The sequence below is a fragment of the Marmota monax genome, unplaced genomic scaffold, assembly GCF_021218885.2.
Source record: "Marmota monax isolate L192 unplaced genomic scaffold, Marmota_monax_Labrador192_F-V1.1 WCK01_AAM20220418_F8-fsc00067, whole genome shotgun sequence".
NCBI classification, from domain to species: domain Eukaryota; kingdom Metazoa; phylum Chordata; class Mammalia; order Rodentia; family Sciuridae; genus Marmota; species Marmota monax.
In genome coordinates, this window is record NW_026695065.1 from 2,529,480 (window position 1) to 2,601,568 (window position 72,089).

The 72,089-nt window shown below is 34.4% G+C and overlaps 1 pseudogene; it reads left to right on the forward strand.

Moving 5' to 3' along the window:
- Positions 1-18,949: 18,949 nt before the first annotated feature.
- On the forward strand, positions 18,950-55,691 carry LOC124081595 (superoxide dismutase [Cu-Zn]-like; annotated as a pseudogene).
- The last annotated feature ends 16,398 nt before the right edge of the window (positions 55,692-72,089 follow it).

The following is a 72,089-nucleotide window of genomic DNA, read 5'->3' on the forward strand; positions in this document are numbered from 1 at the left end:
ACCACAGATATGGAAGTGGATGAAATTCCAGAGAAAGACTATTAAAAATGATTATAAAAATGTTCCCAAATAAATGAGTTTTAATTCTATACTGAACTGAAACAATATCTAAAGAATGAATTAAGAGAACAAATACAAAAGATAAAAGACAATTTGAATTAACAAATAGAGATAAATAGAAACTAAGCAGAACTCCTGCAAATGAAAGACACAATAAATCAAATTAAAATTCTCTTGAAAGTATCACCAATAGATGAGTTCACATAGAAAATAGAACTTCAGATCTTCAAGACAGATCTTCAGACCTTGAAGACAGAGTATATGGACAACAATATTTAGTATACAATAAATGTGAAAAATAAAAGAAAACAGAAAAACAAAACCAGAATATATAAGAACTCTGAGACATCATCAAGAGAACAAATCTTAGAGTCATTGGAATAGAAAGAACATGGAGATAAAGACTAAAGGCATTCATAACATTTCCAATGAGATAGTTAAAGAAAAAAAATTAATAAGAAATGAGATAAACATCCACCTTTAGGAGGCATGTAAGACCCTACATAGACAAGATCAGAAAAGAAGTTCTATAAGACATATCATAATAAAAATGCTAACATATAAAATAAGGAAATGATCTTAAAAGCTGCAAGACCAAAATATCAGGTCACATTCAGAGTCATGCCAATTAGGTTTATTCCTGAATTCTCAGCTCAGAACCTAAAATCAAGGAGAGTGTGTAAAGTGATATTCTAAGCTCTAAAAGAAAACAATTGCCAGTCAAGATGGCTATATATAGCAAACCTGTCTTTCAAAATTGGTGAGGAAATAATTTTTTTTCATAACAAGGATAAGTAAAAAGAATTCATTATCACCAAGCCAGTACTATAAGGAATAATCAAAGATAGACTGCACAGATACCCCAAAATAAACCCCAAAGCTCACAAATAGATGAAGATCACTAGAAGAACAAGCAACTAAATTAAAATAATACAGAATTAATTAAATGATTTTTTTTTAAATCAGAAAATTATAAACATATTAATACTGAATATAAATTGTCTCAACTCCCCAATTGAAAGATTATCAGTTTGAATCAAAAAAAACAAATCCAAATGTCAGTACACTGCATCCTATTTTTTAACATTAAACCTCAAATAGACACTGATATAATAATACTGTGTGATTTCAACACACATGGATCACCAATAGACAGGTCATTCAAATATAAAACTAATAAAGATATTTCTGATCTTAATAAAAGAATAAATCAAAAGGGCCTAATAGTGGGCTGGGGCTCTAGCTCAGTGGCAGAGCACTTGCCTAGCATGTGTGAGGCACTGGGTTGATCCCCAATATCACATAAAAATAGACAAATAAAATAAGGGAATTCTGTCCATCTACAACTACAAAAAAAATTTTAAGGGCTAATAGATAGCTACAAAATGATTCACTTCATAAAATGGTGTATGTAGGGGTTGAGGCTGTAACTCAGCGGTAGAGTGCTCGACTAGCATGCGTGAGGCACTGGGTTTGATCCTCAGCACCACATAAAAATAAATAAATAAAATAAAGGTATTGTGTCCATCTACAAAAACAAAAAAAGTTTAAAAAAACCTGTATGTTCCTTCTTCTTAGGAGCTCATGAAAACTTTCCCAAAATAGACCATATTCTAAATCATAATGTATGTCTTAGTATATACACAAAATATGAAATAATTCCTTTCATTCCATCAGACCATAATAAATTAAACTGAACATCAACTGCCAGCAAAATAAAAGAAAATGCATAAGCATATAGAGATTGAACAGCATGCTTTTAAATGAAGAGTGAATCATAGTAGAAATGAGAGCAGAAATCAAGAAATTCTTAGAAATGAATTAGAACATAGATGGAGCATATCAAATTTCTGGGTCAACAGGAAAGTAGTTCTAAGCTGCTTTATAGCATTCACCCCTACATTAAAAAAATATTCAAAAGCAATATGCTAATGCTCCACTTTAAGATCTTAGAAAAGGAGGGGCAAACTAATTTTAAAATCAGTAGAGGACAGGAAATAATTAACATCAGAGACAATTTAATAAAATTGAGAAAAAATACACAATAACAATGCAACAATGAATTGGTTCTTTGAAAGATAAATTTTATATATATATATATATATATATATATATATATATATATATATATATATATATATATCTCAGCATAGATAGATTTATCTGATACTTGACAAAGGTACCAAGAGTATATGTTAGAGAAAATATAACTTTTTAAACAAATGGTTCTGGCAAAGCTGTGCCACAGTCTAGCTGGGCACAAATCACGAGCCACTGAAGCAGGAACAAACTTTATTTTTAAACTGCAGGAAAACACTTCACACAGCTCCCGGGGAATCCTCCAGATCGCCACGAGGCTTGTCCAGGAACCCCCAGCCGGAAATATCTCTCCCAGAAATCCCTCCTCCTGCACTTCCCCAACCAATGGGAAGTCTCAGGGAATCCCCGGAAATCCCCAGGAGAACTCCAAAATAGTGCGAGAACTCAAAAGTTGCGGCAGAGGCGGATAGTAATGCCTCGCCTGTCAATCAATACTGTTGGCAAAATGCCAGGGGCCATACAGACTCTGCCGTGGCTCTCAGCAAAGCTGGACATTAATATGAAGGAGAATCAAACTAGATCTCTCTTTCACCCAGCACAAACTTCAAATCGAAATGAATTAAAGTATGAGGAATTAGACCAGAAAATTTTTAATTGCTAAAAAAATATGGGGTTAAGACTCAATCATATTGGTGCAGGCATCAGCTCCCTTAACAAAACCCTTAAAGCTCAAAAAATAAAACTAAGCATCAATAAGTGGAATGTCATCAAGTTAAAAAGCTTCTGCACAGCAAATGAAATAATCCAAAATGTGAAGAGAAATCCTACAGAATGGGAAAGAATCTGTCAAACTGATCCTCTGACAGGGAGTTAATATCCTGAATATATATAAAGCTCAAAATACTTAACATTAAAGAAAAATTAACTCAATGAATAAATGGGTCAAAGAACTAAACAGACATTTTTCAAAAGAAGATATACAAATGTCCCACAAATATCTCTAGCAATTAGGGAAATATATATCAACATTATGCTAAGATTTTATCTCATCCCAGTAAGAATGGCAATTCCAGAGAATACAAATAATAATAAATTTTGGTGCAGATGTACTGGAAATGGTACTCTCATACATAGTTGGTGGGACTCAAAATTAGTACAACCACTCAGGAAGGCAGTAGGGAGATTTCTCAAAAAACTAGGAATGGAACCATCATATATCCCACTTCTTGGTATTTATCCCAAAGAAGTAAAGTATCATACATTGGACATATAGTCATCTCAATGATTTCAGCAGCACAATTCACAACATCTAAATTATGAAGTCAGTCCAGATGTCCATCAATAGATGAATGGATAAGAAAATGTGATATATATACACAATGGGGTTTTACCCAGCTATAAATTATGAAATGTGGCTTTTGCTGGTAAGTGAATAAAAGCCGTACTGAGAGAATTGAAATGAATGGTCAAATGTTTTCTCTCTTATATTGATGCTAGAGTAAAACGAGAAAAAGAAAGTAGGGTGTGGATAGCATATCATAAAGATATAATGAAGATGAATGGAATAGAATTAGATTGAGAGGGAGGGAGAAGGGATAAGAAAGGGAAAGAATTGAGTAATCAATTTTTTAAAATTCACATTATTTACATATATAAATATACCACAGGTAATTTCACCTTTATTTATATTTAGAAAGCACCAATAAAAAATAAAAAAATAAATAAGTGAAAGGAGGACCTGTAGAGGCAGGATAATAATGTGAGGGAGGAATGGAATGGAAAAAGGGGAATGGGGACTGAAACGAGGTAAATTAAATTCCATGCCTGTATGATTTTGTCTAAATTAATCCAATTTATATGGATAATATTTTAGTCAGCTTTTTCACCACTGTGATGAAAGGACCTTACAAGAACAACTGTAGAGGAAGAAAAGTTTATTTGGGTGATCACAATTTGAGAGGTCTCAGTCCATGGACATCCAGCTTCATTCTTCACGGCTCAAGATGAGGCAGGATATCATGGTGGAAGTGCGTGGCAGAGGGAAGCAACTCATATGATGACCAGACAGTAGAGAGAGAGACTCCACTCACAGGATACAAATATATATCCCAAAGTCATGCCCCCAGTGTTCCACTTCCTCTGTTCACACCGCACCTGACTTCAGTTACCATTCAAATAATCTTATCAGGTGATTAATTCACTGATTGTCTTAAGGCTCTTGTAACCCAACCATTTCTCCTCTGAATTTTTTTTTTGCATTATTTCTCATATGAGTTTTGGGGACACCTCACATTGACCCCATAATATTCTGCCCTGACCCCCAAAGCTGACACTCATCTGACAATGCAAAATACATTTAGTCCATTCCCAAGAATCACTATAGTCTCAGGAGCTCTGAGATCGCTCAAGTTCAAGTCTAAAGTCTTCTCTGAGGCTCAAGGCCATCTCACATTGTGAGCTCCTGTAAAATTAAAAGCAATTTCCAAGTATCCAATATATAATGATGCAAAGTAAATATTTCCATTCAGAAAAAGAGGCATAGAAAGAAGGAGTAGGAGCAAGACAAGCTGGGCAAATAAATCCTGTCATTCTGTATCTGGCATCTGAAACACATGGCATCATGATTTTCTCTAGATAATACTCATGTAAATTCACAAGCCTTCACGTGGCCTTGTTGGTTACAGTTCAAGTGGCTTTTCTGTTGCCTTCTTTCTGCTCAATTCCTGCAGCTTTCCTAGTCTAATGTCCCATGTTACTGGCATTTCTTAATCTCCAGCGTCTCCACTGCAGCTTCGGCTTCCTCCTCACATCTCCTGTTTTGCCCTCTCATGGGCTGCCTGCAGGGTTTCTGACCCTGCTGCACCCTGCCTGGCCTCCCAGGTCTTCCTTTGAAATCTTGTTCAAAGTATCCATAACCCCCTAACTCCAGAATCCTCCATTCCTACAAAACCAGCACCACGTGGTTGATGCCAACATCTGTTGCTATCTTGAGCAGTAAGTAGTAAAACCTCCAGGTACCCTGGCTGCAGCAGCCTCTGAGTGTTTGTTTGGCTGAGCACTGAGGACCTCTTGTTCAAGAAGGATACCCCACTGGTCTATTGTCAGGATAATTTTTACTTTTACTTATTTGAATCTGAGATGGAAGTTATCTTGCCAATTTCTTTTTCATTATCTCTTTGTAAAGTCTTTAGCATTTCTTTAGTGGTGGGGTAATGTCTTTTTCTGGGGGTGGGGTACTGAGAATTGAGCTCAGGGGCACTAGCCACTGAGCCACATCTGGAGCCCTGTTTTGTATTTTATTTAGAGACAAGGTCTCACTAAGTTGCTTTGCACCTCCCTATTGCTAAGTCTGGCTTTGAACTGGAGATCTTCCTGTCTCAGCCCAATATCTTTAACAACTGCAACTTTCTTGGCCGCAGTTTTACTCTTGCCTTTTAAGTCCTTTTTTTTTTTCAAATCTTTCTGCTCCTGGTTATCACAATAAATTCAGCAAAAAGCTGCCAGCAATATTCATGCCAACACCTGAATGCTATGTTGCCTAGATATTTCTTCCTCCAGATTAAGTAGTCTGCCACTTTTAAAATCAGATTCACAGAGTCTCAGGACATGGGCAAAATGCAGACAACTTCTAAACCAGAACGAATGGCCTCTACTCCAAATTCCAATAGAGTCGTACTTTTCTGAACCCACTTGAACCCTGTCTTCACTGTCCAGAGTCCTATTGGCATTCTGGTCTTCTGAGCTAGCACCAGAATCATTCATTAAGCTCTGCTTACAACAATCTAAAGCATTTCTAGCTTGTACTGTTAAGCATCTCAAAAATTTTCCCACAAATTCCAAAAAGCTTCAAATACTTATGAACCACATAGCCAGGGTGGTCACAACAATGACCCCACTTCTTGTGTAATGTAAATGAGTATATTATACATTTCTGTTTTAGTCAGGTTTTTTTTTTCTTTTTTTTTTTTTCTGCTTTGACTAAAAGCACCCAACCAAAACAACAGTAGAGGAGGAAAAGATTATTTAGGTGCTGAGGGTTTCAGAGGTCTCAAAACATACACAGCAGACTGCATTCCCCAGGGCTCCAGGTGAGGCTGAACATTATGACAGGAGAGTGTGGCAGTGGGAAAAAGCTCATATGATGATCCAGAAGCAGAGAGAGAGAAACTCCACTCACCAGATACAAAATATATACCCCAAAGCAATGCCCTACCTCCTCCAGCCACACACCAACTGCCTTTAGTTACCATTTAATTAATCCTATCAGGCAATCAATTCACTGATTAGGTTAAGGCTTTCATAACTCTGAACCTTCTTGCAGTGTCTCACATGTGAGCTTTTGGGGGACACCTCACATCCAAATTCAACCCAATAACTACTATGCTCTAATAAGAATGTAAATCACTGTCTTTTTAAAACATATGCAAAATTATTTTAAGATAATTACGTAACTCCAAGAATCTTGGCAACCCACCAAAATTTTGTGGTTTTAATCTGTATTTAGTCTTAAGAAAGACCACTGTGGCATAAATAAATGGGTATGCTTAGATTTAGTAGTCCTAATAATATAAAATCAAACTGGGAATCATACACTTTTTTAATGTGAATATCATAAGTTTTTTGTGTAATGTAAATGAGTATATTATACATATATGCTGCATATGTATAATACATATTCACAGGCATATGTACATGAATACATGTCAAGAAACAGAACATTACAGACTTCCAGATGTTTCCTGTTTTTCCCTTTCATTTGCTGCTCCATTTAAGATTTCACTTTAAATTAAAGAATATTATTAAATATATATCACAATTTTAATATATTATAGAAAACATATACACACTTAAAACAGTAATTATGAACTATACACTTCTGTAACTACTACATAGCTGAAAGAACAGGACACTTGTGTAACTTTGAAACATTTAGTATTTCTGCTGACTTTTGTAAAAATCTTTATCTTTTTTTTTTGATACTTAGACTATCTTTATTTACACCTCTTAACACAATAGTTTTCCCTATACCTAAAGTTTTTCATATGCAAACATGTACTAGCTACTTCTTTTATCAATTCAGTTCCCAATACTACCCCTTTTCCCTTCCTCCTCCCTCCTCACCCTGGGGAATAATACATTAATAACATAATGTATTTTCTGACTAGATCAAAGCACCTTTACTGGCTATACTGAGAATAGAATATATATATATCAAGGAACTCAAATATCAGTCAAAGAATATAGTCTTAATGTATAAGTCATAATATAAATGAGTATATAGGAAAAAGTAGACATAGTGTGATGTCATCATGAAATGTCTGTTTTATACTCTGAGAATAAGAATGCTCAATATAAGAGTCATACTGCCATATCTGAACTAGTTAATAAATATTTTAAATCTCCTTCTGGTCTGATTAATGTTTTTGTCTCTTCCTCATTAATTTAAAAAATGTTCTAAGGTACAAAGTTAATCTTCTCATTGGGTAATAGTGTCTATCTTCACTGACAATTAAGATATTCTTTCCTATTCAGTGTGAATTCAGGGCAAATGCTAAGCCCTTGTTCCTTAAAACTTTGAAAGTAATAAAATAATTCATATTAAGTCTACTCTTCCCCAAATCATTTCAGATTATAAAATGAAGTTTAATTGGAAGAAACACATATGGAAGAAACACTTTTATTTGCTTTAGGTTTCCAGAGTTTTAAGGTTAGAAGTAGACACTTTGTGTCAGGTGACTTCTGACCTAAGTTCCAATACAAATGCTTCTTCTGCTTGGTTACTGTCTTTGTTGTTTTGGTGCTGTGGATTGAAAACACATCCTTGTACATGTTAAGTCAGCACAATGCCACTAAGTTACACACTCTCAGCCCCCAAACCCACTTTTTTAGAAAGTAATTTATGCTGATTTCAATGCTTGTCTGTCACCTAGAAAGTGTAACTAGATTCAAGATCTATGAAACCAAACATTTTAGCAATGTTTCACTTGATCTGAAATTTATACAAACTCATTATTCTTGTTCAGGTTACTTCAGCTATATATCTTTGTGGTACCTATAAAATAAATCTATAATAAATAAATAATGTGATTTAAATACCTACCTAAAAAAAGAAAAACACTACCTCTCATCATATTGTACACCTTGTATAAGAATAAATATGGCAGAACTAAAGGATTTCACTTCTTTTGAAGAAAATGTCTTTTTATGTTGAAAAGATACCTGCAGAAACATACAAAAAAATCTTTGTATGGCAATTGTTTTCACTCTAAAATATTTGCTTTACATATAAGCATTTTAAAATAAAACATTATGGGGACTAAATTCATTAATAAGTCAATCACTCAGACATTTCAAGTATTTCTCAAAAAGTTTAATTAATGTGTAATCAAAGCTCATCACTTACACACACACACACACATGCATACTCAGATATATGGTATCAAGTAAAATTTAAAGGGTAGTATCAATATTTACATTTTAAGTTGATGTAGAGTCTTTGTTTTGCTCCCTGTAAGAGACATTTCCTATCCAGTATTCTTCTTTGAAACATTTTTGCTAGATATGACCTTTATGTATTGTAGAAGTAATTAACTTTCAAATTTTCAATTTATTATAACAAAAAAATCTATCAAGTCACCCAGACCATCTGACACCAACATATCTTTAACTTTTATGCTTTTAAAATATAGGAATAAAATGTATGAAGGAATTATTTCCTTGAAGATAAATCTAGGTTAAAATTGATTTAAACTTCTTAAATATTAAACTCATGTATAATTTACTGAAGATACACACTCATATTTTTTCAGAAAACATTTTATGAAAATTATAGTGTGTGTGAAAATATAAAGAAGAATTTTGTTAAAATGTTAGTTATCTTTATATACAAAACTTATGGCACTGAACACTTGGTCAGAAACTCATTTGTACTTCACGCATTGTAGATATGGGTCTTCTAATCAGCTATTTTTTGTTACTTTTACCTGTATAAAAATCTTATAAAATGCACCTTCCCTCACCATAGAAATTTGTTCTTGCCCTATAACATTTGATTTAAAAAAAAAAGATCTTATTTTTTTTCTTTAATATGGGAAGAGCAGTAGACTGTTAAAAATAGTGCAAGTTAACTGTTCCTTTTCCAACTTTCAAATGCATCATGTAACAAAAGCTTTCTCCATATTTTCCTAGTTTTTCCTACTTTTCAGAGAAGGAAATAAGATCTGAATTTAAAAATAATATGGAACTTACTACACAATGTATAAAGAATGCCTTTCACTTTCCCCAATTACCTGAGACATTATAGCCATTTGACAGGTTAACCATATGATACCTATAAGGCAGTAAAAATACACTCTCCTTACTAAATATCTCTGCTTCATTGAACCTAACTTTTTTTTTATCCATTCTCTTGCCTAAGATATTGGTGGTTCACATTAGGGAGTCACAATGTTTTGTCATACTAACTTGCCAGACATTGCCACAGGTTTCTAAAGGTTGAAGTAAATTGAAATAGAGATTAAAAAGAATGGATGTGCTGAGTGTCTAAGGCCATTGTAGATTACATAGGCAGACAGGGAAAAGAAGAAGATTTGAATGGAGGAGAAGAAGAGAAGGTAAAGGAAGAATATCAAGATAAATTAATGTTATCTTATTTAACAATTTAAAATAAGAGAAGCTTCTTTTTTAAGCATAAGCCCTAAAACTCATATTCATCCTCACTCACTTATTTATATTTCTTTTTTTATGTTCAATTAGGAAAAGTTTAGACTAAAACCTATACTTGATTATCAAATCATGACTATGTTTAGTTGACAGAGATGGCTTCAATCAAAATGAATAAATAGATAGATGAATAATAAATCCAGGTGATTTTGTTCAGCCTGTAATGTGTTAAAAAAGGAAAATCTCTACAATTTCCTTTGCATGGCAGATGTAAAGTTAAGTTCCTTACCACTACGAATGTTTCATTTTCTTTCAGGTTCACTTATTTAATTGTCTAAAATCTGAAAGTATTTGTCTTTCTTACCATGATTTAACACTTCTGATGCATGTTATTGATTAGCCTTAGAATACAATACTCTGGAATATAGAAAGAAAGGTATTATATCTTTCCTCTGTGAACATGTTTTCTTCAAAAAGCCTCACTGTTCAGGGTGTCTTGCAACTTAGATGTACTGTAGACCATATTCTGAAAACATGTTTGTATTTCTTATCATGCTGGACCCTTGATCTTTACATTGTCCCAGTTTCCTCTCTCTAATTAGGCATCTTAGAAACACTACAAATTGCATTATCGGAAGTGTCCCATCCCCCCCACCCCACCCTAGGTATTACAAAGGGTTAAATAACCACACTTTGCTTCTTAAAGTGACAAAATAGTGCCTAACTCCAAATGCTTTTGCATTAGCTGACCTCTCCAATAATGTTTTGATTACTGCCCAGAAATTCCTCTTATACCTATGGCCTCTGGGAATGCTTAACTAACTATTGTAGCAATTCAAATGAATGAGTGTTCCACTATTATTTTTATATTTTCAGAAAATCAATATATTTCATGCAAGTAGAAAAATGTTCCTTTTAGAATCTATAGTTTAAATATTTTGTAAACACTGCAGGAGTCGGAAAACTCCATCTTCATCTTCTTGGGGTCCTTAGTGTAGCTAAGTTTGTAGAGAAACTTTGGTTTACTTTAACAAAGTTGGTTGTACAGAATTCTCGTTTGTTTTTTCAACCTCAGTCATAGGAATATTTTTTTTTCTTCTTGTCTAGGGAAGACATCTTTTACATGGGAATTTAATCCCCAGTTTATTAGAAGCAGAAGGGAATTCTGAATGATCTTGCACCTACAGATTTTCTTCTATGTGCCTTATTCAAAATTGTCAATATGCCAAGGCTGTGTATTTTGGGATGACATAGTCTAAATTCTTCCAAAACAAATTTGTGTAAATAGTAAAGTGGTAATAATTCAATTTAGGACTATTAAATTTATCAAATGATGGTTACTTACAATGGTGATTATAGCACAATGTATAATAGGCTTCTTGCCATAAACTGCCTATGTGACAGCTCTCTGCTATATTGTCTTCTATATATTTAATCTTTTACCTATTCTGGTCAGATTTGTACTTCTGTAATGATGGATTATTATCTCCTTAAGTACTATATTGCATAGATAATTCTGTGTGTTCTGTGGAATATTAGTTTCATTTGTTTCTTTCAAATTAAAGTAGATGATATGGAGAATTATTGGCTCTGTGGTCCAAGACACGATGTGAAATTTTACATGCTTGTAGCCTAAAGTTCTATGATGACATATTTTTTCCACAGCAGAATTTCACAACTTGTTGAACCCAAAGTTTTAATTTTAAGTAATACATATTAATATCCACATCACTTCAGTAAATACATTATTCAGTGACATTCTTTCCTAAATAAATATGGGACAATTATGCTTTGATTTATGAATTATTTAAAACTGGACAGGATTTAAGTATCCATCTACTACAACTTATTCATTTTACAGGTAAGGAAAATGATTGTAAAATCAATTTTTTGGTTGAATATTTAATTTGTTTAAACTTTACACAGGTACTGTGCTGGGTGCCTTACAAAAATTATGTCAAATGATTCTTATAAGAATTCATTGTGAGAGGTATTATTATCATTATACCCATCTTACAATAGAAACATGAGACTTAAGGAGTTTAAGACAAATGTTCAGCACTAATAAATTACTGGGAAACGAAGACTGGTTTAAAGCAAAGATGTCTAACATTATAACAAATATTTGTTTTCAGCAGATGTATGGAGTTAAAGTTTACTTACCATAATTTTACCAATTTAAACCATACAATTAAGTAACTTTTAGTATATTCACAATGTTATCTAACACTTCTATCAAATTAAGAACATTATAAAAAGCAACTGTATATCCATTAACAGTTACTCCCAAGTGTCTCCACCTCACCTTTTTCTCTTTACTAATGTAACATTTGTCTCCAAATATTTTATTCTAGATATTTTATGAAAGTCATCCTTTATGACTGTCTTCTTTCATTTAGCACATTAGCTTTAATTAGCTGTAATTTATTTATTCATTAATCAGTTAATTGAAATTAAAAAAGCTGGTAAAGATATTTATGTACAAGTTTATATGTGGACATCTATTTTAAGTATTCTAGATGTGGAATTGTTTGAGTAACTGCCATATTGTTTTTCAAAGTGACTGCCCATTTTTCAGTCCCATAAACTGTATATTAGTGTTCTTTATATCCTCCCCTATACTTGTTATTATCTGAATTTTTAATTCTAAGTATCTTAGTGTATTTGAACTGTTATGTCATCGTGGTTTTGATTTGAAATTTCCTGGTGGCTAATGATGTTGTGTGTATATTCATGTGTTTATTGTCCATTTATAAATATTCTTTGCAGCAATATTTATTCAAGGCTTTGGTATTTAAAACAATGGGTTGTTCTATGTTGTTTAGCTGTAAGTTTTATATATTCTAGACAAAAGTCTATTATAAAATACATGGTTTGCAAATCTTTTATTTAATTTTGAAAGTTGACATTTTGTACTTCCTTACCGGTACTGTCTGAAGCACAAACTTTTTTAAAAATTTTGATGCTGCACAGTATTTCTGTTTGTTTTGTGTTTCCATAATAGAATGCCTAAATCTGGGTACATTAAAAATAAAAAAGTTTATTTTTTCCACAATTCTTTTGGCTAGAAATATGGCTCTGATGTCTGGCAAGGGCCTTCTGACTATATCACAACATAGTAAATAAGCAGATGCATGTACAAGCATATGTTTGTGAAAGACTAGAAGCAAGAGAGAGAACCAGTTTATAACAGCCTACTCTCACACTAATACAATCTTGTCCCGTTCCTTTGGGATGGATATGTATCTCTTCTAAGGTAGCCCCATGACTTGATAACCTTCCTTTGGACCCACTTCTTAAAGATCCACTGCCCCTCAGTATTATTTCTCTTAGGAATCATGCTTCAAGCACTTCAACTTCTGGGGGACAAATCATAGTATATAGTTATGATTTTTTATTTTGTTGTTTGTATTTTCAATGTCATATTTAAAAAAAAAACATGTTCCTGTTCCAAGGTTAAAAATATTTAGATCCTGTGTTTTCTTCTAAGCATTTTATAATTGTAGTAGTGTGCACATTATGGATTTGTTCTGATTTATTTTAGGTAATTTGTACATAGTGTGAAAGAGGGGTCTAACTGCATTCTATGTTTGTGCGTGTGTATGTATGTGTGTATATGTGCTCACATGCCTGAAACCATTTTCTGAAATATTGTTCCATTCTATTTCATTGTCTTGTCAACATTGTATACATTTTTTAAAATATTTATTTTTTAGTTGGACACAATATCTTTATTTATTTTTATGTGGTGCTGAGGATCGAACCCAGGGCATCGCACATGCTAGGCAAGTGCTCTACCACTGAGCCACAACCCCAGCCCCTCTATACATTTTTAAACTATGCATTTCCTAATCTAAATCAGTCAGTTGATTTAATAGAAGCCTTGAGACTAGACACTAAAATATATGCAGTGAAAATTTCTAGTTATTTAATGATCTCTTACTGTCTATGAAAAATATTTATGATAATTATCTAATTTGATCCTCACAGTATCCTAATGAATTTTAGGATAATGCTCCAATATTTAGGATGAAGGATAATGAAATTAGAAAAGGCAAGTGACTTGCCCAAGAACATATTATATAATTAATGGAATCACACTTGACACCATCTATTCCATGGCCAATGTTACGCCATAGTAAAATAACCAGAGCTTCACTCATGCAAATGCAAATGCAGAGTGTTAAGAAAAATACTGTCAACATTTTCATTTCACTCTTTGCCAAAAAATTAATATCCTGTGTAGAATTTTAAAGTCAAAGGGAAATATTTCTTACTAAGTTAACCTACTATAATCCTACAAATGTGGTATCATTTTAAATGTATTTCAAACAGCAATTTTGAAATATAATATGATAAAAAATTATACCAACCTGAAGAAAAAATACTAGTTAATTATTGAGTTCTTATATTGTAACTGACACTGTTCATACACTTTACATTGGATATCTTATTTAATATTCACAAAAACTCTTATAGAGAGAACATATGTGATTTCTAGGTTATTATGTGTTGAAGTCAATATAATACTAAAATGAATTCTTAAAACTAAATAGAGACCATTTAAATTAAGTGGACTTGATGATGACAGAGCATGTTGATATGAAAAGTTTTAAAATGGGTTATTTCAAAATTTAAAAAGCCAATATGATTATGTCATGTTTTATACCCAACGCCAAAACCCTTCTCAATAATCTCATTTAATATTCAAAGCTTTGTGATACAGTTATTATTGTCTGAACAGACTGAAGCTCATAAATATTAAGTGATTCTGAACTAGCTCAAAGTACTTCACTCCAAAGGTCTTTCACTTTGAATATATCTTCATGTTCTATTTTGTTATTCATATTTTTCTACTTTATTCTATTCTCAGTCATTCAGTGTCATATTTCAAGATTTCCTATTCATTTATTCCTTGAACTTTGTTGATGATTCTGTTCACTTGTACGTCAGAATTTTTAAAAATGTATCACTTGTAATACTTTTTATAATATCACTTCAAATCACATACTATGTTTGGAGGACATATGACAAAATATTTTGGGCCCCACAGAGTAAGAAATATAGGCCAGAAACCTAGGCTAGGTATGCTACTGTAACTTTTATCTATTCTCCAAATAAAAAGAAAACAAATTTTATATACAACTCAATGATCTTCAAAAGCATTTTGATTGTTAAAATGTAAAAGGACTAATATTGAATTCCTGACAACTGTGAAAAATCAGCTTACTATATATATATATATATATATATATATATATATATATATATATATATATATATATATTGGTCTTGAAGCATGAAATAAAGGAGCATGTTTAGAATGGGGAGAAAATGAAGTGTATCATATGCACAATAATGATAGAGGTTTCTCCCACAGCACTTGAATGTTACAATTTGCTTTGTAGCCCTTTTAAAGGTTTTCAGTAACTGCTTTAACTTTCCTTGAGAGACAAACTAATGCTCTAATTACATCAGATTTTTTTTAGGTTCATACTGACTGTGCCTTTTAATGTTTCATCTTAATTTGTTAAATTAATTGATTAAGGTTAAACCAGATTTAATTAAAAGGGAGGATTAAAATTAGTATTGCTGAAAACTTGCTGACTTACTCATCCAGTCTATTTAAGCACATACACTCATAAACTTAGACTTGAATATCAGCTAAATGAAATTTTATGAACTTTAGAAAATAATAGCCACTAAGTCTAAGGGTATTTCACATACTAAAAGTAGTCTTTAGATCAATGTACGGTACCCTTGTGTCTAGTAAATGAGTCTGTTTAAATATTGGCTCATAGCCTATATCATGTGTAGCTAGATCATGAAACTAATTTCCTCAGTAAAGACTTCTCAAAATAGATTGAACTAATTTCCCACTAGGTTTAATATCTACAATGATTAAAAAAAGTCCTTAAGAGTATATAGCACCATTCAAATGAAAAGCTTTAAGTTCTTCCTAGGCATCATTTCATTTAATTTCATCAATTTCCTAGGAAAAAAATGTGATTGGTACTGAACTGAGGGTGGGAATCTAAAATTGACTTGTTTTGCTTCTGCTTCCCTACCTCTAAGCTTATGAGAGGACAAGGTCATATGAAATTGAGGAGCAAGCTTTTTTTATTAAGTAATTCATCCTTTCATTGAACAAAGTCATATATAATACCAGACAGGGTGCTTTGCACAGTAGTAGATACCAAACAAACTTACACATAAATAAGATTATATAACTATTACTACATTACAAATTATGCTAAAATAATGCTAAGAAATGAACTCAAAAGTAGAGACATCAAATTGTAGCAGAAGACTTGTACTTAAACTTGGACTCTGTCATTTATTTATTACCTTCATAAACTTTAGCACATTTTTAAAATTTTATGTTTTGTTTTTTAGTTTTAACTTAAGTAAAAGAGGGACAATTGTCTCCCTAAATAATTTACTAATATTTAACATAGAGCCTGTGGTATACTTTGGATTTTGAGGTTTCCCCAAAAATCTTCTTTTTTAATACAGGAACTTTCAAAGGTGAAAAGAGGAGTTTATGAGAGTTCTAAACTGATCAGTGGATTAATCCATTCAATGGAATTTGAATTTCCAAACTGGTTGTGGTACATGGTTGCAGGAAATAAGTCACTGAGGGCATGCCCTTGGGGTTTATATTCTGTCCCTGGAAACTTGCTTGTTCTCTGCTTCTCACCTTCTATGAGCTGAGCAGTTTTTCGGTTGTTGTTGTTGTTGTATTGTTTTGTTTTGTTTTGTTTTCCTGTCACACTTTTCTTTTCTTTTTTTTTTTAAGAGAGAGTGAGAGAAGAGAGAGAGAGAGCGAGAAAGAGAATTTTAATATTTATTTTTTAGTTATCGGCGGATACAACATCTTTGTTTTGTATGTGGTGCTGAGGATCCAACCAGGGCCGCACGCATGCCAGGAGAGCGCGCTACCGCTTGAGCCACATCCCCAGCCCCAGCCTGTCACACTTTTCTATCTTGATATGTTGCCTCAACTTGGGACCCAGGGCAATGGAGTTGGCGTACTGTGAAGTGAATCACTGAAACCAGAGCTGGTGATGTGGCTCACACTGTAGAGCTCTCGCCTGGCATGTGCTGGGCGCTGGGTTCAATCCTCAGCACCACATACAAATAAAATAAAGATGTTGTGTCCACTGAAATCTAAAAAATAAATATTAAAAATTTCTCTCTCTCTCTCTCTCTCTAAAAAAAAAAAAATCACTGAAACCATGAACCTAAAATAAAATTTTCCTCCTGTATGTTGTTCTCAGATATCTGTTTACACTGATAAATAGCTCACTGTTACAGAAATTGATATCTGTAACTGGGGTCACTGCCATCACTAACCTGAACATGTAGATCAAAAGCCTTTGAAACTGGTTTGCAGGAGTTCTTCAAAGTTTGAAGATGCAGGCTATAATGCATTAGAATGTTGTAATTCTAATTAGAATTGTTGTTCAATGGGTGATTCTAGTGGAGGCTAAGAAGACCAATGTTTTAGTCATATTTTTTTGATGCAAAGAAAAAAAGACCTGGCAAGAATAATTTTACAAGAAGAAATGTTTATTTGAGGCTCAGTGTTTCAGAGGTCTGAATCCATATATGGCCAACTCCACTACTCTAGGCCCAGGATGAGGCAGAACATTAGGGCCAAAGGGTATGGTAGAAGAAAGCATCTCAGGACATGACAATCAGGAAGAAGAGAAAGATTCCCCATACCACAAACAAAATATATACTCCAAAGGCCCAATTCCAAAGAATAACATCCCCAAAACACACCTTATCTGCCTAAAGTTACCTCACAGTTAATCCTTACCAATAACCTAATGGTTAAGGCTCTCATAACCCAATCATTTCACCTCTAAACTTTCATGAATTGTCTCACACAGGATCTTTTTGAGAACACCTCCTCTCTAATCCATAACAATGAGAATGCCCACAGGAATGCAGATAGTAGAGTATCCTCTCAGGTTTCAGAGTGGAATGAGGACTCTATTGTGAATTAGACTATAGGCCATTTATGCTATATCCTAACAAAGAAATTTTCAACATTTTGCTCATGTCCTGAGATTTTGTGTGAGACTAAGTTTTAGAGTGATGGACTAATTAAACCAGTGGAGGAAATTTCAAGGCAGCACAGCATTCAGACAGGGACTTATGTATCACTGGTAGATTTTAGCCAGGTTTACCCTTATAATAAAAAGCAGAAAGCAGAGAAGAAAAATTTCAACAACATGTGGTTTGACCAAATAAGTACATGTAAAACTGGGTCCAAGGAAAATGTGGTTGCTCTAGAGATTACTTTCACTAAGAGAATCTATGTACATTGCAGAGACAATGGGAAAGATCCCTTAATGACAACTCAGGAATCAGCAAGACAATATCCATCTCAGGGTCAAAGGTACAAAAGTAAAAACTAATCTACTAGACCATGGGGGAACCCTGCTAGCACAGGGTTGGCTAGAGAGTTATTTCACCAAGATCAGTCACCCAGGCATACATAGTCTGATGCAACAATGATCCAAGGGGTCTTGGCTCAAGCTGGTGGCAACCTTGGAGTCTCCCACATGGTGCTGGATCTTCAGGAATGCAGGATGCTAGTATTAAGGTGTCATGGAGTCTTTCATGAAGATTTCAAAGGGAATCCTGGGAGGCCAAGCAGAGTGTAGCAGGGTTGGAATCCCTGAGGACAGCCAATTATAGGGAAATGTGTGAAGCTGTGAGAAGGATGCCAAAGAAGTGAAGACCATTGGGATTAAGTGCAAGTAATGTGGAAGGTCTGCTGAGGAAAGCCACTGACTGCAAAGAGAACCAGCATAAAAGAAAAGCCATGTGGGTGGCAACCAGCTAGGCTAAATGTGTGAGACTGCCCAGGTAACTTGAAGAATGCATCTTGCTGCTATGTCCCTCAAATACTGGATGTGGGTTTTCAGGACTTGTTTGCTCAGCTGAGTTTCAGCCAAATATTGTCAAATATGTCAAGTATTATCAAGTCCATCTGTTCATAACAACATGTGAAAACATTTCATTTGAAAAGTACCATGGACTACCTGTGAGTTAGGCACTACCTAATTATTTTGAAATCCCAGGTCCTGGTACTTTAAGATATGCAATTAAGTGTAAGGGTTCTGAGTGTGAGAATTATAGGACAGTTGGTTTTCTCTGGTTGTGGAGAGCAATGACAGAGTATGGGAGAGCAGTGTCTGAGATTGGGGCCTCTGATGATTTTTATGACTATGACATGCTTGGTGCCTGGGAAAGTTTGTGTGCAAAAGTGCAGGATGCCTAGCTGCTATGGTAATACTCACCGTGAGTAGGGTCCATGATAGAGTCTTTATGATAGAGTCTTATCACCCTTGACCTTGATCTTAGACACAGCTCCTGGGAATAAAGGAACTCTCTTGTTAGACAGTCACAATGTTTCACAAAGCTCCATTGTTCCTGAACCTGTCCACATAAAAGTAACTTTAAACAATGGACTTTCTTGAGAACTACACAAAGCTCCTAACATTGCACATTGCAACTATAGTATGTAACTGAGGAATAAGCTTCATAATGTTGCTAACTCTGTAACCTGACTAATGACACAATCAACAATAATGTCCTACGGATGCAAGTGACCTAATGTAACCTATTGATATAAATAAAGCCGTCAGCTCAGACGAGCAAGCCATTTTGCCTCTGTACCTTCCTTCTCTCTCCTTTTGATTTCTTTACATTTAAGAATTTTTTCTTACTTTTATATACACTCTGTATCTAAGTATTATCACATGCTAGCTGAAGAAAATAAATAGTGTTTATATTATATATACATACATATATATATATATATATATATATATATATATATATATTGCATAAATCACAAATCCACTATAAAGAGTTAGTGTTCCTGACAGAAATAAGACAAAATAATATAGGAAAAGCAAAAGCCAAACAAACAAATATATATATATATATATATATATATATATATATATATATATATATATATATATATATTACTCACAGTCTGTTGCAGCAACAATCTAAAGGGTCTAGGCTTAAGCTCCTGGCAACTTTGGAGTCTCCTACATGGTGCTGGATTGATCTATCTATCTATCTATCTATCTAGCCCATGTGGTATATATAAATTGACTACTCTTACAAAATTTTTAAAAACACAAAAGCTGATAATAATCTGTGTATGTGTGTGTGGGGGGGGGCGGGTATTTATATGTGTATATGTATAGATTACCAATATTCTAATTAAGAAAACTTGAGACAATATTACAGAGAAGCAAGACTAGAGATTGGAAAACTCAACTGCAAAATAACCAGATTACTACAATAAAACAATAATGAGAAAAAGAGAGGGAGAGAAGAAGAGAAAAAGGGAGAAATAATGTTGGGGAAAGAACCCAAATATGAAAGCATCTAAATGTTTGAAGTCTTAGAGTAGATATTGCCAATCAAAATGGAATGATATTATTTGGATGAAAATTTTAAAAGTCTTTAAATATTATAATAAAGTGAGATAAATAAGAATGCTGATTGGATATTTGTTAACATTTACACACTATTTTTAGTACTGCAAGTGTGATAATAGGATAGTTTGCCTTTTTAAATAATACTTTCATCTTGCAGATAGATACAGAAATAATTACACATGAAATTGTACAGTGTCTTAAAACAATATGGCTAAAAGCAGAAACTAATTGTCAAAGTTCAGTGACTTATATGAAGTTCCACATCTATTGTAAAGCTGAGATTTTAACCCAAGGAATCAAACAATAAATAGATCCTTGTGTAGTTCCAAGTAAGGAAAAGGGAGTGAGAAAATGGCCTACTAGCATTATCATATCACTAGACTAACATCATGTCAAACTGGATTCCATGTTGAAACCTGAAAAGGGCAGTTTATCATTGGAGAATAATCAAATGATATGATCTATAACAAATAAGGCAACTATATATTTGGTGAATATGCCAGATATATCTTTCCTCATTCAAAAATGAGTGTTATAAAAAATAATAATATGTTGTAGTCTATAAAATAAATCTACAAACATTAAGGAATCTTTTCCACTTAAGAAAAATAAGAACCATGAAAGTTATTTGCAAAATATATATATATATATATATATATATTAGACTGCAATGTTCTGTTCTCCATAAAATAAATGAAATTAAAAATACTACAAAAAAACTGTTTCAAATGAGAAGAAAAAGAGACATATACTTAAAGATTGAATAGAAAATAAAATCTCTAGCTGAAATGAAATCTGTAACAAATTGCTGAAGAACACTTCAGAAGCTTAAAATGATTATGAGTATCATGACACATTTCCACAAACTAGAGATACTTTTTCAGAATGTGGAGGAAAATTATGAGCATAAAGGGCATAAATCGCACATTCACTATAGAGAGTTAGTGTTCCTGACAGAAATAAGACAAAATAATATAACAAAAGCAAAAGCCAAGCAAAACCCACAAATTTTTTTTTAACAATTACAAATTTGGTATAAGTCAAATTGATAAAAAGTGGTCAATGAAATTATATATGCAAAAAGTGGATAAGAGAAAATATTTAACATTGGGGACTGGGTTTGTAGCTCAGTGGTAGAGTGTTTACCTGCCATGTGTGAGGCACTGTGTAAAATCCTCAGCACCACATAAAAAGAAATAAAAGATATGGTATTGTGTCCATCCAGAAATCAAAAAAATATTTTTTTAAAAAAAGAATATATTTAACATAGAAGTATGTGAGTACTGCAAACTATAATATGAAAGTAACAGATGTACTTTTGATCATCATAATAATTGATTTTCTAAAACATATCAAAATGTGAATTATAAATCCTAATGGTAGCTCATATAAATTGATATGATTGAAGGCCTACAGTTGTAAGATACAAATATCATGATATAATTTGGTAATAAAGTCAGACATATATATTTGTCTGAGCCCATATATTAGTCTCCAAAACATTCTTAATTTATATTACATAAAACAACAGCACTATATGCTAAAAATTGGTTTTTGAGATTTTCTAAATTTTAGTTTTGACAGATAATAACTATAATTATATTTATGTGATAGAATGTCATGTTTTAACACATAGAGTGTCATTGAGACTTTTAGATAAAGTAAGCAGCTTAGAACAGAAATTCATCGTTTCTCATACATGAAATCTAGAATACAACCTGACATGGGAGTACAAAAGAGACTGTTATGGAAGTGTAAAGGGATAGTCAGTGAGAGGCAAGGAGAAGGTAAGGAAGAATAATGTTGAATTGATATGATCAAAGTAGGTAAACTGCAAGTACAAATATAACACAAAGAAATCTATTATTCTGTATAATTAAAATGCACTGAAAAAATATCTCCACTTAATTTTTGACAAATGGAAACTGAATTGAAATTTTAGTAACAGAAGAGCAATGCTTAAATGAATGTCTTTAACCCCTAAAGTCCCAAGATTTTAAATTCTGTGAATATTTCAACAAAATTGAACATATATGTGTGTGTGTTCTAGATTATTATTTCCAACCTATTTCACACACACACAACACACACACATATATATGTTTTTAATTGTATTGTTTAATTTTATTTTATATTCCATGTTATATTTAGGTTTTCATATGTGTTACACATCTGTAATTAGAGGACAAAATGGGTTAAATATATCAATCACTGAAATAAAAAATAGTTAAGATTCTGAGACTTTCTCTGTAGGTTTCACTTTGGACTATCTACTTCAACAAAAAATATAACGTCATTTCTGTTTGAGCTAAACAAATATCCAGTATGTTTGGTGTTTTAGTCAGCTTTTTCACCGCTTTGTCTAAAGGACGTAACCAGAAAAAATGTAGAGGAGGAAAAATTTATTTTAGGGTTCACAGTTTCAGAGTTTTCAGTCCAATTACAGCCAACTCCATTCCCTGGGGCTCCTGTTGAGGCTGAACATCATGGCAGAGGGAAACAGCTCAAATAATGAACAGAAAGCAGAGAGAGAAAGAGATTTCCATTTGCCAGATACAAATATATACTCCAAAGCCATGCCTTCATGCCCCTCCTCCTCTGATCATGCCCCACCTACCTTCAGTTACCACACAATTAATTCCATCAAGTGAGTAACTCACTGACTGGGTTGAGGTTCTCATAACCCAGTAATTTCTTCTCTGAACCTTCTTGTAATTTCTTACATGTGAACTTTTTGGGGACTCCATATATCCAAAGCATAACATTTGATATAAATTCTGAATTGATACATTTCCTTTTATTCAAAATAACATTTGTATTGTTTGTTTCCTCTGAAAATTAATTTTCTCATTCTTTGTTTTTTTTTTTTTGTTTGTTTGTTTGTTTTCATTCTGAGTAATTACATACATTAGACAAGCATTTATGCCACAATGCAAAGGTCAAAATTTACAGAATTCTGCTAACAGTAGTATTTTCATTCATCTTTATGTCTTATCATAAAATATATTCATCAAAAGCTTCCAGGATTTAGTAAAATATTAAAAGTTTTATTTCATACCACTTTTCTTTATTTGTGGATACTTTACACATATGTTTCAATTTTAGCAATTATAGCCCTTAGATTGTGGGGATGATTATTTATTCATTCTCAATATTCTTTTGATTAATGTTAATGACAATTATTTTCCCAAAACCAACTTTAACTACTTAAAAAAGCATATTTTGAACTATGAACTGTACATGCTATGTTATAAGTTACAGGATTTTATTAATGTGAAGTAAGTACATTCCTCGTTATTACTCACAGAGACTGGATTATATGTAACTAAAACCCCTGGACAAAATAATGAAAGCTACTACAAGCATAATATAAAAACTAAACATATAATGAATGTTCAAATTATATTATGTATATGTACAAGATAATGCACTATTCTGTGTAATTATTATGTACCTCTTAAATATTATATATATATATATATATATATATATATATATATATATATATATACATGTATCTGTGTGCCAATACATATATATAGGCAGACTGAGAAGGAAAATGAAACTTTCTATGATTATGTAAGACTGAGCTTCCTGTGTGTTGTTTTGTGTTTTATTTTTATTTTATTTTAATTTGCCTGTAATACTTTCCAGTTTAGATTACCATATGTACTAAAATCATAAACAAGAAAAAAAGACAAAGCAAAAAAAAACGTGTCTTTAGTCAAAAGAGTAAAATTAGCACCCCATATAAGAAATAATTTGTGTGGTTTGCTGTTGTTATTGTTGTTTGTTTATTTTATTCTCCAGACATTTCCCAAGAATGTAGCAGTGATCAGATGAATATATCTGTGTCAATTTGTCTCTCTGTTTTCTATTCAATTCCATCAATAATTGTGTCCTTTTTTATGCCAATACCATACTGTTTTCATAACTATTGCTCTGCAGTATAATTTGAGATCAGGTATTGTTATGCCACCAACATCACTTACTGCTTAATATTGCTTTGTGTATTCTAGATCATTTATTCTTCCATATGTATTTTAGGACTGTGAGTCCTTTCATCTACTTAGTGAGATTTATTCCCAAGTATTTTTTGAGGATACATGAACAGAAATCTTTTCCTGATTTCTTTCTCAACAGACTCAATGTATTATTGTAAAGCAACTGACTTTTGTAGGTGGAAAGTGTATCCTGATACATTGTTGAACATGTTTATAAGCTCTAGAAATAGCTTGTTGGAGTGTTCTGGGTCTCCCAAATATAGAATCATGTCATAAATAAACAGAAATTTTGACTTATTTTACTAATTGCATTCCTTTAATTTTGAATCACAGTGGTGAGAACGAACATCCTTCTCTTGTTCCTGATTTTATAAGAAATGCTTTCATTTTTTTTACGTTCAGTAGAATGATATATGTTAGTTTGTTTTATACAGGCTTGAGGTACATTCCTTCATCCCAAGTATTCCTACTGTTTTAACATGAATGGGTGCTGTATTATATGGAAAGATGTTTCTGCACTGATTGTGATGACTATATGATTTTAGTCCTTGATTCTACCTATGTGATAATTTATATCATTGATTTACATATGGTGAACAAAACTCATATCCCTAAAATTAAATCGATTTGATCATGGATTACAATCTTCTTACTTGTGTATGAATGTGGATTGCTGATATTAAGAATTTTTGCATCTACATTCATCAGGTATAATGAACTATACTGTTTTGAAACAGTTTTTGTATCACAGTGATATTGGCTTCATAAAATTAATCAAGGGGTAATTTCATCCCTTTATATTTCCTGGAAAATTTTGAGTAATATTTGCATTTAGTTTTTTTTTTTGTTTGTTTGTTTGTTTGTTATTGTTGTTTGGTTTTTTGTTGTTTGTTTGTTTGGGGTTTGTTTCACACTGAAAATTGAACCCAAGGGCATTGAACCACTGAGCCACCTCCCCAGCCCTACTTTGTATTTTATTTATACACAGAGTCTCACAGAGTTTCTTAGTGCCTCACTGTTGCTGAAGCTGGCTTAGAATTCATGGTCTTCCTGTCCCAGCTTCAAGAGCTACTAGGGTTACAGGCATGCACCACAGTGCCCAGTGGCATTAATTCTTTTTAAAGGCCTGGTAGAACACATATGATACTCCTCCTGACCCTGGCATTTTCTTTCTTAGGGGTCTTTTTATTACTGATTTAATCTCTTTGCTTTGTGTACAAATGCATGCAACAGTATTTTCACAGTTTTCTCAAACTATCAGCAATATAAATATTTTGTACATAAGTGTATATAGCAGTTTTATTCATAACTTTCAGAATTTCAAAATAAGTAATAAATCTTTCAAAACTGGACAACTGTGGTACTTCTATGCAATGGCATACTATTTTGTCAAAAATAAATAAATAAATAAATAAATAAAACAAGGAACTCTTGAAACCCTCAATGACATGGAGAAATTACACAATTATGTGTTGTAGTAAATTAAATAAGCACGTTATATTTAAATGTTATATTATGTGATCCCATCTCTATAATATTCTAGAAAAGAGAAATAATTTTGAGATGAAGAAGAGAGGAGTGATTTCAGATATTAGTGCTGGGGAAAAGCCTTGGCTACAGGGCAATAGCATATGTAGAGTTTTTAGAATTAATTCTCATTCTCTGTTCTGTATAATTTTTGACATTTGTGAGTATACACTTGTGTACAAATGCTAAGACTCATAAAATTTACAATATAATTATACACTTTATTCCATGTAAAGTATTTAATTTTTTTAAAAATATAATTCCATAATAAGAAAAAGAACACTAGGGCCTGGGGTTGTGGCTCAACAGTAGAGCACTGGCCTAGAAAGAGCAAGATCCTGAGTTTGATCCTCAGCACTGCATAAAAATAAATAAAATAAAGGTATTGTGTCCAACTACAACTAAAAAATAAATATTTAAAAAAGAAAAAGAACGCTATGTTTGGTACTCAACTTTATTTGTATTAGCTATAAGGAAATTTGGATAAACCATTCAACTATGAATAACAAAAAAAAATCTGAGATAATAAATCTGTCACTTAAATATACTGGGGAAACCAAACAAGGCAAGGATGATTAAAAGTAATAGGATCTGAAAGTAAAAGAACTAAAAAAAAGTAATCACATTTTTGGATTTTTTTTCTTTTTTTTTTTTTAAGTGACAGACGATTCTTATGGGGTTGTTCATAATCTAAAAAGCTAACAAGTACAATCTAGACACTTCATGTTGATTTTGACTGAAACAAAGAAAGATTAAGTTGTTGGGGAAGGAAGAAGTAGAGTTTATATATCTTTGTGACTAAAGATTATCTGTGACTCTTTTTAATGCCAATGTTTGTATGTGTAGTATCCAGATTTCAACAAGCTCATTATTCCTAAATGATAAAAACACTGCACATGTTAGGAACAGAAGTGTTATACCTCAGCATAATAAGGTTGTGAAGTGAACACCATATTGAATAGGGAAAAACTGAAGGCATTTCCTCAAAGATCAGGTACAATACAAAGGTGCCCATTCTCAATGCCCTGATTCAATATAGTACAATATATTTTTACTAGAACAATTAGGCAATAGAAAGAAAATCATATTATCTCTGTTTGCAGATGATACAATTCTATACATAGAGGAATCTAAAAATTCTATCAAAAGTCTATTAACCCTGATACATGAATTCAGTAAAGTAGCAGGATACAAAATCAATACATAAAAATTAGTAGCTTTTCTGTATACCAATAGTGAATTTATTAAGAAAGAAATAATGAAAGCATTCACACTCACAGTAGCTATAAGCTCATAAAATACCTAGGAATAAACTATGTGAAATATCTCTAAAATGAAAATTACAACACACTGATGAAAGAAATTGAAGAAGACACTAAAATGTTGAAAGTACTCCTTATTCATGAATTGGAAGAATTGATGTTTTTGATATTTCAATACTACCCACAGTTTTCCATAGTTTCAATGCAATTCTCATCAAATTATTATTGACATTTTCCACAGATTTAGAAGAGACAATCCTAAAATTCATATGGAAGCATAAAATACCCCAAGTAATCAAACCCATCTTGAAGAAAGAGAAAAAAGAGGGACGAAATTAAAATGTCAGATTTTAAGACACATTATAGTGCCATCATAGTCAAAACAATGTTAGTCAAAAAGAGAGATGTTGTCTTGAGGAACCTATAATTTGGGCACTTTATGGTACTATTTATTAATGAAATAATGAAGACCATATTAGCCTAAGATTCTGAGACTGACCACAACACCAGAAACATCTTGAGATTATTAGACCTATATTATTCCTACATAACATTCTGTACCCATCCCTCACCAAGTTTTCCTTTAAAAGAACTGGAAACCCTATGTAGTGATCACAGCAGGTTTGTGTAAAAATCACTCTGCAGAACTAAGTTTACTTTGTGAAGAAACAGTTACCCACTGAGCCAGTGAAATGGAATGTCTGTTGGATCCCAGAGATGGGAACATATACAGGTTTCTGACCCCTAGAGAAGTTCAAATTCATAAAATTTGTCCCTTCTCTCAATAGCTCTTGGCTAAAACACCTTGGAGTTTTGCAGTGAGATCTTGTGAATTCCTTTTCCAAAACAAGTCTACTATGCTAACTTCAGGTTATTGATCTGTTTAGCCTATAAGCCTATTAGGGTTGTAAAATTTTCCAAAAGCTAGGACTGCTAGTATCCTGTCTGATAGTGTTTTCTGGGGCTCTCTCTTTCACCTTTATTCCTGAAGAGGAGAGACTCTCACTCCCACAGTTGTGGAGCCAATATGAGGGTACCAGGATATTTTGTTTCTCTTACTATGCTGTTGTCCCAGGTCTGTGGATCTTACAAAGTTTCTGTTTCTCTCCTATTGATTACCTGTGTTTTCTCATGATAATTCACCTTAATACGCAGGTATAGACCTTTTGCTTTGATTTTTCTTTGTGGAAGGACAAGTGAGCGTTGTATGCCTCTATACAGCCATCTTGAAGAGCATTGTTCAAATTCTGAACAAGCTTTTTCAATATTAGTCATGCTTCTTAGATACCAAGATCTGAGTAAATTATAATTTTAAATAACTAAGATTTATGAGTTCTGTACATACTTGTCTTGGAAGCATTTTCTGAAAAATATAGGGTTTTGAGTTTAAGTATATAGATAATATGGAAATTTAGGATAGTAAAAATAACATTTAAAAAAAATTAACAAAGTATTGGTATTATCATGAGTCACTGTTGGTGTAGCAAACTCTTGAATAGCCATAACTTTCTTATGCTCTTTTTTGGATCCACTAACAAACTGGAATACCTTGTAATTAATATTTTATTATTTAATCAATCAAGTACAAGAAATGTAATAGAATTGAAAAAATAAAGCAAATATTCCTCTATGTATGGTCATTTATTATATATAAATATTTACATATTTTTCTCAGAAAAGTACACATGGAAAATTTTTTACAGATAATTTTTTTTAATTTATGTATTTATGTTTGAACCAGGAATTGAACACAGAAGTCTTTAACCACTGAGCCACATACCCAGCCCTTTTTTATATTTTATTTATAGACAGTGGGATTACAGGTGTGTGCCACTGCACCATGGAGTTTATTTTTTAAAATTTTTAATATGTCTTTTTAATTATTTGATTGCCTTAATATGATTATAACATAAATATCATAACAATTCACTGTGCATGTTAGATAAAAGAAAATGTGTTACAAAGATAGGAAGGATTAAGGCTATATTTACATGGTGTGGAATAATCAGCCTTATCTAATTGAATTGATTTGATCAACACGTTAAGCTATTCATTCTGTAATATTTTATATAAAAGGCAGAATACTTCTGAGAAATATTTATAGTTTCTACTTGTTTTGTAAATTCAGCCTTAGACAATGTTTTGAGAATATATGCCTAATAAAATTTTCTTTATATTTGGATTTGTTCATCCATTAAATAAATTTTATTTTAATAATATACTTGTAAAATATCTGTGACTGGGGATGTAGCTCAATGTTAGAGTTCTTGCATAACATGTGCAAAGCACTGGGTTTCATACCCAACACTAAAAAAAAAAAAGAGAAAAATTAAGTAAAATAATTATTGAGTAGCTCTTCTATTTCACCATCTTATTAAATTCAAAAATATACTATATATACATATATATAATATGTATACAGTAGAGATATTATATATAATATATATATACAAATATACTGTGTGTGTGTATATATATATATATATATATATATATATATATATATAAATACACAGTACATACCCTCTTTATCTGTTTCACATTTGATGACTTTTAAGGAGGTGAAACTTCCTCAGTATTTCATTTAATATTTACTAATCAATTTTATTAATATAAGTAAAATTATTAAATATGTTGCAGTACATTATGAATCTAGAAATACAAGCAAAGTTCTACAATACACAGGACATAGATAAAACTCCTTCCTTTTATCTGACTTAAATTATATACTTAACAAAAGTTCCCATTGAAACCCAATTCTGAATGAATGTAACTTTGATACTGGTTTCTTCATTTACATATAATTTTGTTACTTGGCTATGCAACAATACAAAGTTACTTTTGAAAAGTAGATAATGTGGGATTAATTTAGTAAAACTAAGCATTGTTTAAGTCAATGAGCCCTCTTCTCAGACAAAAAAAAAATATTGAATGTGAAAATATTCTTAAGTGATTAAATGTCAGCAATTACATCCTGCCTAAGCATACAGGAAATACAAGCCAAGAAAAAAAAAAAAGTACTCCCTTAAATGTTATTTTGGCAGCAGGTAATTTTTCCTGAGGAGAAAGAGAACTGGAAGGAGACAGTTGGCATAAACTGCAGGTGGCTGCTGAGGGGGAGGTGTCATTGGGGAAACACAGTAGGTGGCTTAGACTCCTGAAAAGGAGGTGACAGTTGGAGACTACAGCAGGTGTTTGTTATGAGGAAAACAACCTCTTACTAGATTTGTAATTAATTTTCTCCCAGCATTTTCCCTGCAATATTCTGGTATTTGGTATTTTATTTGACAGTACCAGAGATGCCTAAATATAATTATAAAGCCTAACTTTTTTAGACTAAACAAATTTCACCATAGTTAGTTTTCCTACTGATTGACACTAAATCTCAAAAATAGACAGAATGTCAAAGATGGCATTATATTTTTTCAATGAATTTTTAAAAATCAAAATTCCAAATATTTTAAAAAATAAATATTTGAATGTGAAAGAGAGAATAACAAATTTAATTAATCGTTAAGAACAGTGAAGCAAACAACTAGTTACTACTCAAATTGTTTTTATAATAAACAAGTACCAAAGCATTATGACCATTTTCACTGTACATAAATTACCTATGTCATGATATTTACCCATAATCTAATTTATAAAGATGTGACATTTTTGTAGTTAACCTGAAGAGATCTGATTATAATTTTTAAGATAATTCAAGTAGTTTTTGTGAGTAATGTTCAGATATTAAGACTTCAAAAGACTGAAAGTCTTTCAATAAACCAGCATCAAAGTGACTACATGGGCACTATTTCATTTTCAGGTTTTTCCAATTTATTATAGGATATCAGTAGAAACCCAGAGGTTCATAGAATACTATGAGTATGCTCCATAAGTATGGACATTCATTCTTGAACAATTACTTATTCTGTCATGATTAATTCATTTTTCAGTTCAGATCAGCATCTATAAATGGCAAATAGCAAAGAAAATGAGCTAGTGCAAGAACTAAGATCTGCCACTAACCAGCCACCTCCTTTACTGTTCTCTAAAAGCAGATACTATATTATGAAATTCCAGCATGTAGAGACAGAGGATAGGCTGTGATTTATATAAATTCTTATGTTATAGTTACTAAACAAAAGGGGTGTTTTCATCAGCTTTCCATTGCTATGACAATGTACCTCACATACACAAAATAAGGAAAGATTGATTTTGACCCACTGTTTCATAGGTTTCAGTCCATGCTTTCTTGGCCCCACTGCTTTGGACCTTTGGTTTGACAGAACTTTGTGACAGGGAACACATTGTAGAGCAGAATTGCTCACATCACAGTGGCCAAGAAGGAAAAGGAGAGAGTAAGGAAGGGCCTGCAGACAAAATGTACCCTTCAAGAACATTGCCACAGTGATCTACTTCCTCTCATCTCCTAAAGTATCCACTGCCTCTCAAAACAGCCATCAACTGAGGGTCAAGCTTTCAACACATGAGATTTGGGGGACATTCCACATCCAAACAATAACAAGGGGACAGTATTTTGAAAGTTTTGCTTGAGTAATCAGTGGTATTTCTGGATAACAATTTGCATCACAGTGTGTAAATATTCACTCATTTATATATAACATACAAATAGAAACTGGAAGAAGCAGAAATACAACAAAAGGAAAGGAAGTAATAAAGAGTAAGAAAATATAATGTATATTTTTATATTTTCATTCCTCATTCCATTCAAAATTTTTTGATAGAAGGGTGCTTCCATTAGTCAAGATGAATTTAAATAGTCTAAAACAACATATATGACAAAATAATTGTTCTTAACAGTGATGTGGATAAAAATGCTTTGTGTGTTGTGTTTACAGATGAAGTAGTAAAGAAGAAAAGTACTATGCATGACAAATATAAAGCTCTACATGTTCTAAAAGGTCTTACCATACATTTACTTTCCAAAAGCAATGTGCTTATAATAAAAAATTCACACATTTCAATAGTTTTTCTTAGAAAATTGAAGGTGACTTGCAAAGAAGTAAAATATAATATGGGGACTTACATCTGTAGAGAGATTACTTAAAGCAATAGGACAAAATTACTATTCCTCAGGTTCTTAGAATATCAAGAGCACTAAGTGATCTTTTCATTTGGTTTACTCTGCGAGCTTCACTTCAATGTGATGAATGCTTTCTACACTTCAGTAGAGATCATATTGGAAAAAGCCTTTGATGACTACAGTTTGTAAACGTGTCATGCTCAAAAATGGAATATGTGCTATTTAATTTCAATTAAGCATACTCATAAGCATACCAATTATATACTTTTCACCAGAACAAAATGATATCTGCACTAGCATTGCACAAGATATTCCAAAGGAGAACCAGTGTCTCTACACTATAGAAAGCAAAAGGATTAATAAATAATATACTATCCAAATGGAGAAATAATTTTTCCAAAGGTTATGTTTCCAAGTACAAAGCTTTGATTCTTAAAGGCAAATAAATTTATCATAGTGAAGTCAGTAGAGTTATTTCAGGCATGCTGTAATTTACAAAAATATTATCATGTAAAGTAAGAGAAACAGGTATAGGAGATCAATTCCTCAGAGACTGAAGGGATAGAAATGACTCAGCATAGAGGAAATGTTTTTCTACAAAGCAAGCAAATTAAAAATCCAATGATTCCCAAACTTTACAGCAAATATGGCAGTACTATTATATATTCATATTTGAAAATGTGAGTGTAGAGGGAAAAGGGAGAAGAGAGTTAATAGGAGAGAAAAGTGATACATCCCTTTAAAAAGTCAATTAATTTTCACCAAAAGACATAGCTTTATTTTAAATACATATTCCACAAAAATCCCTTAGAGATAAACTAACTGTATAAAATTGGTTAAATGACTAAACCTCTTTGTACTTCAGTTTATATACTTTACAAATAGGGATATCAGTGTCTATATGATAAAGTTTCTGATAGTTATAAAAATGAGATAATACATACAAATTTTAGTACTTGTAATAACCAAGATCTTGGTACATATTAATTATTATTTCCTACAACATGAAGTTATTGTCAAAGAATTTTTGGGAAAGGAAAATACGAGGCTTCAAAATAAAATATTAACTAATGGAGCATTTTGTTTTATGCATGATAGTTGCCATGCTAATATATAAAAAGAGCTTAAGTAATTTGATTTGTATATAAGCTCAAACTTGTTCTAAAATTTTATCATATTTCATCTTTATAAAGTAAGTTAAAATAAAAATGTCTGCCTTTTATTAAATGACAAAGGAATTAAATTAAATTAAAGTTAGGCTTTCAGATAGGAGAGCTTCCAATAGGAAACCAACTAATGTGTTCTCATATATTATTCACTCATGTTTTATTTTTTTCTGTACATAACATGGTGCATATTCTGTAGCTCACAAAGAAGGAACAAAAATAATTTAATTAATTAAGTGGTAGTAATTTTCCCATTTCAAATCTATGTGTTTAGTTGTTTGTAATTTCACTTTTCTCATTTTACCAAATGGGATTACTTATGGATTCTTTTGTTCTTTTAAAATTAATTATAAACTTGGCAATATTAAGATATCACCCCCTTTTCTTTTTCAAACAACTATATTCACATTTGACCGAGCAGATGGAACAGAAAAACTCTGATGGTAAAATGAGAATGTTTAAAGTGAGGCTGTTGGATCATTTTACTGTAAGCCATATTTAGTGCCTGCAAACTAAGCACCAGATTTAATAGCCGCAGTAATGCAGTAAGGTTCAAAAGTCAGCCAGAGTTTCCAAAACAGAGGAAGATTCAATATCTCCTGGCTTCTAGTTAGTTTTTACATTACTACATCATTTCTTAATCCTCCCACATTAGGGAAGAATGTATAGGCAATGTATTCATTCACACATACACATTTTGGTGTAATGTGTATTTTGAATTGTCAGTGTTTTTTTAGGTCTTTGTTTATTTGTCTCAAGATAGGAAGTGTGTTTACCCTGGTTAATGGGAATTTCCTTCCATCCCATTGTTTCCCAAAATTAAGAAAAAGCATTTTTATTTTTTAGACAGGATTTAATTGCTAATGAAGAAAATGCACACATGAAGAAACTACAATTTATGATGTAAAATATTTATGTCCATTCTTTTATCATGTGTTTAACAAGTATTTGATTGAAATAAGGAAACTAAAAATACAAGATAAGGAAAACTGATCACTCTAAACTATCCTCACATTCCTTATCCACTAACTCGTTAATTTCACTTTTTCAGATTAGAGAGAATTGAGAGCTATAGAGAATGGTTATCAAATTATGATACTATTAGTAAAATGCAGTTTTAATATTGAATATGTTTGATACCTCTGAAGTCACCTCAATTTAATACCATTGGTAAATCATATATATATATATATATATATATATATGTATGTATATGAATGTGTATATATATATATATATATATATATATATATATATATATATATATATATATATATATATATCTTTTGTTCCCATTTGCTTTATCATCAGTGTGAATACTAGAGCATAAAACTCAATATTTTGATTAAATTAATCATATCATTCAATCCATGCTTCTTGGCTATTTTTTAAATTTTTAAATTTTATTTATTCTTATTAGTTATATATGACAGAAGAATGCAATTCAATTCATATTACAAAAATAGAGCATGATTTTTCATGTCTCTGGTTGAATACAAAGTAGTCACACCATTTGTGTTTTCATCAATGTACTTAGGGTAATGTTGTCCATCTTATTCCACCGTTTTTACTATCCCCATGCCCCAACTTTCCCTCCCTCCCCTTTGTCCTACCTAAAGTTCCTCCCATGCTCCCCGCCCTGCCAGGAGCTGCCACACAAAAGTGAGCATGGACCCTTAGCCTTGAGCAATGGAGGTGTGGAGACTGGTTTCTGTTGTTCATGGAAACAGGTAGATCTCACCTCCACTCATAAGGGGAGGATGCTCTGGGAGTGGGCATCACCCAATGAGATTGGGCTACACTCCCCTGAAACCCAGCCCCTTGACTCATTTGGGTTGAACTTTCTCGAATGTCTTTCTCCCCAAGAAATAGAGGATTTTAAGATGGCTTGCTCTCTCTTTCCAATGGACCCTTAAGGTTGAGAGCCTTCCCTGATTCCTGCAAGCAAAAGGTATTTATGTGTGTTTCATGCTTCTTTCACTGTTTTCTTAAGTTATTGATGCAGCCAGCTCTTGTGAACCCAGCTCAGGTTGCCATCCTGACTAGCTGGTGATACTGCCCCATCCCCATTATGAATCAGCATTCATATATCAGAGAAGACATTCAGCATTTGTTTTTGGGGGGGTTGGCTTACTTCATTTGGCATTATATTCTCCAATTCCATCCATTTACCTGCAAATGCCATGATTTTATTCTCTTTTAATGCTGAGTAATATTCCATTGTGTATATATGCCACAGTTTCTTTATACATTCATCTACTGAAGCACATCTAGGTTGGTTCCACAGTCTGGCTATCATGAATTACGCTATGAACATTGATGTGGCTGTGTCCCTGTAGTATGCTGATTTTAAGTCCTTTGGGTATAAATCGAGGAGTGGGATAGCTGGGTCAAATGGTGGTTCCACTCTCATTTTTCCAAGGAATCTCCATACTGCTTTCCAGCAAACAATCTAAGTATAATAAAATAAGCCTTAACCTTGGTGGATAGCAAATTTGGTTATTTAAATATCCGAAATGTATCAGATATTCTTCCCTTTTTTGTTTTTTTTGTGTGTGTCGATAAAGAGTATGTATGCACAGGTAGAAAAACAAGTGCAATTCAATATGATTAAGGGACTGAAAACTCATTTTTCCAAATATATTATTCATTCTAGGCTGTCTGAACTAGGGTCTGACACCACAGTATAGGTTTAAAGGGTATTGCTTCCAGAATGCACTATATTTGTTAAAATACAGAAAGCAATATTATGGTGTGATTTTGATTGTTAAATTATAAGTTGGTGGCAAGTAGCTCAAAACAGAGATAAGTGAAAAAATACTGATTATATACATTTAAATTGGGGTAGGGATGCAGAAAGAGAAATGTCTTGACCTTGGGCATTTGCCAGCAGGTGAAAAAAAAAAAAGAAAAAACCTTAAATATCAGTAATGAAAGACCTAGGACAAACAGGAATAGCATTCATCGGAAAAAGATTTTCCAGGTGTGTTTTCATTCAGCTATACTTAAATATATGTAAATAGCAAAGTATGAATTTGGCAGGTACCTCACCACTTTAAGAATTATATCTATGCAGATGACTTGAAAAGTGTTACAGTATTTTGCTTCACTTCTACTTGCAAAAGCTTCCTTGAATTATCAGGTCCTAAAGGAAGTTCATTTTCTTTCATTTACTACACACACACACACACACACACACACACACGTATCATATGTTAATCCCATATTTTTATCAGTACCACACCAAAGTTAACCTGAATTAAAATCATAGAAACATATTTTAGTATTTCTTCTCTTTTATTCTCGACTTTCAAATGGTCTTAGCCAAAAGGCAAAGAAACAATATCCTATCTACAATGCCTTAATATTTCATCATTTGTATAGTCTCTTGAATCTAATGTTCTGTCTTCATTTTTTTTTATTGGTTGTTCAAAACATTACAAAGCTCTTGACATATCATATTTCATACATTTGATTCAGGTGGGTTTTGAACTCCCAATTTTACCCCAAATACAGATTGCAGAATCACGTCGGTTACACATCTACATTTTTACATAAAGCCCTATTAGTAACTGTTGTATTCTGCTACCTTTCCTATCCTCTAATATTTCCCCTCCCCTCCCCTACCATCTTCTCTCTCTACCCCATCTACTGTAATTCATTTTTCTCTTTGTTTATTTTCCCATTCCCCTCACAACCTCTTATATGTAATTTTGTATAACAATGAGGATCTCCCTCCATTACCATGCAATTTCCCTTTTCTCTCCCTTTCCCTCCCACCTCATGTATCTGTTTAATGTTAATCTTTTCTTCCTGCTCTTCCTCCCTGCTCTGTTCTTAGTTGCTCTCATTATATCAAAGAAGACATTTGGTATTTGTTTTTTAGGGATTGGCTAGCTTCACTAAGCATAATCTGCTCTAGTGCCATCCATTTCCCTGGAAATTCCATGATTTTGTCATTTTTTAGTGCTGTATAATACTCCATTGTGTATAAATGCCACATTTTTTTTATCCATTCATCTATTGAAGGACATCTGGGTTGGTTCCACAGTCTAGCGATTGTGAATTGTGTTGCTATGAACATCGATGTAGCAGTATCCCTGTAGTACGCTCTTTTAAGGTCTTCAGGGAATAGTCCGAGAAGGAAAATAGCTGGGTCAAATGGTGGTTCCATTCCCAGCTTTCCCAGGAATCTCCATACTGCTTTCCAAATTGGCCGCACCAGTTTGCAGTCCCACCAGCAATGTACAAGAGTACCCTTTTCCCCACATCCTCTCCAGCACTTGTTGTTGTTTGACTTCATAATGGCTGCCAATCTTACTGGAGTGAGATGGTATCTTAGGGTGGTTTTGATTTGCATTTCTCTGACTGCTAGTGATGGTGAGCATTTTTTCATGTACTTGTTGATTGATTGTATGTCCTCCTCTGAGAAGTGTCTGTTCAGGTCTTTGGCCCATTTGTTGATTGGGTTGTTTTCTTATTGTTTAATTTTTTGAGTTCTTTGTATACTCTGGATATTAGGGCTCTATCTGAAGTGTGAGGAGTAAAAATTTGTTCCCATGATGTAGGCTCCCTATTTACCTCTCTTATTGTTTCTCTTGCAGAGAAAAAAACTTTTCAGTTTAAGTAAGTCCCATTTGTTGATTCTTGTTATTAACTTTTGTGCTATGGGTGTCCTATTAAGGAATTTGGAGCCCGACCCCACAATATGTAGATCGGAGCCAACTTTTTCTTCTGTCAGACGTAGAGTCTCTGATTTGATATCTAGCTCCTTGATCCACTTTGAGTTAACTTTTGTGCATGGCGAGAGGAGGGGATTCAGTTTCATTTTGTTGCATATGGATTTCCAGTTTTCCCAACACCATTTGTTGAAGATGCTATCCTTCCTCCATTGCATGCTTTTAGCTCCTTTATCAAATATAAGATAGTTGTAGCTTTGTGGATTAGTCTCTGTGTCTTCTATTCTGTACCATTGGTCCACCCGCCTGTTTTGGTACCAGTACCATGCTGTTTTTGTTACTATTGCTCTGTAATATAGTTTTAAATCCGGTATTGCTATACCACCTGATTCACGCTTCCTGCTTAGAATTGCTTTTGCTATTCTGGGTCTTTTATTTTTCCATATGAATTTCATGATTGCTTTATCTATATCTACAAGAAATGCCATTGGGATTTTGATTGGCATTGCATTAAACCTATAGAGAACTTTTGGTAATATCGCCATTTTGATGATGTTAGTTCTGCCTATCCATGAACAGGGTATATTTTTCCATCTTCTAAGATCTTCTTCTACTTCTCTTTTTAGGGTTTTGTAGTTTTCATTGTATAAGTCCTTCACCTCTTTTGTTAGGTTGATTCCCAAGTATTTTATTTTTTTTGAGGATATTGTGAATGGAGTGTTTTTCCTCATTTCCATTTCAGAAATTTTGTCGCTGATATACAGAAATGCCTTTGATTTATGCGTGTTGATTTTATATCCTGCCACTTTGTTGAATTCATTTATTAGTTCTAGTAGTTGTTTTGTAGACCCTTTTGGTCTTCTAGATATAGAATCATGTCACCTGCAAATAGTGATAATTTAAGTTCTTCCTTTCCTATTTCTATGCCTTTAAATTCTTTCATCTGTCTAATTGCTCTGGCCAGTGTTTCGAGAACTATATTGAATAGAAGTGGTGATAGAGGACATCCCTGTATTGTTCCAGATTTTAGGGGGAATGCCTTCAATTTTTCTCCATTGAGAATGATACTAGCCTGAGGCTTAGCATAGATAGCTTTTACTATGTCGAGGTAAGTTCCTGTTATTCCTAGTTTTTCTAATGTTTTGAACATAAAGGAATCCTGTACTTTGTCGAATGCTTTTTCTGCGTCTATTGAGATGATCATATGGTTCTTATCTTTAAGTCTATTGATGTGGTGAATAACATTTATTTATTTCCGTATATTGAACCATCTTTGCATCCCAGGGATGAATCCTACTTGATCATGGTGCACAATTTTTTTGATGTGCATTTGTATCCGATTAGCCAGAATTTTATTGAGGATTTTTGCATCTAGGTTCATCTGAGATATTGGTCTGTAGTTTTCTTTCTTTGAGGTGTCTTTGTCTGGTTTCGGAATCAGGGTGATGTTGGCCTCATAGAATGAATTTGGCAGAGCTCCCTCTTTTTCTATTTCCTGAAATAGCTTGAAAAGTATTAGTATTAATTCTTCCTTAAAGGTTTTGTAAAACTCCGCTGTATACCCATCCGGTCCTGGGCTTTTCTTGGTTGGAAGTCTTTTGATTGCTTCTTCTATTTCATCTATTGATATTGGTCTGTTTAAGTTGTGAGTATCCTCCTGACTCAGTCTGGGCAAATCATATGACTTAAGGAATTTATCGATGTCTTCACTATGTTCTATTTTATTGGAATATAGGTTTTCAAAATAATTTCTAATTGTCTTCTGTATTTCTGTAGCGTCTGTTGTGGTATTGCCTTTTTCATCCCGTATGTTAGTAATTTGAGTTCTCTCTCTTCTTCTCTTCGTTAGCATGGCTAAGGGTCTGTCGATCTTATTTATTTTTTCAAAGATCCAACTTTTAGTTTTGTTAATTTTTTCAATAGTTTCATTTTCGTTGATTTCCGCTCTGATTTTAATTATTTCTTGCCTTCTGCTACATTTGCTGGTGTTTTGCTCTTCCTTTTCTAGGACTTTGAGATGAAGTGTGAGCTCATTTATTTGTTGTTTTTTCCTTTTTTTGAGGAATGACCTCCAGGTGATGAATTTCCCTCTTAAAACTGCTTTCATTGTGTCCCATAGATTCCGATATGTTGTGTCTGTATTTTCATTTATCTCTAAGAATTTTTTGATTTACTCCTTTATGTCTTCTGTAACCCATTGATCATTCAGTAACATATTGTTCATATTCCATGTGATGTAGGATTTTTCCTTCCTTCTTTTATCATTGATTTCCAGTTTCATTCCATTATGATCAGATAAAATGCATGGGATTAACTCCACCCCTGTATATTTACTGAGGGTTGCCCTATGGCATAATATATGGTCTATTTTTGAGAAGGATCCATGTGCTGCTGAGAAAAAAGTATATCCACTTGATGATGGTTGATATATTCTATATATGTCAGTTAAGTCTAGGTTGTTGATTGTGATATTGAGTTCTATAGTTTCTTTATTCAACTTTTGTTTGGAGGATCTGTCCAATTGTGAGAGAGGTGTGTTGAAGTCACCCATAATTATTGTGTTGTGGTCTATTTGATTCTTGAACTTGAGGAGAATTTGTTTTATGAACGTCGCAGCACCATTATTTGGTGCATAAATATTGATAATTGTTATGTCTTGTTGGTGAATGGTTCCTTTTAACAGTATATAATGTCCTTCCTTATCCGTTTTGATTAACTTAGTCTTGAAGTCGATTTTATTCGATATGAGGATGGCCACCCCTGCTTGCTTATGAGGACCGTGTGCGTGGTATATTTTTTCCCAACCTTTCACCTTCAGCCTGTGTATGTCTTTTGCAATCAGATGTGTCTCCTGGAGGCAGCATATTGTTGGATTTGTTTTTTTAATCCATGTTACCAGCCTATGTCACTTTATTGGAGAGTTTAAGCCATTAACGTTTGGAGTTACTATTGATATATGGTTTGTACTTCCACCCATGTTTGATTATTTGTCTTCTTTTTTTTTATTTAATTTAGTTTGTTTCTCCATGGTTAGCTTTCCCCCCGCCCTCTGTTTTTATAGAGGCACTTCCCACTGATGGTTTTGGTTATTGTTTTTCATTTCTTCCTCGTGTAGTGTTTTGCTCAAGATGCTTTGCAATGCTGGTTTTTTGGCTGCAAATTCTTTTAGCTTTTGTTTATCATGAAAGATTTTTATTTCGTTGTCGTACCTGAAGCTTAATTTTGCTGGATACAGAATTCTTGGTTGGCATCCATTGTCTTTCAGTGTTTGAAATACGTTGTTCCAGGATCTTCTCGCTTTCAGCGTCTGTGATGAAAAATCCGTTGTTAACCTTATTGGTTTACCCCTGAATGTAATCTGCCTCCTTTCTCTTGTAGCTTTTAGTATTTTCTCTTTGTTCTGTATATTGGATATCTTCATAACAATGTGTCTTGGCGTTGGTCTACTGTGATTTTGTGTGCTCGGTGTCCTGTATGCATCTAAAATTTGTATATCCGTTCCCTTTTTTATTTCTGGAAAGTTTTCTGTAATTATTTCATTCAGCAGGCTACTCATTCCCTTGGTTTCAATCTGTGTACCTTCTTCTATCCCGATGACTCGTAGGTTTGGTTTTTTTATGTTATCCCATATTTCTTGGATGTTTCTCTCGTGATTTTTAACCAGGCTTTCTGAGTTGGCTAGGCTCCTTTCAAGATGATATATTTTGTCTTCATTATCTGACGTTCTGGCTTCTACTTGCTCCACTCTGTTAGTGATACTCTCAATTGAGTTTTTAATTTGGTTTATCGTTTCCTTCATTTCTAGAATTATTGTTTGATTTTTTTTATAATCTCTATCTCGTGATAAAGATTCTTAACTTCTTCTTTTATCTGTTTATGTAATTGATTTTCAAAGTGTTCTTTCACTGTTTGGATTTGCTGTCTCGTATCCTCTTTAAGGTTCCATTCCATCTGTCTAAGGTGTTCCTTGAGTTCTTTATATGACTATTTTTCTGCTGACTCTAGGTCTTCCTGAATATTTAGGCTGTCCTTCATTGTTTGTACCCCTTTTCTTCCTTGCTTTTTTATGCTGCTCATGTTACTTCTTGTTCTGTTTGACTGCTGAGTTACTGTTTACTCTTATAAATTTATTTGATGCTTGGGAGGAAAGATATTAGAAGGGAAGGGAAGAAGTCACTAAAGAGAATGAGAGTAGGCAGGTAGAATTCAAGGAAGGGGGAATAAGAAAATTGAAAAGAAATGAAAAGACAAAAGAAACAAAAACAAAACACACACAAAAAGTTAGAAAATAAAGAAAGAAAGAAAAGAAAAAATTTTTGTTTTACAAAAATAATAATGATAATAAAAGTAATGAAAATTAAAATTAAAAAAATTATAATAATAATAAAAAAATTAAAAAAAATTTGAAACATTAAAAAAGTTAAAGAACAACAACAATAAAAAATTGAAAATGAAAGAAAAAAAAGAAAAAGAAAAAAAATGATAATAATAATAATAATAATAAATGCAGTCAGAGAGTTCGATTAATTTCTCTTCCAGTAGGTGGAGCTGTGCCCACTGGGTCAAGCTTCTCCTCTCACTAAGTGGGAACCAATCACTGTGTAGCAGCTCTTCCTCACAGACTGGGCTGGTCTCCAATCCTGAGTGCCTAGGGCCTTCTCTTGTGTTTCCTCAAGCCAGGCCACGCTCACCTGTGACGCTCACCACAATACTGGCTACACGCCATGTCTGCTGCTCCTGGGAGCCCTGTTGCGCTGGTTTCAATGCAGTTATCTCCTCCGCCCGTGACGTCAGTTCTCTGCCAAGGTGGTATCACATGTAAATGGTGACCATTCGTTCCCTTTGCCGGGTGACCAGTGCAATGGGTGGGTCCTGACTGTCTCTCCCAATCCCCGTTTCAAACCTGTGGCTACTGCCTATGAAGGCTCGGTTGGTTTTTACCTCTGAAAGTTCCTAAGGGCCAACCAGTTATTTCAGGGGGATTGTTAGTGCTGAGTCACGAGAAGCAGGCGAACCGGAGCTTGGATGCAGCCGATCCGGGCTCGGTGTGTGTGTTCTGAGGGGCCCAGACTGTACACCCCAGATCCACGTCAGCTCAGCATTGCCTAGTGATCCTGAGCAAACAGCATTTATACAGTTTACAGCTCCCTATGCCCGTGCAGTTGAAGAGGTCAGAGACTTGATCTCTCCCCGCCCGCTGCCATGTTAGATCTCCTTAATGATATTCATGTTGCCCTTACAGCTTCCTGGCATAAGCAAGTTCTTGGGATTATACAAACTGCTGCTTCTGTTTCCAGTCCAGATTTCTAGAAATTAAACCCTGCCGCCATCGCCTCTTCCCCGGGGCCACGCTCAGGGGCGCTGTGCTCTTCTGCGACCATAGCTGCGCCGCCGACCAGTGCCCAGCCCCCGGGGCCCAAGCGGCTGCCGCCATGGCTCTCCAGCTCCCTTCTCTGAAGCACGGGTCCCCTCACAGGGGCATGCAGAACGACCCCAGAGCAGGCTCTGCCCGAGGGTGCAGCGGCGAACAGGCGACCCAGGCGCTCAAGACTTTTTTTTTCTGTGAGTCCCTGTAAAACTCAAAATCAGGTTATATATATTCAATATACTGTGACACAGAGTACTTGTTCAGAAAAGGGAGGGATAGGAGCATAGATAGAAGGGATGGAGTCAAAAGAAGACTGAAAATCAGATGTTCAAATAGATCCCATAACTCCATATATAACACGTAGGATACATGGTGGTGAGATGAGCTCTCCAAAAGTCTTGGGAATTTCCTTCCTTTTGGCATTTCCAGGTATAACTCATATTTACATTTAGCGTGAATCTTCTCTGTATCCAGCTGCTTTCATCAGTAAATGATCCTTACTGGCTTCTCTTAATTTGTGAAGATTCTTATCCAGCTTAAACTTCACCTTAATATCTTTATTCATCACCTACTCATGGGAAGCCCACAGGAATTCTGACCCTGATACACTTTTCCTGGCCTTCCTGATGTTCCTTTGAAATCTTGGTAGAATCTTCCATGACTACCTAACTCCAGCATTCTGCATTCCTGCAGAACCAGCACCATGTAAACAATGTCATAGTCTGCCAATAGCTTGTGCAATATTCAAAGCCAGTGTAACCATGGTTGTAATATCCCCTGAGAGTATGGGGATGGGTTATATGTGGTGAAACAAATTCCTACACCACCCCCCACCACTATAGAGTTTTCCCTTATATGCCCTTGAAACTACAATGAGTATGATGCAAATTCTTGATATTCCTCAAGCCATTTTTTTTCTATTGTCTCTATGCAAAACCCTTAGATTACCTTTAATAGCTATAATCTCATCAATAACCATCAATTCCTTGACCACAAATTTACATGCACTTTTCTTGCAACACTACGGTGATTTTAAATCTTTTGTCTCTGATTTTTGCTCCTGAATCTCAGTGCAAATCTGGCTAAAATCTTCCAGAAAATCCATGCCACAGACTGAATGCTATGCTGCCTCAAAATTTCCTCCACCAAACCAATCAGTCCATTAGTTTATAAGTCAGCATCACACAAAATATCAGGACATGGAAAAATGTAAACAAGTTCTTTACAAGAACATAGCATCAGTGGTCCCCATTCCCCTCTGAAACCTCATTAGCACAATCTTTACTCTCTGCATTCTTATCAGTGTTCTGATTTTCTGAGGTTCCAGAAGAATTACCCATTAAGTTCTTCCTATAACATTCTAAGCCTATTCCAGCTTGCATCTCCTAGGTTTTGCAACCTATTTGTGTAAACTATGTCCAAATACAAATGTTTCTGAACCACATGATCAGGTCAGTCATAGCAATGATCCCACTTCTCAGTATCAATTTCTGTTTTATTCATCTTTGGGTCACAATGACCAAAATACCTGACAAGAAAAGTTTAGATGAGGATTTTTTATTTTGTCTCAATTTCAGAGATTCAGTTTATGGTGTGTTATTACTTCAGACCCAAGCTGAGGCAGAACATTATACTGGAAGGTTTTTTTGAAAGAGTGCTGCTCTGTTCATTATTGCCAAGAAGGAGAGAGAGAGAGAGAGAGAGAGAGAGAGAGAGAGAGAGAGAGAGAGAGAGAGATAAAGTAGCTACAAGAAAGTTGAACTCTTCAGGTTATACCTTCAGTGACCCATTTTCTTCAGCCATGCCTCACTTGCCAACAATTACCACCCACCTGGTTCATACAACTAGGACAGACTGATTTTGTTATAGCTCTCATAACCATGTCATTTTATCTCTGAATATTCATTAACATGGAGGTTTTGGGGGTACATCTCATATCCAAACTATGAGCAATTATCAAGTCTTTTATTAACTAAATAATTCCTTATAATCTTTCCCCATTCATCTGTCTGAAGCTATTAGCATCAGCATCTTTTTAAAATAGCACCACTAAAGGTTTGGTTTTCTTAGGCACTAGCTATACAGTGGGCATGCTAAAGGTCTTACCAATATTATTACATTATTTGTTACATTTCCCTTATGAGATAGAACTATTATCTTGATTTCATTGATGTAATTCTAAGCCTTATAAACTGGAGTCACAAAACTATAAACAGTGGAGAAAATATTTGAACTCAAACTCTTTGATTTCAGAAAAAAGTAACCTTATCAACTATGTTACACTGTTTTGTGAAACAATTTCAACATACTAATTCCAGCACATGCCCACCTTGGAAATTGTATAAGACATCCTTTCATGGGCAGCTAATAAATAGTTTACATTTATTGTTAATCCAATATTGGGGATTGTTTTATTTAAACTTTATAATGGCCATATAAGTTAAATTTGAAAATACTTTCAAAAAATAAAATTAACACAATTATATTCATGTTGTACAATTTAATTTATATATATATATATATATATATATATATATATATATATAGTACAATAATGAAATCAAGTTGGTCACTATATTGATCACCTCATTTATTTGTCACTTCTTTTTGGAGTAACATCAAAAAGTAACCTTTCTTTAATCATTTTGAAATATACTATACCTTATTATTAACTATTATTATTCTACTATTCAATAGAACGACATTACTTATTCTTCCTAAATTGTAACATTGTACATGTTGATAACCCCCTTTTCATTATTCTTCATTTAACCACTCACCAGTCTCTGATAACCACTCTTCTACTCTTCACTATGCGACCAACAGTTTTTTTCTAGATTCTGCGTATGAGTAGGATTATGTAGTGTTTGTTTTTCTGTTTGACTTACTTCACTTAATATAATGTCCTCCATCTTTATCTATATTGTCATAAATGACAGGATCCATGATTTTTATTATTGAATACCTTTCTATGGTGTAGATGTATCCCATTTTCTTTATCCATTCATCTGTTATTGGATATTTGGGTTTATTTCATTTCTTGGCTCCTGTGACTAGTGCTGCAATAAACAGGAGAGTGTTCCTATCTTTTTGATTTATCAATTCCATTTCCTTTGGATGGATATCCACCAGTAGTAGTTTTGGATCATGTGGCAGTTCTATTTTCAATGTATTAAGAAACCTCCATATTGTTTATTAATTTACATTCCCACCACCAGTGTGTAATTGATTTGTTTTCTCCGCATTCTCATGAGCACTTACTTGTTTTCTTTTGTCCTGTGGTAATAGTCATTCTAAGTAGAGTGAGCTGGTGTCCAACCATAATTTTTATTTTAATTTTTCTGCTGAGTACTGATATTGAATACTTTTTGTTTTCCTTTTAAGATTAATGTTCTCTTTTCTATAAAAGTTAATCATGTAGTTGGAGTTTCCTAATATGTAACAAAAATGTGTTTGCTGTAATCTAAACCATGTGGTTGAAATGTAGCCATTTAGAGGCCCCCTCTGGAACATATCTTTGTCTTCAGTCTTCTAATCATAATGCCTATGGTGTAGTGAGCGATTCAAATATAACTATAGCCCTTTCTCTTGCCCTCCCCAATTTTATATTAGTCAGTCATGTAGGTTATAATCCTGAACTCCTCCTATTAGAACAAGGGGCAGTTCTGCCTTAGGGTTAAAATCCTGGGCAGACTTTCTGCCCAATGTGCTTGCTTATCATAATTTTTGGTAGCAGCAGTAAAATATGTCTTGCTGAGTAATTTTTGAGTAAGCATGTGATATCTTATGGGACCCCAATATTTCTAACAATTTTCGATTCTATCTGGAATAATTACATTGCTCAGTAACCCCTCCTTAGTGGAGACATGTCCCAGTGCCTTATAGCAGTTGCTTCAGAGTGTGTGGGGGGAAATGCAACCCCTGAGGCTGACAGTGAAATCTAAACCAAAAGTTGATTGTCAATGTAGGGAAAAGGCCCAAGCAAGCATCACATCAACCAGGTAACTGTGTTCTTGGACCAAGGTAAGAATATCTACTCTCAAAAATAATGTTTCCTTGGTGGTTGGGGAATATCCTGAAGGCTGTGTGAGTGTAACTTAGATGCATGTGTAAGAAACCTCCAAAAAGAGGGGTTGAGACTTTTCTAGGAAACAGGAAACTACACCCAGGGAAGTGGGATGGGGAAGAATGCAGGAAACCTCAAGTTCATGTAGTTGAGACTCTAAGTTAAAAAACAAAACAAAACACTAAAACTCTAAAGAAAGTGTAGAGCAAGACAGCAAGAGGATGCCAGAGGAAAAGACACCAAAATTCCCCAGATAACCCTCCGGACCTTGTGTTAAAATATTGGAAAGATAGCTCTAGGATGAAAGGGTAAAAGAAATCAAAGTTGATAAAATACTTTTGTTGTGTTTGAACCCAGAAATCTATCCTAAAACCTTCAGTATTCTGGCTCAAACTTTTGGCCTCCTCAAGGCCAAAACTCCCTAACTTTTGCCTCTAGGTATGATGACAACAATGAGGGGAGAGAAGAATCTAAGCCAGCTTCAGTGGCTCCCACTCTTCCATCTGCTCTGTGTCCTTCACTGCTAGGCTATAGAAGGAATTAAAACAATGTCAAAGGATATACAGGTTTTATTTTCTGGGGAGGAACAAGGGAGGATTTGAAGAGCAACAATGGCAACTTGGGAGTAAATACAGCCATGTTATTTTTTTCCCAAAATCTCTGTCTTGTTTTTGTTCATGGATTTTGTTGTAAATTTTGTTCTTTGCACCTAAATTAATATGTTTTGTTCCAATTAGTCGTTTTTTGTCCATCTGGAGTTTTTAGTCCTCTGTTTTTCCTGCTGTCTTATTCAGAGGTCAATTATTCAAGAAAAGCCCACAAAATTTTTGTTTCATGTTAGTTTTTATGTATGTTTGTGAACACCTGTGTATTTTATGTTGAATATATATGTGCTTATGTCTATCATTTAAATGGCATCAAAATTGTCATAGATAAATGAGAGCTCATTAAAAAAAAAAGAAAAGAAATTGTTTCCATTTCTGTTAGTTCATGGGACTTAAAACTTTAAGAAAAAGTTCAACTTAAGTTGGTTAAAAGATAAGAGTAAAAGCCTTGAAATGTTAATTAGGATTGTTCTTCATGGGTAACCTTAGGTAAAAATGGGTAAATTAGACTAATATAAATGAGAATAATTTACAAAGTTAAAATACAAAAGCATCACCTGCTAAATATAAACTCACATACTCTTGGCTTCTTAAATTCTGTAAGATAACATATATTTGGGTATATTTAGTGTGATTTTATGAACTGGGAAATAAAAAGGCAGTACAGGATTGCTTTGCTTTTGGGTTTTCACTAAAAGTAAGACTATTAAGACTTAAAATTCCAACCAGCATAATTCTACATGCAAATAGTACAAAATGTTCAGCTGTGTTTTGATTAAAGTACTTTTAAAAAGTAAGTATTTTATCTTATAAAAAGGAGTAATTGACAGAAATATTCAGAAATTGTATAATTTTTCAAAATGTAAATTTAAGATTTACCAACTAAGAAAGAGGTATAAGAAATTGTTTCATATGGTAAAGTAATATTCTTGTGCTAAATTTCAAGGCAGAAGAGAAGACAAAACTAAGGATATAACCAAGTTATAGAGGGCCTAATAAGTTACACATGATTTGTAGAGAATAAATCTCAAAAAAGTTTGTGCGTGATTAGGATGATTATAATTAGTGTTAGAGTCTGTAAACAAGTCAAAATAACACCTGGCATTTTTCCAGGGGAATGTTAGAGTTCCTAAACAAGTCTGGATGGTGCCTGGCAAAATGCCAGAGGGAGTGGTTTGAGAAGTAACAAAAGCAAGCCATTAAGTGTGGAGATTCCTGATTGGTTGACTGATGTATCTAGTTTATGCTAATTAGATAAGCTGTGTGGAATGTATAAATACTGCTCCTGTCCTGCAATAAACGGCTCCCACTCCTGCTGTATCAACATACACAAGTTATTCGTCACCCCCCGGTTATTTTGCTGCAGCCAGACAGACTGCGGCAGATGGTGGCCCGTACGGGGAGCCCCGGGACACTTGGGGGTAAGTGACGAAAAAAAAAGCTGCCCGTCCATAGATAGGACGGGAGCAAATCTGCTCGTCCCTAGGCAGATAGGGCGAGAGGAAAAATGGCCATTTCGAGAAAATGGAGAAGATTGATACAGTATGTTTGTGTCTTGTTTTGTCTTAAAATGTTGTATTGTCTTTGTGATGAAAATATGGAAGGGGTGTTAAGTAAATTACTAAGGGAAGAAGGCACCCCAGTGGAACCAAGAATAGTTAGGGCATGTGTTGATAGAAGCCCAGGAACTCTAGTCAGAAAGAAACAGAAAGTTCAGAAGAAGAAAGATTATCAGAGGAGGAAGGATTATCAGGAAAAAAGTTGCAGCAAAAGGCTATTACTGAATACTTTTCGTTACCGGAGGGTGCATGAATCGGCGCTGCTGCTGCCACATGTGTGAGCTGGTCATGGTGCAGCAAGGGCTTTCCAAACGGCGGCAGCCGGCTCTTCCACTGCTGAGAGCCCAAATCTAGACCTGACTTGGAGACACAGTCTCGCAGGCTCTTGCTCCCTGTGCCCAGTAGCAGTTTGAATCCGGGACACTCCCCAGGGCCATCTGGGGCTGCCCAGGACCCTACAGCCAGCAAAAGACGCTACCAGTGGCGTCCCTGATGTTTGGTCATTTCCAAGACCAGTAACTACAATGGTTCTCCCACACCTGGAAGCTAATGAGTAATGAGCACTATTAATGCTTATTTCAAATGCAAAAAAACCTTGATATAATGTACTAAATTGTTCAGAAGGTTGTTTTCTTAGTAGAATGCTACAGGATTTTCTTTAGCCATCCGGAGTTCCTGCCTTCGTCCCAGTGCCGGTAAAGACCACGGTGGAAGAATTCCCAGTGTTGCTGAGAACCGGACTGAGATTTCAGCTGAGAACCGGACTAGACTTCAGATCAAGCTAGCTGCCTGCAGAACTTACCTGGACTGTGATTTAAGCTAGCTGCCTGCAGAACTTACCTGGACTGTGATTTACTTGGACTGTGAGTTAATCTATTGAGACACTGCTTTACCTGGACTGAGACAACAAACTGTAATCTATAACAAATTGTAACTCGGTATCTTTGCTAACAGTGTCATTGCTGGTATAATTTTTCCAAGGGCTTCTTGCATGGAGCCATCAATTGGCTTGGTATTGTGGCATTTTGTATCCTCCCTTTCTGTTTGTGGCAGGTTATTTATGGTGTTTCTGTAAAAACCACTATGGTCCTTATTTAAATTAAACAAAAGGGGGAAATGTTAGAGTCTGTAAACAAGTCAAAATAACACCTGGCATTTTGCCAGGGGAATGTTAGAGTTCCTAAACAAGTCTGGATGGTGCCTGGCAAAATGCCAGAGGGAGTGGTTTGAGAAGTAACAAAAGCGAGCCATTAACTGTGGAGATTCCTTATTGGTTGACTGATGTATCTAGTTTATGCTAATTAGATAAGCTGTGTGGAATGTATAAATACTGCTCCTGTCCTGCAATAAACGGCTCCCACTCCTGCTGTATCAACATACACAAGTTATTCTTCACCCCCCGGTTATTTTGCTGCAGCCAGACAGACTGCGGCAAATTAGCACAATCATTTGAACGCATTTAAGGTACCCTTCCACATCAATTTTAATGTACTGATAGAAACCAAAATCTAATTCTATATATATTGAAGTAACAAGGTTTTTAAAAACATTGATTAGTTCTTGTCTATAAAGATAATTTTTGTGCCCATTAGTGTTTATTATTGAGAAAAATATGTCTTAAGTAATTAGGGTTTGTACCTATTTAAAAGTCTTTTAAATAATTCCTTCATAACTGGTTAAATAACAACTGTTACTTTAGGTTATTACACAGTTACCACTGTAATTTTATATATATATATATATATATATATATATATATATATATATATATATATAGTTACTATATATATATATATATATATATATATATATATAGTGTGACTATATATATATATACACACACCTGAGATCTAAATATGTTTGTCTGAGTTTATCTGTTATGTAAAAGTTTCTAAAAATGAAAGCTATGTAGGTTTAATACAGGCAAAATGACCAGTTAAGTACTCTCCTTTATACATTGTATCTGACATAAAAAGGGCTACATTGCTACTTAAAAACCTGGTGTGTTGTGGTGAGCCGCTTCTGCCGTTTCTGCAGATTATGGTCTCCATTACAAGATGACGCTGGCTCCGCTGTGGTCTGTGACAAACAACTTCTTATCTGGGAAAGTTGGCACATGATTTTTCACCACCCTGTGAGAAAGCTCCACGCGGCAGCTTTGCATTGGGGCTTGGGATGCTTTATTAAGGCTGGGAGGGGCATCAGAGAAGAGAAAAAGAAATATCAGGGGCCTGAATAAACTGTTGAAAGAAGATTCCCGAGTTGCGTCTTCCTTGCGGGCAAGGGGTCGCGACAAGTGGTGCCGAGACCCGGGAACCAGAACTTTCAGCAGTCAGGGGTGGTGCACCGGTTAGTCCCAGGTAAGTGGGATCCGCGATCAAAGCGGGGTTAGTCCCTAGTAAGTGGGATCCGCGATCAAAGCAGGGTTAGTCCCTAGTAAGTGGGATCTGCGACCAAAGCGGGACAGCTCCTCTGTAAAGAAAGAGAGAGCATTACATTTTATTGCAGCTGCACTGTGTACTTTCGCTTTTGTTTTCTGTGTTTCTTTTGTTGTGTCATTTCGTTTTTGTTTTTTGTGCTTCTTTTGTTGTTGTTATGACAGGGACGCTCCCCTGTAAAAGGAAGAGAGCGGGGACTTTTGTACTTTCACTTTCTTTATAGCTCTAAAAACATTATGGGCGTTGCTTCTTCAAGCCCAATTTTGTTGGCCCTAGATGGGTTGTTATATTCAAAAGGACTTAAGATAAAGCAGAGTACTTTGCAGATGTTTTTAAGAGAAGCTGATATAGCGGCTCCTTGGTTTGCTTTTTCAGGGAGTCTTACGATTCCCAGCTGGGACAAATTAGGGAAAGATCTAGATTTCGCTCATGAGCAAGGTACCTTGCAGGGTGGCATTATACCACTTTGGAAGTTAGTTAGAGGATGTATAACAGATGGTAAATGCCAGGAAGCTGTGAGTGAGGGTCAAGCTATTCTTGAGCAATTGCATGAGGAAAAATCTGAAGGATCATGTAGTGAAGTGGCAGAGAGTATTAAAAGTAACAGTAGTGAGAAGGCAAAAGAGCCTGAAGATAAAAATAGGAGAAGGCTCTACCCAGACTTGACCGAATTAAAAACGCCTGAGAACACAAGCGACTCAGAGAGTTTTGAGGACCTTGATATATTGTTACAACAACTACATAAGATAAAAGTGAAAAAGAAGAAAAAGGAGACACAGGGCACGCAGGCCTACTGTAAGAAGGGGAAGGGAGTTAACATTGGTCAACAAAACTCTGAGGAGGAGGAGGTAGAATATCTAGAAGAAGATATGGTGCCGATTGCCCCACCTCCGTATGTGGGGGGGAGCCAAGGTTCCGGGAGATCTTTTCATGCACAAGTTTGGAGGACAGTTAATACAGATATGGGACTTGCATACCCTGTATTTCAGGACAATAACAGGGGAAGATATCATGAGCCTTTAGACTTTAAGATAATTAAAACCTTGGCAGAATCTGTCCGCACTTATGGCATAGATGCCGCTTTCACTCTCACTCAGGTGGAGGGACTTACTAGATTTTGCATGACTCCCTCAGATTGGGCTAGTCTAGTCCACGCTTGTGTTTCCCCAGGGAAATATTAGGAGTCCAAAGTTGGCTGTTTAATGTTTCTGGCAGTACCCAAGACTCGGAGCGAGGTAGGAGGCTTAAAATTTCTGCAAATAATTCACAATTATCTAATGCTACATTACCCTCCGCAGCAGTCTGTCTCCAATCTCCGTTCCTGTTTCTTTTGGCTAATGATACATCACAGGGGATGCGTAATTGCTCTAATATTACCTGTTATTTGTCTGAGTGTTGGAATGGCTCCTGGACTATGACAATGGTTATGAAATTTCCAACCTTTGTCCCGATCCCGGTTACTGCAGATCCAGAGTCTTTTCCTATTGTTGAACTGATTAGAGCCCGCAGAGATTTTGGAATTACGGCAGCTATGGTGACAGCTGTGGCGGTATCTGCTGCTGCAGCAGTTACAGCTGGAGTAGCCATGGCCAGCCAGGTACAAACTGCTGCCACTATTAATCAGGTTATTCAACAAACATCCACCATACTTGAATCTCAAAGTAGAATTAATCAACACATTTTATCTGGGATTCTGGCTGCTAATCAAAGGATAGATCTGCTCCAAGCTCAGGTAGAAGAATTGGCCGACTTGGTGCTTTTGGGTTGTGTTGACCAACGTGCACATTTATGCATAACCTCTGTCAGATTTAATGATTCCAGGAATGCCTCCCGCATCATTGGCGAATATTTGGCCGGAAATTGGTCCATGGCAGCAGAAAACTTGATCCAGTCTCAACTAACTCAGATTGCTGTTTTGAACAGTACCCGTGTCGAACCAGTGACTTTGAGTCAATTCACCGATTGGATATCTTCTGCTTTTTCCTTCTTCAAAGAGTGGGTGGGAGTAGGCATTTTTGGTGCAATGTGTTGCTTCGGTGTTGTACTTTGTTTGTGGCTTCTCTGTCGCCTTAAAACTTGCCATGCACAAGAAAAGGCTATGATCATACAAGCTCTTGCAGCTTTAGAAAATGGCAACTCACCTCAAGTCTGGCTTGCGCATCTTAAGCAGTAAACCTTTGTCATGGTCGTTACACCCCAAGTTATTATAACATTGCACTGGGATCGACATGACTTTCCTTGTTATTCTCTTAGTGTTGGAAAGCCCTTGCACTCTGCCTGTCTTACTGCCATTGCACGCAGATGGGTTTCCACACTAGTGCTTTTCTATCGTCTTAAAGTCCGTGCCTTTCTTTCAGGGTGCTGTCAACTTGTTTGTCATTATAAACAGCCACAGTTCAGCCTCAGCTATCCCCCTTCGTCCACCATCGTCACGATACAGGATGCGAGGCAAGGCACTGCACTTGAGTGATCCTTGACGTGGACCTCAAGGAGAGCATGTCCTATTGCATGCGGGTTAGACGCGTCCACGCCCTGCCCCACGAAAAAAGGCGTCGGCTGATATGGCTTCAGATCTGGGGAAGGCGCCTCCTTAGGACTGAGTCATACTATGCAGCCACTTCTGCACAGTGGGATAGGACCTCTACTCTCGCCTGTATTGTTTTAAGAAAACAGAAAAGGGGGAACTGTGGTGAGCCGCTTCTGCTGTTTCTGCAGATTATGGTCTCCATTACAAGATGACGCTGGCTCCGCTGTGGTCTGTGACAAACAACTTCTTATCTGGGAAAGTTGGCACATGATTTTTCACCACCCTGTGAGAAAGCTCCACGCGGCAGCTTTGCATTGGGGCTTGGGATGCTTTATTAAGGCTGGGAGGGGCATCAGAGAAGAGAAAAAGAAATATCAGGGGCCTGAATAAACTGTTGAAAGAAGATTCCCGAGTTGCGTCTTCCTTGCGGGCAAGGGGTCGCGACAGTGTGTGTGTATTTCATTAGTATAAAAATGAGTTACATCAGATAAAAAGTCTATTTCTGATCATCAACACTCTTTCCTAAACATGTAAGAAAGTTATAGGTATTTTTGAAAGAAAATAAGAGCCTGGTTTGTTTGAATATTGACAATATGGAACATGCAGACATTTTGCCAACTTTTCCACATACACAAAACAAATATTAAAATCTCTCTTAATACCAGTGTCTCCTGCAATGTTGCTTACAGCTGCCTTAGCACTCCTTGGGGTGGGACTGGCATGCTCCTATAGCACATTATAGCAACAAATGTTGTGTGCTTGCTGAAGGGTGATGCCCAATGCAGGGCACCCTCCACTACAAATAGAAGGCAAATAAAGTTGTGGTTTCAAGATGCATTATAGGATTGGCTGAGAGCCAGCATGGATTCCACATCCATCAGTTTGGAGATAAATGTAGTGAGGACCTACAATGTACAAGTTTGTACCTCTACAAGTGTAGGTCCTCACTTCAATCATCAATCCAAAAAACATGATGGGCCAACAGATGAAGAAAAGCACATGGGAGACCTGGGCAATGTGACTACTGACAAACATGATGGGGCCAATGGGTCCATTTCAGATTCTTTGTTCTCACTCTAGAGAGAGCCACATAATGGCCACATAATGGTGGTCCATGAAAAAACAGATGACTTGTGCAAGATTTGAAATGAAGAAAGTACAAAGACAAGAAATCCTGGAAGTTGTCTGGATTGTGGTGTAATTGGAATTGCACAGTAAACATACACTTCCATGTGGTCTGAGTCCCAATTATTCATCTGGTATTCCACTAGCTGTAGAAATTTAACTTGAGGTAATATTATTCTTCCCTAGTGCCCCCCGCCTTCTTGTGAATTAGCATCCACATATTAGAGAAACTATCTGGCTTTTGGTTTTGTGGGCTTGGCTTATTTTGCTTAGCATGAAATTCTCTAGCTCCAAATTATGGCAAATGCCATAATTTCACTCTTCTTTAAAGCTGAATCATATTCCATTCAGTATATATACCACACTTTATTTATCAATTCATCTATTGAGGGACTCCTTGGTTGGCTCCATAGTCTAACTATTGTGAATTGAGCTGCTATAAACGTCGATGTGGTTGCAATTCTGTAGTATGCTCATTTTATCTCCTTTGGGTGTAAACCAAGGAGTGGGTTAGCTGGTTCAAATGGTGGTTCCATTCCCAATTTTCTGAGGACTCTCCATACTGCTTTTCATGGTGGTTGCACCAATTTGAAGTCCCACCAGAAATGTATGAGTGTATCTTTTTCACCACATCCTCACCAATATTTACTGTTGCCTGTATTCTTGCTGACTGCCATTCTGACAGGAGTGAGATCAAATCTTAGAGTAGTTTTGATTTGCATTTCTCAAAATGTGCAATGTTGAACACTTTTTCATACCTTTGTTGATCAATTGAATTTCTTCTTCTGTGAATTGCATGATCAGTTCCTTAGCTCGTGTATTGATTGGGTTATTATTATTATTTTTTTGGTGTTAAGGTTTTTGAGTTCTTTATATATCCTAGAGATTAATGCTTTATCTGAGGTGCATGTGGTAAAGATTTTCTCGAAATCTATAGGCTCTCTTCTCACTTTATTGTTTCCTTTGATGATAATAACCTTTTTAATTTAAATGCACCCCACTTGTTGATTCTTGATTTTACTTCTTGAGCTTTAGGAATCTTGTTAAGGAAGTCAGATCCTCAGCTGATGTGGTGAAGATTTGAGCATATTTTTTATTCTTAGGCACAGGGTCTCTGTTCTAGTGTCTAAGTCTTTGATCCACTTTGAATTGTTTTTTGGTGCAGGGTGAGAGAGGGAGGTTTAATTTCATTTTGCTACATATGGATATAAAGTTTTGCCACCACCATTTGTTGAATAGGCTATCTTTTCTCCAGTGAATGTTTTTGGCACCCTTGTCTAATATAAATGTATTTATGTGGGTTTGTCTCTGTGTCTTCTATTATGTAACATTGGTCTACAAGTCTATTTTGGTGCCAATACCATGCCATTTTTGTCACTATTCAGGTATTTTGTCCATTTTCTAAAGAGTTTTCTTTGTTTAATGTAGATTTAATTTAAGTTACTTCTATATTTTGGATATTAATACTTTGTCAGGTGTATATTGGCAAATATTTTCCTTTATTCTATAGGATGTCTCTACATTCTGTTACATAGATTGCTTTGTTGTGCAAGATATTTTTAGTGGATGTTATCCACTTTGTCTATTTTTTCATTTTTTGGAATATTCTTTTGGTAATATTCCCGAAAATCTTTGCTTACTTCAAAGTACTAAAGTGCTTTTTTTTCTGTTTTCTGCTAAGTTTTCAACATTTCATGTTTTACATTTTAGTCGTTAATTAATTTTGAATTGATTTTTATAAGTGATAAGAGATAAAAGTCCAGTTTTAATCTTCTGTGTATAGATATCCAATTTGTTTTTGTTTTTGTTTTTTTTTCTTTTTTTCCTGTTTTTTTTTTTTTTTTTTTTTCTCCAGGGATTGAACTCAGGATGCTTAACCACTGAGCTATATCCTGAGCCCTATTAATATTATAGTAGTAGTAGTAGTAGTAGTAGTAGTAGTAGTAGTAGTAGTATTACAGAGTCTTACAATGTGTTTAGGATGGCTTTGAATTCATGATCCTCCTGCCTTATCCTCTCAAGCCTCTGGGAATTCAGGTGTGCACCACTGTGCTAAGCTTAGATAACTAGTTTTATCATAATTTATTTAAGGTCCTGTTTTTCCCCCGATGTGTGCTTTTTGCCCTTTTGTAGAAAATCAGTTGGCTTTAACTATGTAAGTTCATTCCAGATCTCTCTTTTTTTTTGTCAAAACTTTCAATTTTTTTGAGAGAGAGAGAGAGAGAATTTTTTAAATATTTATTTTTTAGTTTTTGGTGGACACAACATCTTTATTTTATTTTTACGTGGTGCTGAGGATCGAACCCAGCATCCCACGCATGCCAGGTGAGTGCGCTACTGCTTAAGCCATATCCCCAGCCCAAATCTTTCAATTTTATAGAGCAGGAAATTCAGGTTCAGAGACATGTTTAGTGTCCTATTATTAGTTATTGGAGGATTTGGGATTCAAACCCATGTTTTCCTTAACTCCAAAATTCTCATTCTGATTTACTGCATTTTACTTCTAACTATATTAGAATAAATTCCAAACACCTTTCTGACTTCTTCTATTCAAATTTCCATATGATATTTATTTTATATTTTCATTTATATTTCAAATCAAACAATTTGGAAAGGAAAGAAGTCTCCAATATGAATACAATTCCATATCATACTTTTTTAAAGCTAAAAATCTCAAATCACTCACACACACACACACAAATGTCCCTAATATTTTTCCTTCCTGGGTAAGCACTATGAATCCTTAATAAATCTTAATATTTAAACAAGCTAATGCTGGAAGTTCTTTAAAGTTTATGCTATCATAATCCTTTGAAATAACTCTCCTGAAGGTAAATTGTGACTATAAATAATGTTTTCTCTTTCAAAATATTATGATATTTATCTTCAACTTTCTGAGTACTATGAGGTCTGTGCTATTGACCAGAGGTAGTTGCTAATCATCAAGTTGTATACAAGTATAAAAGAGTTTCTAGTTTTGATGAGTTAAGAAACTAGGGTATGGTAGTCTCCATATTTTTCTAGTGTGCCTTCCTTCTGTGATAACATTATTACAAACATCTATGTGTTATTTTTTATTTTTTGTATTTATTTTTTAGTTATAGTTGAACACAATTATTTTATTTATTTATTTTATGTGGTGCTGAGGATCAAACCCAGGGCCTTGCACTTACTAGGCAAGCACTCTACCACTGAGCCACAACTCCAGACCCTCTATGTGTTATTTTTAAAATCTAAATCTATATATTTTTTAAAACATTTCAGCCATATTATTGTAATTATATCCCTGCATCCAAGAAGTTAGTTGCAAATTTCTATTTAATTTTATTGCTTTTAAAACTACTTTAACATCTGTGCATAAGCAAAAACACTGAGCCCACAAACCTTTCTCAAAATACATATAAGGAAAAAAACATTGTCCTACTGAACTCAGTAACATACTTCGGGATTTTTACCATGAGTTTGATGTATATCATACAATCTAGGAATCTACAGAGATTAATGGATATTCATTGATAACATATTCAACATTTTATTATTATCATTTTTTATTTCCCTTTAATGTTTCATCTCTCCAATTCCATATCATGAGGAATTCAAGGACCATATTCCTAAAACATTTTGTTATATTCAATATTTGCAAGGATAGTGGTATATCATCTACCATAGTGATATATTTACCACTTGTTCAATGGAAAAATACTTGTGAAATAAACATTTTGAGATATGTTGAAAAAATGTATGTGCAAATCTTAAAATGACTGTGCTTGAGAACAAGATTGCCTTTGTTCTTGTGTGTGCAAAAATTATCACAACAGCATTTGTGCCTTTTTACAAACTCCTGGGTCTACCTCCAGGTATATAATGAATTAATAAATCTGGTTTGGAAACTAAAAATATGCTTATTTAAGATGTCCTTTGGGTAATTTTATGCCAGTGTAAATTACATAATTTATTTTTCAGAAATAATGTGTTTTCTAATACAAATGACCCAATATTAATTTTATTCTAGGATTAGATGACAAATATGTGAAACAAATCACTTGATAAATTGATGAGTTATGATTATTGCCTCAGGTAAGATTGAAAGAACTCATCTCAATGAAGAACCACATTTCTCAGTATAATCAGATACCTTTTAGACTACAGACTCTGGATCTTTCTACTACTTCTTGTATGCCTTAGCTGCTTCATTTGGTTGTGGACACAATTACATTCATGTACAGGTATTGTTACATTGGTTACCTCTAGAATACAACACCTTAGAATTTAGAAGGTTGAATAAAATTACCTGGAGATTATTCTTATCAGAAAGAATAGGAGTCCATTTTTAAAATATTCATTCAATTTATAAGCATTATTCAGCATTTGTCATCATCAGGAAAAAGAGAATATAGAAAAATATGACATTACTTCTCTCCATGAGCCTTAGTTCTATATAAGTCATATAAATTAAGACCACATAGCTGAAAAGTATAGCATAAGAAAACTTACTTTTTTTTCTTAAAATGTTTTCAGTTTTTTCTTGTCAACTCTTGCTTACTACATTTCTTGCATTCACCCTTCATTTTTTTTTTTTTTTAATTGGAAGTTAGGAGCCTCCATAATTGTTTGGATATCTGCTTTACATGCCAACATGTGAGATACTTCATGAATATTAGAAATACATAAACATAAAATTGATAATGTTTATTTATTTTTTAAAATATTTATTTTTTAGGTGTAGATGGACACAACACAATACCTTTATTTTTATGTGGTGCTGAGGATTGAACCCGGGTCCTACCTGTGTTTGGTGAGCGCTCTACCACTAAGCCACAATCCCAGCTCCTTGGTAACGTTTATAATGACAGTAAAGTAGAATGAGGACGAACTTTCTGAATCAGAAAAAAAAATGTAAAAAAAAGAAAGAGGTCAAAACTAAATACAGGGTAAAGACAAATGGAACTAAGTGTCTTAGATCCAGATAAATTATGTTTATTTTAAAATATAAAACAACTACCTCTGGTATCATGCTGAATAAAAGAGAACTGTGATATAGCAGATGTGTATGTTTATGGAGGATTGACTTTGTGTGGGTAGTTATTAATTTTTTAAATTTTTTTCTTTTTTTTTTATTTTATTTTTTTTTATTGTTGGTTGTTCAAAACATTACATAGTTCTTGATATATCATCTTTCACACTTTGCTTCAAGTGGGTTATGAACTCCCATTTTTAGCCCATATACAGATTGCAGAATCACATCAATTACACATCCATTGATTTACATATTGCCATACTTGTGACTGTCATGTTCTGCTACCTTTCCTATCCTCTACTATCCCCCCTCCCCTCCCCTCCCCACCCCTCTTCTCTCTCTACCCCCTCTATTGACCTTCATTTATCCCCCTTGTATTATTTTTCCCTTTCCCCTCATTTCCTCTTGTATGTTCTTTTGTATAACCCTGAGGGTCTCCTTCCATTTCCATGCAATTTCCCTTTTCTCTCCCTTTCCATCCCACCTCATGTATCTGTTTAATGTTAATCTTCTTCTCATGCTAAAATTTCTTTTAACTGTGTTCTAAAGTATTTCCCTCTTCTGTTGAATACCAATGTTTGAAATATTCTATAACATTTCTAGCCAATTTAAGTTAACTAAGTTTTAGACTTCAATTTCAAAATAGCTAAAACTCATTTCCTTACCACCCTGCCACCAGGAGCTTCAATTGTCATCTGGCCTTTAGGCCACTTTTCACTTTATAAGATCAAGTTTCTCCTGTGTGTAAAAGTATGAAGGAAGTAAGAAAAGGGGAGGGGTGTCTTACTTTCTGACTGGCACAATGTAATCTTTCCATGATAAATTATACCTACCTATATGTGTAACATCAGTTATCAAAATGTTGACTCTAACTTGTATGAGGTTTTTAAATAACCAGTTAGGAGAAAAATGTTTCTCACAACACATTTATATTTCTCAAAGACTATTTGATATTAATGACTGTCTCACCCTTGTCATTATTCTGGGGGATGGGTAACATGGATTGAACTCAGGGGCACTAAACCACTAAGCCACATCTCCAGCCCTATTTTGTATTTTATTTAGAGACAGAGTCTCACTGAATTGCTTAGCACCTTGCTTTTGCTGAGGCTGGCTTTGAACTTGCAACACTCCTGCCTCAGCCTCCTGAACTGCTAGGATTACAAGTGTGTGCCACCAGGCCCAGCTATTAGTTTTCTTACACAAATTGGGAAGACAGAATTTGGAATTAGTGGTTAGTATCAGTATAGCAAGTACTGTGACCTCTTAAGCGCTGAGAAAATGTGGTTAGCACCAAATGGCAGTTCTCTGCACAGAGGTAGTTTGCAAAGTGTGCTTTTTGAGACAGTAATTATCAGCATAACCTTACGATTTTTCCCAGATGAATTGAGTTAGAACTTTGAGGTGGGGCCTAACAATATGTTTTTTAGCAAACTCCTAAGGTAACTCAGATGCACAACTTTTGAAAATCAATGCTTTGGAATGTTAGATATTTAGTACCAATGCTTACTTGATCTATAGTTCTTAGTTAATAATGTACGAGAAGCAGAGTAAGTCCACTCAACATTTTGTTTCGTGTATATACAAACAGATATATATCCCACAGTATAACAAAGAGTCAGATTATTTCAAAGTGCAAAATAGCATATAATATTAATAATTCTTTTTTATGTCTTCTATTGAATGGACTAAGGAAATTGATAGGATTAAATTCATTGGCTAAATAGATATAACTATATAACATTACTTCATTATCACCATCAGAGAACAATTTGAATAAAGACCAGGCCTAGTTATCTCAGTAAAAATGTCCTTAAAATTCTTTCAAATATGTAATTCAATTAAACATGAACGCAAGATAATGTCCCATTGGACTACTATACAAATGCTTTTTCAGTTTTACTTTGACATTTCTCAGTCAAAACAATGAAGCCTTATAAGAATAATCCCTATGAAATTTATAATGTCTAAATATTGAACTTATACCAAGGTTTCAATTTTAATTATTAATACATGCAATTGAGAAATAATGATTTTAGAAATGAGATTTCCTACTATCTTAAACAACCTATTTTTAATAATGTTTATTAACAAGTATAGGAAATTCTCAATTACTTAGGGCAATCTTTACCTAGATAAAATAAAACCTTCTTAAATACACTGTTTTAACTTTGATAAAAAGTACTTAGTCTTCTCTCTGATTCATGTGGTTTTATTCCCTGCCCCTTGACCATGAAAATTTTCCCATTCATGAGTTTGATACTCATTTTAATACTCAATTTAATTTTTCTAGCAATGAGATGCCATTCTTTTATGCATTGCTTCTTATTATTTGGCTAGAATTTAGTTATATCCTTGGAATAATCAAGGATTTTGGTCAATTGTACAACAAATATTTAGATATATATATTTAAAAGTCAAATATATGAGGGCTTTTTCATAATAAATTACAGATTTCTCTAATAATTGCTGTGTTCAAATAACATATATGATATTATTATAATTAATTATGTAAGGAAGTCAGAGATTGTTTATTATCCTTCTTTCTCCAAACTTTTTGTCTCTCTCTACTACTATCTGAATAATTTTGTTGGCTATGATGCAGTTAATCTGTTATTTCTGTAGCTATGGCTAAATTTATGATAAAACTACTTTGTATCTCCTGATTAATTTAATTGTAACTTATCTTTGTTTCAGAAATATATTTTGTCCTTTTTAAAAAACAACTTCTACCATTTCTTGTTTATAGTTTACTGATAAAATTGTCAGACTTTAATTTTATTTTTTAAAACATAGTAAGCATGTTTGTGCATATGTCCCTATTAGTAAGCCTAACTATGGTATGGTGGAAGTATGCCTTCTTTTTTCATTCTTGATTTTAAAAATATGTATCAATTTTTCCCCATTTATTATGGTATTGGTTTGGATTTATGATTTATAGCCTTTATTATATTGTGTGCTTTGTTATGGTTCTTCCACATCTAATTTCTTCAAGGCTTGTATTATGAAGGGATGTTAAATTTTGTAAGAGAATTTTTCTACATATATTGATATTATCACATGACCTTTGTCTTTGATTCTATTGGCATGATCAAATGATTTTTTTTTTCCTTGACTCTATAATGCAGAATATTTATTGATTTTCATGTATTGAACCATTGCCTGGCCATATCAGCTGAACCCTGGACACAACACATGAAAATGCAGAGACAAAGTTGATCTGAAGTGGGGTGTCAGGGGACTTCACCCAAGATGAAGGGAAGTCCCTGGCTGACAAGCTCCTTCTTTGACTACAAGAAGTAAAAAATAGTGTGGTGTTCACACAGAACTAGAGATAAGAAGAATGAGAGTACATGTTCTCAGGAATATGGAAACAGAGATATGATTCAAAGTAACCATGAATACTGAGTTGCTTAATTTTATCCATATGAACCGGCAGGAAATCTAGATTAAATTAAAATGGAATGAGCACACTATTTTTGCAAATAGCTGAGGGGAGTCATCTGTGTTTCCTTTCTTCTCCTGAGGCACTCTCAGTCAGCCTTAGACACAACACTTGGTTTTCAGGATATTTTGATTCCAAGGGTCAGCAATGTTCTGCTTCTCCAGCCAAGGCCACCTAAGCAACCTCTAAGCAGGTCAAGGGCCTCCACAACTCCCCATTTCTTTTTCTTTTAAAAGTTGTTCAGTGACCCATACCTGGTGCTGTCTCTAATGTCTTGGGCAGTGTTCATTCTGACTTTATAGACTAAACAGAAAAGACAAAGTTCACAAATTAGGATTATGATAATAACTACCATTCTACAGTCTGTGTATAATTGGTGTTGTAAAGTTTGAATGAATTGGCTGGTGGAGATTTGTTGTTGAGAGGCCAGAACAGTGACCTGATTTTGATTTTGGAGGCATACAATGTCCATAGTGATGTTATCTATAAGGGAGCCTAGTAGGTGTTTTTTAAAATTTTCCCAGGTATGAATTGATTTGTTCTTTGGTTGGGAGTTACACACATATATTTGTATTGCCAATCACAAGTAAGGGTACCTTAGAAGATTGTAGCATCTACTCAGTCTCCAAAAACTAAATTTTGGACCCTACTAGCTAGAATTGAAAGAGAAGTTCATCTATATCATGTTACACTGTAAAAGCTTAGATAAGATTTTGGACAACTGTATTTACATAGAAAACAGTCTTAACTGAGTGACTTATGGTAGCAGCCATGGTAGTAGCAGAGGCAAGAATTAGTCTGGAGGCAACTTTGGCCCCTATAAGCATGGCTACAAAGCATGTGGGTCAATACAATACTGCAGGGCCTGTTTTCACATAGTTCGTGCTTGGGTAATCCTCCCAGGATTGTCCAGTTAATAGGCAGAAAGATATGAGTCTTCCTCTGAAGAAATAAAAGGGATTCAGACATGGTATTAGCTGTTTTAATGCAGGCTACATAGATTCAGTTGTTAAAGGTGATGTTAAATAGTTTTTTTTTTTTTTTATTGTGGCCAATCTGAAGAGGGTCTGACAGAAATACATATGGATGCATAGTGCAAATGTTTACTATGTCATTAGGGTTTGAGTGAAAAGACATGATAGAAATATTTGAGGATCTAGTATAGGAGCCTCTCCATACTCAGAGCAGAAAAAAAGGGAAGTCCAATCTCCAGATAGTAACCTTAATGGGCCCTCCTTCCAGAGATGGTTGAGATTGAAAGAGGCCTTCTTCTCCTACTATTATGGAGTCATTGCCATATATGATCAGATCAGAGAAATTGGAGGTGTGAATGAAAAGAGAATGGTTGTGCAAATCATGAAGATACATCCAGGATCTTCCAACAAATAATGAGGTGATCAGAAATATTAATAACATGACTGATGTGGCCTCAGCCATCTTCCCAAATGTTCTTATAAATCTTAGTGGACATGTCTGGCAAAGTGGCAGAGGAGTTGCTAGGGCTGAGAGTGATTAACTGTCTAATTAGAATGTTGGTAGCTGCCAAGTGAGAGGACCTTCAGGCCATTGCGACCAAACTGGAGGTGCATCCACACCTGATTCATAGGGAATAAACAGTAAGGGTCATGATCCATACATAGGAGAAAGTGTGAGACCATAGAGTTAGGTTGTTGACAAAAAGGGAGGTAAATTTAGTTATCAGAGGCAGTTCTACATCTGCCACCCAGAAGATAGCATTATGTAAACACTAGGAAGGTGGAGTTAAATCAAGTGATTGGATGCCTTGGTTGGGAGAAGCAAATAAACTATTATCACATTGCTGACAACAGCCTTCATGGCTAGAAACAGGTATTTAGAGATTTTAATGTTGACCTGTATGTGCCAGGACTTCTTCAGCCTTTTGAATCAGTTTCTTCAGGCTTTTCCAAGTCACCAGAGCACTCTGAGTTGTCACAAGTAAGAAGAAAGGGAGATAGCCCTTTGGTTCCTTGAGATAAAGATTATGAAACTGGAGGATTGAGTTGTTACCTCTGTTAGCTACAGAAAGGTATCACCTAATATGCTAGGAGTTACCAGAGTCCTTCCTGCAAGCATATCCTCATTCCCACATTAGTAAGGGTATAAAAAAAATCCACCCTCTGGTGTGTGAGTCTTTCTACAGCACCTGAGGATTCTCTTTAGGGGGAAGCATCAATCCCCAATGGCATTCAGCAGAGGTGCAGCTTTGGTCATCGGCACTGAAAAAATTAGAGTTATTAGAACCTTATATATCTCCTCCTTCTTGTTTTTGTAACATGTGTTTGAGGATGGTGTGGGCATATTCTTTAAGAGCTTGTTCTTTTGGTTAGTAGAGAATGCCAGTGTGATAATTTTATATTACATATTTTGTAGAAATCTCAGAAGCAGGCACTGGTGTAAGCAGGGCCATTGTCCATTCTAATCTGTTTAGGGATTTTTGTCTGGGCAAAAAACTGAGTTAGTAGCAGATAAGATGTGAGGTCATTTTCTCTTTGTGGGCAGTGGCATGGAGGACATGAAAATTGGTGTCAATTGTGATGTAGACAAATGACAGAGGTCTAAGTTATAAGATGTGAATAACATCCATTTGTCAATATTGTTGGCTTTGAGCCCTCCAGGGTTAATCTCAGTGGGAGGACCAGCCTAAGTCACCTGTTGACAAGTGGGACACTGTTAGATGTAAGTTTAGCTCCCCAGTAACTTCTGAAACTGATGGGGAGCTCAGGATGAAACCCATCTATAGTAGTAAAATAAGGTGAATTTGGAGCATGTGTCAACTATACATGAACTCCTCCTAGGGGGGAAAAACAGAGTGATCAATTTCATATATATATATTTCCCTGTCCACTATTTACTTATTTTGATGAATTAGTGGTAATTCATGGTGGAACTAAATCTTTTGGCACTTTGGTGGATTGAGTATTTTTTGGTTTGAGTTAATTGTTCTTCTGGTATATATGGTGTATGTATTTTTTAAGGTGTGTGTGTGTGTCTGTATGTGTGTGTGTGTATGTATGTATGTAAATAACGTGTCTTTTAAGGACTAATGAGTATGTAAAAAGAGATTGTCCTTCATATGCAGTTAGGGCAATTTATTAAAAGTTTTCTGGAATCATCAGAAAACCAAGTTAATTTCAAGTTATGGCTGGGTAGATAAAACCAGGATCTCTGTCAAATATGGCTTGAAAATGATTTTTCATCATTTAAAATTAAGTGTGACTTTTGTATATAATCTAATATAACCATTGTTTGTATAACCAGAATTGCATAAATGTGAATTCCTTTAAGATTAGTTCTTATACATAAACCTAACAGACACAAGAAATTATCTTGATATATAAGAGTAGATACAAGTTTTAAGAAACCCTTGTAACTTCAACACATAGAGATTACATTCTGACTTTATATATGTACATTAAATTTTGACCTTAGGAAACACCTTAGGTAGTTTTAACTGATTGTTAATTATAGCCAACTTCATCACATACAAATATTTGTTTTATTATATATTCTCCACAAACTTTCTGTAACTTATTGAGACATTCTGCAGCTTGTTTACTGTACCAGAAAAATACTATCTCATCCAGAAACATTTCTTCTTCATTCTAATTCTTACATTAAACTAGATTTTATATCTGTAATTTTCTTATATTTCTCTTTTAGTTGTTCACTTCTTTTTAAATTTGTATCTTGAAACAATCTCTAAAGATTTGTGAATTTAGAAAATTATTTCATTTTAATAAGATAAAATAATTTGTTATTTACAATACCCTTTAATTGAAACACTGCTGAAACCTTTGTACGTTTTGTATATAGAATGACACCTGTTAAAATCTTAGTAAACTAATTGGGGTAAAAATATTCATGTAATATTATATAATTTTTATTAATTTGCCTTAAAGTTACTGTTTGTTAAAATATTTGGACTTAAGTGAATATGTACCCATAATGGGAGGTTAGCATTAAATTGAGAAAGGGTCCAGGGATTTTGTTTGTTTTGTTTTATTTGTTTGCTTGTTTTATATAGAACAATATAGGTAAGTAGAATTTTAATCCTTAATCATCTTCTTTTTGGAGAAGACCAAGAAACAAATCCATTTTATTTATTCATTTGTTTACTTAGTTAGTTGGTTAGTTAGTTAGTTAGTTAATTATTTTTGGTACCTGTGATTGAATTCAGGGACACTTCACCACTGAGCCACAACTCCAGCCCTAATTTGTATTTTATTTAAAGACAGGGTGTCACTGAATTGCTTAGTGACTGGCTTTGCTGAGGCTGGCTTTGAACTCACTATTTTCCTGCCTCACCTTCCTGAGCTGTTGGGATTACAAGCATGCGCCACCACACTTGACAACAAAGCCATTTTTACATTGATTTTTTATTTACCAGTGATTTGTAAAAACAAATTAAACAAACAACAAAATATGTTGTATTATAGAATTTAAGAAGCCAAAAGTATTTAAAATTAAATTTAGTAGTTGATGTTTTAATATTTTAACTTTACAAAATTATTCAGTGTTTTTAACAAAGATATTAATGAAGATTAATGTCATTTATGTTAAATTTAATTTATGTGTTCTAGTCATTAATATTATGTTACTCATGAAAACCAAGGTATCAGAGAAGTATAATTAATTTTAAGTCGGTTATTGTTGTCAAAGAAAAATCTTTAAAATTAATGGATGTTGTACTTTAAATATTTTATATATACTAATGTTTATTTTCTTTGTAATTTCCTAGCCATTTAGAAAAATAAATAGTTTAGTAAATTTAAATAATTTTTTTCTTTTATCTTTTTAATCAATTTCAATTATATATTTTGAAAGGCATTTGGATCCATTATTGTTAAAATTATGAGTGATCATTTATCTATATGTTGATTTTGGTGTACATGTATACATAAAAATCAAAGAGGAACAAAGATTTTTGACAGCCTTTTTTTTAAATATTAGAAAATAACCAGAGAGCTAGAACCTTCAGTTAGAGAAAACCAGACTAATTCGTGTAGGACCAAAGATGAATTTATCAGAAAACCTTGAGTTTTGAATAAGACAAAGACTTTGAGAAAAAAAAAAAAAGGACACAGTTGTAATTACTCTATTAAAGGAACATATGAAACAGGTAGTATGCAAAAGAGTTACACATATTTAATTATACAAACTTTCAGATTTAACCCCTTAGAAATTAAAATAGAGTTTGTCACAAATCTTTGCAATTTAACTAAGCTATAGGACAGGCCTGTAGTCTGTTATCCATGTTGGACACTGAAATCAAAAGTGAAGGTGGCCACTCATCCTACATGGGGACATATTTATTTCCATCATATCTATCTATTATTTATTTTAGTACTATTCAAAGGAGATGTGTGTTTATAGTTAGTCCCTAAACAACTAGTCTCTGAATGAAAACAATAGGAAAAAAAACAGGCTTGGGTGCAGAAAATTATTAGCCTTTTTCCTTTTAGTGTTTGAAGATCTTTTTAAATGCAGTCTAGGGGCAGGTTTTATTTTTGAGGCCAGTGCTACCACATGAATGAAAGAGAACAGATTATGGGTGCCTGCACCAAGAAAACTATCTTTATATCTAGGGGATGGCAGGGGAGTAGGTTACTTTAAGGACTTGCCTACAGGTAGAGTCAAAGGCCATAGGTGTTTAAGAGGAGGAGGAGGAAGTAGAAGTGGCTTCTTAATCTCTTTCTGATTTAAAGGAAGTTGGTTTTACAAATCCCCAGGTGACCAACCCAGACATGAGGACCTTTTGCTCTTGATGTTGAGCTCTCTTTAATTCTGATTCACATGGACCCATTGGATGAATGTCAAGTGTCCCCTTATCTGGAAATTAAGAGTTATGTTTAACCACCGGCTCTAGGAGATTAATCAGTTGATCTTCAGACACTTTTGCATCCATAGCCTTAAGAAGCTCTTTTAATAATTTTCTATAAGATTTTTGTTCTGTTGTTAATTATTGTTCTATGTTACCCTGTCTGAAAAGTTCCAAGGATGTGGAAAATTCTCACTTAGATGATAAACTAACAGAGCACACCACACAGTTTCATGCTCCCTTGACTTCGCTCCACATAGTCGCTGTGGCACTTTCTTCAGGATCCTGTTTTGGTGCCAGTTGTTGGAGACATACCATCTTCTTTTTGTATTAGGAGGAACGAACAATGGTGTGACATTCACACAGAACTAGAGGTAAGATGAACAAGGGTACACATTCTCAGGAACACAGAACCAGAGATACGATTCAAAGTAACCATGAATACTGAGTTGCTTGATTTTATTATTGCAGCAAGCAGTTATTTATGCCAACTGGCAGGAACACTAGATTAAATTAAAAGGGAATGAACACAATATTTTTGACAATAGCTGAGGGGAGTGATCTGTGTTTCCTTTTCTCTCCTGAGGTACTCTCAGTCAGCCTTAGACAGAACATTCTGTTTTCAGGATATTCTGATTCTGAGGGTCAGCAATTTTCTGCTTCTCCAGCTAATGCATTCCAAGCAACCTTTAAGAAGGCCAAGGGCCTCCACAAACCACCCTTGCATGCCTGGAATTTAACAAATTTTGCCATGTTATACGACTTTTTAATGTGTAATTAGTTTTATTTTCAAGTATATTTTGAGGATTTTTGCATCAGTATTCATTAATGATACTGGTCTGAAATTTCCTTTCCTTTTTTTTTGTGCCCTTATCTAGGTTTGGTGTCAGGTGATACTGGCCTCATAGAATGAATTTGAAAGGATCCCTTCTCCTTTTTCTAGTCCATGGAATATTGTGAGGAGCATTTGTGCTTGCTACCTTGTCTTTAAAGGTCTGGTAAAATGCAGCTATGAATCCAACTAGTCCATGTTTTTTTTTTGTTTGTTTGTTTGTGTTTTTTTTTGGGGGGGAGACTTTTACTCATTGCTTCAATCTAATTGTTATTGATCTGTTTATATTTTTAAAAATATTTTCTTTGTTCAATTTTGGTAAATTGTATTTGTCTAGAAATTTATCCAGTTCTAGAGTTTACAATTAGGGGAATATATAGTTTCAAAATAGTCACTAAAAATCTTCTAGATTTCACTGATTATTTGTGGAAATATTCTTTTTTTTATTGGTTGTTCAAAACATTACAAAGCTCTTGACATATCATATTTCATACATTAGATTCAAGTTGGTTATGAACTCCCAATTTTACCCCAAATACAGATTGCAGAATCACATCAGTTACACATCCACATTTTTACATAATGCCCTATTAGTAACTGTTGTATTCTGCTACCTTTCCTATCCTCAACCATCCCCCCTCCCCTCCCTTCCCATCTTCTCTCTCTACCCCATCTACTGTAATTCATTTCTCTCCTTGTTTATTTTCCCATTCCCCTCACAACCTCTTATATGTAATTTTGTATAACAATGAGGGTCTCCCTCCATTACCATGCAATTTCCCTTTTCTCTACTTTTCCCTCCCACCTCATGTCTCTGTTTAATGCTAATCTTTTCTTCCTGCTCTTCCTCCCTGCTCTGTTCTTAGTTGCTCTCATTATATCAAAGAAGACATTTGGTATTTGTTTTTTAGGGATTGGCTAGCTTCACTAAGCATAATCTGCTCTAGTGCCATCCATTTGCCTGCAAATTCTATGATTTTGTCATTCTTTAGTGCTGTGTAATACTCCATGGTGTATAAATGCCACATTTTTTTTATCCATTCATCTATTGAAGGGCATCTGGGTTGGTTCCACAGTCTAGCAATTGTGAATTGTGCTGCTATGAACATCGATGTAGCAGTATCCCTGTAGTAAGCTCTTTTAAGGTCTTCAGGGAATAGTCCGAGAAGGGCAATAGCTGGGTCAAATGGTGGTTCCATTCCCAGCTTTCCCAGGAATCTCCATACTGCTTTCCAAATTGGCTGCACCAGTTTGCAGTCCCACCAGCAATGTACAAGAGTACCCTTTTCCCCACATCCTCTCCAGCACTTGTTGTTGTTTGACTTCATAAAGGCTGCCAATCTTACAGGAGTGAGATG